General features: G+C 43.5%; 1 protein-coding gene across 3 annotated transcripts; it reads right to left on the bottom strand.

Annotated features, from left to right (window-relative positions):
• Positions 1-18,400: 18,400 nt before the first annotated feature.
• PDLIM3 (PDZ and LIM domain 3) lies at positions 18,401-60,332 on the bottom strand. 3 transcript variants are annotated; one of them, XM_075610148.1, is made up of 8 exons: positions 60,108-60,331; positions 38,600-38,751; positions 38,081-38,165; positions 32,310-32,377; positions 29,829-30,092; positions 23,927-24,057; positions 21,578-21,686; positions 18,401-19,596 (listed from the first exon to the last, which is right to left on the bottom strand). In XM_075610148.1, the coding sequence occupies exons 1-8, from the start codon at positions 60,198-60,200 to the stop codon at positions 19,407-19,409; spliced, it is 1,092 nt and encodes a 363-aa protein (XP_075466263.1). In that variant the 5' UTR covers positions 60,201-60,331; the 3' UTR covers positions 18,401-19,406. The 3 variants fall into 3 exon arrangements, with proteins under 3 accessions (XP_075466263.1, XP_075466264.1, XP_075466265.1); XM_075610149.1 differs by lacking the exons at positions 29,829-30,092; positions 32,310-32,377 and adding an exon at positions 32,998-33,185 and having other exon boundaries at positions 60,108-60,332; XM_075610150.1 differs by lacking the exon at positions 29,829-30,092.
• Positions 60,333-72,089: the final 11,757 nt, after the last annotated feature.

Genomic DNA, 72,089 nt, shown 5'->3' with positions numbered 1-72,089 from the left:
CACTTACTCAATAGGTGCAGCGCCTCCACCTGCGATGGCTCCCACCAGAGAGGGAGTGGATCCTCGCAGGACAAACTCAATGATCACATACACAATGGGGTATAATAACTAAGGACTTTACTAACATGTAATACGACACATCACATTCATAACATAACCTGTGTCCCTCCCAGGAGGAGACACTAACCGTGACGTCTCGCAGGACGATTCCCCAACACTAGGTGATCCCACCCAGTGTCCAAAGAACCCCACCCAATGTCCCGCACTCTTGCAGAGAATCAATGGGTGACTGCGCAGTCACTATTAAGCTAAGGGCCCGGTGGTGCACTTAGAACTGTAGATACCTGCCGAGCACTCCAGTGCTCGGGTCAGCAACGCTTCACAAAGGGTCAGACGCGTGATGAATCCGTCTGATCCTATCCTGGCGATATTCTCTGCGGACCCCCAACGTGGGTCCGAACTCCGTCACTGGAACCGCAGCATCCGCTGAGTCCCTCTCTAACGATACAGCAACGTGACACACCCTGCACTACAGGCCGTCCCTATAGCACAGCATCCTTAAGTGGCTTAAGGGTCAATCTCCTAGGGCCTTCAGGGTTGCCTATCCTATATAGGTAGGTCTTGTACCCACCCTACTCATAATACGGGCCCTGGGCCATGGATCCCCGGACTGGTTACCGCTATGAACCCCCCCCAGTTGCCTCGTACTACGCGCAACGCTGGCCTGGGCAATGGCTCCCCGGATTGGTTACCGCTATGAACCCCCCCCTCGCCTCGCCACTCGCAACACGGACCCTGGGCTATGGCTCCCCGGACTGGTTACCGCTATGAAACCCCCCAGCTGTCTCGTGCCACTAACTTACAACAGGACCCTGGGCTATGGCTCCCCGGACTGGTTACCGCTATGAAACCCCCCAGCTGTCCCTATCTTCCCTTCTGTTCCCCAGTTGCTCACTAAAGTAAGTGACAGGTTCCCTATCCTGAGGGCTATCCCTGGCAACACTCACACTACTGGGGGACTCAGGGCCATCTTGGGCCAAGGGGGTGCTGGCCTAGTACAGGGAGTCCCTCGCTCCTGTACCCTACCTCCTTCCCTTGACTGCTCCTTCCTCTGACTGACAACGTAGCTGCAAGCCCGCCAAATGTATCCACTTGCTCTCCTGGCAGTCCTGCAGCCCTATTGGCTCCTATGAGGCACCTGGTGCCTCCCTCGCTAAGCACTATGGGAATTGTAGTCCCTGGACGCCTGTAATAACATTGGGGCCGCGTGCGTGCCTTTCCTATGCCTGCACTAGCTCCTAATGGCCGCCGCAACCTCTCCCTGTCTATCCCTACTCTCGCGCGATCACTGCGCATGCGCGAGTGGTGGAGTAATGGCGGCGCTCTCTTCGCCAGCCGCCGGGACCTTAGAGACGCGACCGTGGCCTTAGCAACGGCCTGATCGCGTCCCCGGCAACCGGCCCGCTCGCGGAGACAGCGCACCACTCCCTGCAACGGCCCCCACCCTTGGGATGGCCGTCGGGTCTGCCGCTGGCCTCTGGCAGCACCCGGCATCTCTCCTGGCCACGGAGGCTCCCTAGGAGGACGAAGGGGAAAACAGGTGACCTGGCTACAGATGATACAAATTATGATAGCATTTTATTTGCTGGAGTGTGCAACAATTCCTTTCATCAGGTAAGTGCATGTAAGTTCTCAACAAACGTTCTATTTTAGCACTAATATTCAGTGTGACCTCACTGTATAGGGGCATGCACCTATACTATTCTTTCTACAATTTTGCCCTTTAGGCTATATTTTTTTTCTTATTATTTCCTTTTACAGTAATCCAGCAACACAATTATTCACTAAAGATTATTAATATTTTTTATACAATTTACAGTTACTGTACATAGTAGATGAAGTTGAAAAATTTCATATGTCTATATGTTTAACCTATGCTAAATTTAGACCAGCGGTGCGTAAAGTTTTTGTTCTGGAACCTAAGGGAAATACGCTGGGTAATATATGGCCAGACAGCTTAACTAGTTCCTTTTACAAGCACCACAAGTTCTTTATGTTTTCTTCACTTTATTGAAAAGCAGCAGATTACAAATTTACTTGTAGATGGTGTAGTGAGAGAGAGTTTGTCTACATTAATAGTGCTTGATAGTAGGGACAAAAAGTAAAAACGATACTTCTGACCAAGAGCTGGGAAGCATAGGTAGTGCTTGCTAGCCTGCTGAGGTGAAAAGAAAGCAAAATGGAGGGTGTCTCACAGTAACAGAGCCTGGGCTAAGCAAACTGAATACAGGCAGGGGTTAATGGAACAGTCCACTATGCCACGGGAATAACAGGGGTTGTCATAGCAACCACTTCAGGAGGCCAGGAGATAGAGAAGAAACTAATGTATCCTTTTCACCTGCACTGGGAATAATAACTGCAGGGAAAGTGCTACTGCATAAAGGGCCAGCAGACAGAGCTGCAAAAAGGGAAAAAAAGGAGCAGAACTATGATTCTTGTTCCATGACAGTTATCATGGCGACGCATCGCCGAGGACCAGGTAGGAGAAGCTCTAAGAGGCCTCGTGCGGTTCCCCCGGCATTTCATTTAAATGCCTCGTGGGAGAGCGCGGGACCTCTGTAGCTGCTGCGGCCCCCCTGGAAAATCTCCCACCCCCCACTTTGCGTACCCCAGATTTAGACAACAGAGATACTCTTCCTATATTTGTATTTACAGTATTTTTTTTTGAAAGGAAGGCAAACAAAAAATCCAAGTGAAACATTCTCCAATGATATCTCATAAGGGGAAAAATAAATTCCTTCCTGACTCCACTATTGGCAATCAGATTTCTCCCTGGATCAACATCCTTCCCATGTTTGCTTATTTGATATATCTCTGTATAACTTTCCTTTCTAAAAAGAAGTCGAACCTTTCCTTAAATATATCTATTGTATCTGCCATCACAGCCCTTACTGTAAAGAACCCTTTCCTTTGATGCTGGTGAAATCTCATTTCCTCCCATCTTAAGGGATGACCCTGTGTGGTTTGCACTGTTCTTGGGATGAATAATTATTTTGAAATTTCCTTGTATTGACCCTGAATATATTTGTAAATTGTTATCATATCTCCTCTTAGATGCTTTTTTAAAACAATGTAAGCAAATCTAATTTAGTTCACCTTTTCTCATTTCAAATTTTCCATCCCCTTTATTAAAGCTGCAGTTCAAGTTCGTTTTTTTTTTTTTATGTAGCCCCGAGGTTGTTTTTCCCTCCCTGGCCCCTCTCCGCGAGTGCCGTGTGGTAGCGGGTGCCGCCGGAGGCTGCGATGGACCCGCCGGCACTTCGCGAGGGTGGGGGCCAGAGCAGGGAGCAGCGCTAGGTATCGCGGCGCAGGCCGGTTGCCGGGGACGCGATCGGGCCGTCGCTAGGGCCGCGATCGCGTTGCCACCGGCTCGGCGGCTGGAGGAGAGTGCGCCGCCATTGCGCGTTAGTTCGCGCATGCGCAGGAGGCGGCAAGCGCGCGATAGGACTCCAGGGATAGGGAGAGATCGCGCGAGAGTAGGGAAGTGTAGAGGGAGATTGAGGCGGCCATTAGGGGTTCGCGCATGCGCAGGGCAAGTGCGCACGCGGCCCCAATGCTTTAGGCAGCCCCTGGGGACTACAACTCCCAGGAGGCTTAGGGAGACAGAGGTCAGGTGTTCTATTGCGGCCAATAGGGCTGGAGAAAGCTCAGCCCGGGAATATAGATACATTTCCCGGGCTTTGCTGGTCAGTCAGGCAGAGGAGAAGGAAGGAGTAGGAAGGGTGTAGGGAGTGCGTGGCTCCGGCACCAGGTAAGGGTTCTCCCTAGATCCCCAGGCAGGCCCCAATTCCCGGTAAGGGCAGGGGGTAACTGAAGAGGGACGGCCCTAGCTAGGGAGGTCACCCTTAGGTGCGGAAGGTGCAGGTTTGGCAGTGCCACAGCGGAGAGGGCTGTGGGCACTGGCAAATAGGCACAGCGTGCAAGCAGTGGATTTGCTGCGGGATTCAGGTGGCTGTGTGTGTGAGTGCAGCTGCGTGTGTGTGTGTCGCTGCATGTGCTGGGCGCAGTGTGTGCAGCGTGTGTGAAGTCTGCAGGCTGACAGAGAGCTGTGTGTCTGCTGCAGGCTGTTAGGATTAGTAGATACAGATAGGACTAGGTAGCTAGGGGAGGGGGCAGGTTATTGTTCCACAGGCCCTAGGAGTTTTCCCCAAGCCATCCCAGGTTGCGGTTCATCAGGGACAGGCCCTAGGTTAGGGTTCCTGTCCTGATAGGGTTAGTTAGGGATAGCGGCGGTTGCTGTTCCCGTGCGACGGTGGTGTGACCGAGAGACGGTTGAGTTCCCGTGGAGCGGTGGGACCCTCGTTGGGGTCTACCGGCAGAAGTACCTGGAAAGGATCAGACGGACGTCTGACCCTTTGAGAAGTGTGTGGCGGTCCCGAGCATCGGAGTGCTCGGAAGGTACCTCTGAAGTATTATAAGTGCACCAACTGGGCCCTAGCTTAATTTAGTGACTGCGCAGTCACCCACGACCTACGTAGGAGTACGGGACATTGGGTGTGGGGGATCACAGGACACTGGGTGGGAACACCAGACATTGGGCTGAGGTGATGCGGATAGAGCATCAGGTTATGTTATGTTATGTGATGTGTGACATGTCGTGTTAGTAAAGTGTTAGTATTTTATCTATGAGTGTTATTGTATTTCTTACCCAGGGCTATCTTTCATAACGGGGATCCTGGGTAAGTGGAGGCGCTGCACCAGGTAATGGTAAGGGTTCCCCCAGGCTCCCAGCTAGCGGAGGCTCAGATCTCCTGGAGCCACAGGTGTTATACAGTTACCAGTAGTCCCTTAGAGCAGGTGTGTTGCGGGGAAAGGAACCGGTTAGACCACGAGGGGCCAATGTGAGATTGGGTGGGTCGGCCGATTCACAAAAAGGGCTACATTTAGGTTTTTTTTTACTTCAATAGTTTCATGTGGGCAATCTCTACTAACCTAAAGAACTGGATGTGTCGCTGTTGATCGCCTCTTCTCCCTCTACCACTTGCCCTCTTGAACCCATTCCCTCCCATCTCCTAAAACCTCTTGCTCCTACTATAATCTCTATGCTCACACACATTTTTAACTCCTCCCTCTGCTCTGGAACCTTTCCATCCTCCTTCAAACATGCAATAGTCATACCATTACTCAAAAACAGCAAGCTTGACCCTACCTGTCTTTCTAACTATCGACCTGTCTCCCTCCTGCCTTTTGCCTCTAAACTCCTTGAACGTCTTGTATTCTCTCGCTTGCTCCATTTTCTCAACACCTATTCTCTCCTAGACCCTCTACAATCTGGCTTCCGCACTGCTCACTCCACAGAAACAGCCCTCACTAAAATAACTGACGACCTCCATGCTGCCAAAGACAGAGGTCATTACACTCTGCTCATATTACTCGACCTCTCTGCAGCATTTGACACTATGGACCACCCTCTTCTCCTTTATATTCTCCATACTCTTGGTATTCGGAACAAAGCTCTATCCTGGATCTCATCCTACCTCTCCCATCGTACTTTCAGTGTCTCTTCTGCTAACACCTCCTCCTCCTCTATTGATCTCTCTGTGGGGGTACCCCAGGGCTCTGTCCTGGGACCTCTTCTCTTTTCTCTGTACACACTCTCTCTAGATGACCTAATAACATCTTTTGGGTTTAAATATCACCTCTATGCTGACGACACACAAATATACTTTTCAACACCCGACCTTACACCTTCTGTACAAACCAAAGTTTCTGAATGTCTCTCTGCTATATCATCCTGGATGGCCATCCGCCGCCTTAAACTCAACATGGCTAAAACAGAGCTCCTCATACTTCCTCCCAAACCTGGCCCTACTACCTCCTTCCACATTACTGTTGAAACTACGATCATTCACCCAGTAGCCCAAGCACGCTGCCTAGGGGTCACACTCAACTCCTCTCTCACATTCGCCCCTCACATTCAAAACATTTCTAAAACTTATCGCTTTTTCCTCCACAATATAACAAAGATACGCCCTTTCCTCTGTTGCTCGACTGCTAAAACTCTGACTCAGGCCCTCATTCTCTCCCGTCTTGATTACTGTAACTTCCTGCTGTCCGGCCTTCCTGCCTCTCACCTGTCTCCCCTACAATTTATCCTAAATGCTGCTGCCAGAATCACTCTACTCTTTCCTAGATCTGTCTCAGCATCTCCCCTCATGAAATCCCTCTCCTGGCTTCCGATCAAATCCCGCAGCTCCTCACACTCCATTCTTCTCCTCACTTTTAAAGCTTTACACTCTTCTGCCCCTCCTTACATCTCAGCCCTAATTTCTCGCTATGCACCATCCTGACTCTTGTGTTCTGCTCAAGGATGTCTTCTTTCTACCCCCTTTGTATCTAAAGCCCTCTCCTGCCTTAAACCTTTTTCACTGACTGCCCCACACCTCTGGAATGCCCTTCCCCTCAGTACCCGACTAGCACCCTCTCTATCCACCTTTAAGACCCACCTTAAGACACACTTGCTTAAAGAAGCATATGAATAGCACTGTGGATATTCTGAACACATGATACATAAAGCTTGGCCCCCTGCAGACGCACTTACCAGAACTCCCTCCTACTGTCTCTGTACGTTCTCCTTACCTACCAATTAGACTGTAAGCTCCTCGGGGCAGGGACTCCTCTTCCTTAATGTAACTTTAATGTCTAAAGCACTTATTCCCATGATCTGTTATTTATATTATCTGTTATTTATTTGATTACCACATGTATTACTACTGTGAAGCGCTGTGTACATTAATGGCACTATATAAATAAAGACATACAATACAATACAATACAACTTAATAGCTGCCGGTCAATTCGTTCTCCGTCTATTGATCGGCAAAGTTTGGCGACATCTTTAAATATGGGGAGTGTAAATGGTTGCTATAGGAACAAGCATGCTTGTTAAAACAGAATACAAGAAAATTGGTCTTTCAAAGTTGTTGTTTTTTAAACAGATAATGCTCAAAGTATTTTTTCTCACAACAGAACTGATTTATTAAAAAAAAACATACATGTAGGATATTGCTTGAACTGCAGCTTTAATTTGGTGGCTTTTCTCTGCACTTTTTTTAGTTCAATAATGTCTTTTTTTTTACAGAGTAGTACCCAAAACTGTACTCCATATTCAAGGTGTGGTCTTCCTAATGTAAAGATTAAGTTGCTCCGCGCTAGCGTGGATACTGTAATACTGTGGATACTCTTGCAGCCTTGAGTCTCTTTCCACACGTCCCCTATAAGAGTGAGCTCCCACAAGGGGGGCTCACAGACAGAGAAAACAATAGGCAGACAGGCGCACTGAGGGGTATGAACAAATTATTAATCTAAGACAGTGGGCAAAGCATCCACTGATACAGAATAAAAACAGCAATAAATCAAGGTATAACAAACAACCTAATAAAAACGGGACTGGTATTTACACCAATATGATCGATGTGGAGAAGGGGGTAACCACAGGATCTAGCTAAGCACTACAGAAAGGGTCCGGACCAATCTGAGTACTTACCCTGCTAGAGACAAGGGGAGCCGCTTCCACCGGCTGCAATAACTCCCCAGGAACTGCCACCACGTGACCTCTACGCGTTTCGCACGTAGTGCTTCGTCAGGTCCCGTTTTTATTAGGTTGTTTGTTATACCTTGATTTATTGCTGTTTTTATTCTGTATCAGTGGATGCTTTGCCCACTGTCTTAGATTAATAAATTGTTCATACCCCTCAGTGCGCCTGTCTGCCTATTGTTTTCTCTGGTCTTCCTAATGCTTTATCCAGTGATGCGCAAACTGGGGTGCACGTCCCCCAGGGGGGGCGCAAGATTATTCAGGGGGGGCACTGGCAGTTGCAGGGGTCCCGCGCTCTTCCCCCACGGCATTTATATTAATGCCTGGGATCACGTGAGGCCTCTGCAACTTCACTTACCTTCTCTTCGGTGATGCGTCGCCATGGCAACACAGCGTCAAATGATGCTGCGGGGTCGTTTGACGTCACGTTGGCATGGCAACGTGACGTCACGTGACCCCGCTGCGTCATTTGAAGCCGGGAACTGAAGAGAAGGTAAGAGAGGGGGGTGGCGAGCAGGGAGGGAAGCAGGAGGGGGGCGCGAGCAGGGAAGATTGGGCACCGCTGCTTTATACAGTGGCATAATTATGCTTTCTTTCCTTCCATCCATACACCGTTTAATGCAAGATAAGATCTTATTTGCCTTCGCAGCTACTGCCTGACATTGAGTACTACACCATGACCTAATTTTGTCCCATTTAATTTGTAAGTAGCCTGTTTATTTTTGCTTCCCAAATGCATAACCTTACATTTATCTGGATTAAACATCATCTGCCATTTACCTGCCTAAGCTCCCATTTTATTCAAGTCTTCTGTAGAGAAATTACATCCTGTTCTGCTTTTACTACTTAAGATAATTTAGTGTCATCAGCAAAGATGGAAACCTTGCTCTCTATGGCAACCTCAAGGTCCTTAATAAAGAAGTTAAAAAGCAGAGGCCCCGGTACCAAAACAGTGAGGTACTACACTTATAAATTTAGCAAACCCTGAAAAGGTTCCATTTATGACAACTCTCTGTTCTCTATCCTTCAACCAGGATTTAAACCAGGTGCACATAGGCCAACTTCCTTTATTTTGTACACTAACCTCTTGTGTGACAACATATCAAAAGCCTACGATGACACCATCAGCTGCTTTGTCCTGGTTTAAATTCCTAATTACCTCCTCAAACAAACTACTAAGGTTAGTTAGTCAGAAATCCATGCGTACTATTACTAATAATGTTGTTATCCATTAAGTATTCCTGAATAATATTCCTTACTAAACCTTCAAGTAGCTTCCCCAGCATTGACGTCAGGCTTACTAGTCTGTAATTCCCTGTGATCTAGCTCCTATTTTAAATATAGACACCGCATCTGCTCTACACCAATCTTGTGACTCTCACCCTATGGGTGCATGCCATTTGGGGCAGGTGCTTTATTTATTTATCTTCATTTTATCAAGCCACCTTTCCACTTCTTCCTCTGTTAACCAAATGTTAATTAATATTGAGGTTGTAGCTTCTTCCTGTTGCAATAGTTTAGCGATTGACTCCTCCTTGGTAAATCCAGAGGCAAAGAATGTATTTAATACTGTACCTGTAATACTGTAATACGACACCGTGATAAAGTCCTTCCGGACGAGATGCGTAGGTGCGTTTCTTCACCGCCATTGTGAGCTGATTCGTAATAACATTTTCATCTAAATCTGGAGTCGCCCTGGAATATTTTATTCTTTTTTGGATTTCGGCTGTGCTCCTGTTTCCAATTGTATTTCCCGCTCTTATCCCAGAGGACTGCCCGCCTTGGAGTGACTGGCTTGTCCTGGATTAACACTGGCAGGTAATGGGCAACAGCCCAGATATATTTACAGTACCTCCAGCTAGTGTTTGTTATACATTTATTCATCTCTTGGGAAGAAATACATGAGGGCCAATTATTGTGGTTGTGAGGTGGACACCATTAGGTCTATAGCTCCCTTGGACTGTTCTTTATGTGGATTCATTTATTATGGACATTTCAAAAGCACCCTGAACATTTATTGAGCTTTAAAAAAAAACAAAAGAAAACCAGAGCATACATGTGTTTGTGAGCACCATTTACCCCTCATCTTTACCAGAGGCACAAAATGCATTTAATACTGTGCCTCCGCCTTCTCCTTATCTCCAATAATTTGCCTGCCCATGTCACACTAAAATGGTCCTATATTCTCTTTATTCATCTTCTTGTTATTAACGAACTTGACAAACTTTTTATGGTTGATTTGACTTTCCATTGCATTCCTTTTTTCATTTTCAATTATTGCTAATCTGATTGCCCTTTTGTAACTTGTGTTACATTGTCATAATACTGATATGATGCCTCTGTCCCTTTTGACTATAAGAATCTAAATGGCTGCCTCCTCCTTTTCATTTCCTCAGCTGCATGTCTGTTTATCCACATTAGTTTAGAGTTGTTTCTTTTATATTTTGTAGCCGGTATACACTGATAAGTGTACTTGTCGAACAAGATTTTTCTTCCACATTTTTACCTGCAAGAACTTCATCCTAATTTATTCCTTGCAGACTTTTCCTTAGTTTGCTAAAATCTGCCTTTCTAAAATGAAGTCTTTCTTGAACCTATATAACAAGGTTGGCCAAACTCATTCCTCAAGTGCCACCAACATTTCAGGTTTTATATTCCTGCTTCAGCACAAGTGGCTCAATCATTTTGATTGCGCCACCTGAGCAGACATGCATATACTTAAAACCTGACCTGTTGGTGGCTCTTGAGGACTGAGTTTGGCCACCCCTGCTATATAATACAGTTTTTGATAGTTTACTTCAAAGAGGGCCGTCGACATGGGGGACAGCCGGGACCGTGGTTGTGAGGGGCCTGCCGGCAGTCACTGCAAGTTGGACCCGATCTCTGGCTAGGCCCGGCTGCTGGTCCTCTCAAGGCCGGGCCCCTGGTCTCCCTCAGCTGCAGGCCTCTCCTCACTCTGTCCCGTGCTGAACTTCCGTCGCTGGTGTGCGATGGGCCTCTCTAACGCCAGCAAGTGGCGTGTGCGCCAGTGTTGGAAGCTCAGTGTGGGACAGAGTAAGGAAGAGGCCTGCAGCTGAGGGAGAGCCAGGGCCCGGTTGCGAGAGGACCATCAGCTGGGCCTGACCAGAGAGGTCGGGCCCAACTTGCAGCGCCGGCCAGCGTGGGCTTGACCATCCACAAGGTAAGTCTTTTTTTTATATATGTATTTGGGGGGGGGGGGGGGTATTTATATGTATTGGGGGTATTTTTTTTACATTATTTGGGGGGGATATTTTTTTTTATATGTATTGGGGTGGGGGTATTTTTTATATGTATTGGGGTGGGGGTATTTTTTACATGTATTAGGGGGGTGAGGGTATTTTATATATGTATTGGGGGGTGGGGGATGTATTTTTATATGTATTGGGGGGTATTTTTTATATGTATTGGGGCAGCGGTGCGCAAACTGGGGGGCGCGACACCCAGGGAGGGGCGCGAGACTGCCTGCGGGGGGGGGGGGGCACACGGTTTTCAGGCACTGAAATTAAGTGCCGAGGGAGCTGCAGGGCCTCTGTAAACCTTTACTTACTTTGGCATCAAATGACTCCGCAAGGTCATGTGACGTCACGTTGCTATGACAACGTGACGTCATGACGCCATAGCCGAGGTAAGTGGGGGTGAGGTGACCGCCGGCAGGGGGGTGCAGGGAAAAAAGTTTGCGTCCCCCTGTATTGGGGGGTATTTTTTATATGTATTGGGGGGTGGCGGTATTTTTTATATGTATTGGGGGTGGGGGTATTTTTTATATGGATTGGGGGTGGGGGTATTTTTAAAAAGTTTGCGCCCCCCTGTATTGGGGTGTATTTGTTTATATGTATGGGGGTGTGTGTTTTTTATATGTATTGTGGGCTCTCTCTCTCCCTCCCTAGTAGGATAATAACACCTTTAAGGGGTAAATTCTCTAAATATCCCATTGAAGACGATGGGGATTGTTGACTGAAAACTTCCAGAATAGCCGCTTTGACCTAACATCTACATACAACAATAGGAGCCTGAAATCAACGGTACTTTCCTTTCAAATACATGTAGCCCTGGTAAGAAATGGGGCTATAGTTCTATCCTCCTCCTGTGTGTAAACTCTGCTAAGGGCAGATTGCCAGGAGTTGACATGGTTTTTCCCAGCTTATGACACTAGGTTGTGTAAGTGAAGGTAGGTCATGTGATCCTGTGTCCAAGAGATGCAGGGGCAATGCCTACTGGAGGTTACATAAAGCAGTGTCACTTACTATTTAGTGAGTAGTGATAGCAGTACTAGTGTGACTAGGAGTTAGTGAATTGGAGGAGAGGAGTGATCAGCTCCTTAGTAGAGCTGATCCAACCATAGTGTAGTGAGGTGGACCAGTGCCTCTCACCCTGCTTAGGGGGTGAGGGAAGAGTTAGCCCCACTCTGGATGCCCTTGATCCAGAGTGGTGCAGGGAAGGACCATCACAAAGGAGGACAGTTGGTGGACGGTACCTGAATTGTACTGTCGGCTGCTGCTGCTGCCCTGCTGTGAATAAAGACTGCTGCTAAAAAAAAGGAAGACCCTGTGTGAGACTGGAATCTCTCTTCCCTGTGTGGGAACTCTCTGGTAAGGATTCCACCCCGCATTCCTGGGGCTTACTAAAGACGGAAGCGCTGCACCATTGAATCAGATCGAAGGCATCCACCCCAGAACCTGTTCCTGTTATCCCCCATGTCATCGCGGGAGACTGTTGCCAGCACGTATGCACCACACAAAGACATGTAGCCAGACCCCAGTACACCTTATGGGGCCCGATCTGGGATTGGGACGGGGAGAGGGGGTTACATACAATACTAAAAAAAAAAAAAACAGACTAGACTCAAAGTTCTCTTTTGACACCCTAAGAGGATGTAATTATTCTTCCACATTGAGAGAGAAAGTTCCTCCCAAAAAATTTAACCTTTGTTAAATTCTGAAGTTAAAATATAGAAGACCGTTGCACACTTGCCAAATGAGTCATTTGCAGTCTAAAAATAGCTTTTTTTCATAGAAGGCTGAGAGCAAGCGGGGAAAATGTACTTTTTGTTATGCCTGGTGAGCATCAGGATGGAGGAATTCAATAACTGGTGCACACAATTAACATTATTCTCACGCTGAAATAACACTGATTAAGCCTGTTCAAACCTGCCTATAGATTGCTCCAGCATCTACATAATGTGATCTATCCAGGCCTTTAGGGACTTATTTTCCACTCTCTAATTCCACAATGCAACTAAAAATGCATTAACACGCAGGACCACATTGAAGTAATTGACGGTATTATGTTTCATACAGTTGTTTAGAATTAGGAGGTAGGTGACTTTGGTGGCATTTCCATGCACCTTACTAGGTCAAGGATTTAAGTTCAGCTAGAGTCTGTTACACCGCCTTCTGTACCTCCATGTCCACTTTGCTTGTGAGCAACAACTGTCTCCTTACGTTGCCTCATGGTCATTTGGTCTATCTCACGACTTTCTCCCAAACTAGCCATTCTCTCCTCCCTCGAGCCCTGTATATACCTACCCTGGCATTCCCATCCCTATTTCTTCTAGCTTTGTACTGTACACCAACCCCACCTTACCCAACCCACCAAAGTCTTCCCTTAACCTTGTTTCAAGCATGTGTTTCCAGTCTTTTTTACATGAATGATATTTCACTATCAGAGTCCCTAACTTAATTTCCCTTTGTATGTCTAGATGACAATGAATGGTTATGGTCCCACATACAGTAAAGTTTCTGCCAGGTAGGTTATTTCTGTATATTGCTGTACGCTCTCCATTACATGAGGTGTAAAGAGTTTTGATCGAACCAATAAACATGTTTAGCAAATTTTTCTTTATTGTGTACCGACAGTGATTATATATATATATATATATATATATATATATATATATATATATATATATATATATATCATATAGATGAGAACAATAGGCACTCCATCAGACAAATCAATATGATGGGTGCAAATCCTGTAGAAAATAACTTAGGCAATACGATACCGTGTGTGAGACGAATATCAAAAGGCAGCACTCCAATGGATGGTCAAAAAAGTTTGTATTATAAAGACATCATAACCAACGTTTCGGTCCTGCAAACGGGACCTTTCTCAAGGAGCAGGACCGAAACGTTGGTTATGATGTCTTTATAATACAAACTTTTTTGACCATCCATTGGAGTGCTGCCTTTTGATATTCGTCTCACACACGGTATCGTATTGCTTATATATATATATATATATATATATATATATATATATATATATATATATATATATATAGGCAATACGATTTATATATATATATATATATATATACAGCTAAACCCCGTTATAACGCGGGTCTCGGGGTCCACCCCGAGACCACCGCGTTACTAACGGGGTCGCGAGAAAAAAAAATGGCCGCCGCGCTTTAGCGCATATTCATCCCGCGGGACAGGAGATGGGAGCGGGCATGTCCCTCCGCTCCCCGCTTCCCCCTGTCACCGCGGGACAGGCCGCGGGGCAGGAGATGGGAGCGGGGATGTCTCTCCTGTCCCCGCTTCCCCCTGTCACCTCGGGACAGGCCGCGGGGCAGGAGATGGGAGCGGGGATGTCTCTCCTGTCCCCGCTTCCCCCTGTCACCTCGGGACAGGCCGCGGGGCAGGAGATGGGAGCGGGGATGTCTCTCCTGTCCCCGCTTCCCCCTGTCACCTCGGGACAGGCCGCGGGGCAGGAGATGGGAGCGGGGATGTCTCTCCTGTCCCCGCTTCCCCCTGTCACCTCGGGACAGGCCGCGGGGCAGGAGATGGGAGCGGGGATGTCTCTCCTGTCCCCGCTTCCCCCTGTCACCTCGGGACAGGCCGCGGGGCAGGAGATGGGAGCGGGGATGTCCCTCCTGTCCCCGCTTCCCCCTGTCACCTCGGGACAGGCCGCGGGGCAGGAGATGGGAGCGGGGATGTCTCTCCTGTCCCCGCTTCCCCCTGTCACCTCGGGACAGGCCGCGGGGCAGGAGATGGGAGTGGGGATGTCCCCTCAGGTCGCCGCTTACCTCAGAACCATGCTGCCTGCATGGAGGTTGTAGCGGGGGGTTTCTTCTCCCCACCGCTGTCCCCGGTGCTCCCGCTGCCTGCGCGGGAGGAGGGGGGGGAGCGGGTGGTGGTGCTGGTCGCGGCCCGTCTGTGTAGAGTGAGAGAGTGTGTGTGTATGTATATATGGGAGAGAAAGTGTGTGTGAGTGTGGGTAAGTGTCTGAGTGTGTGTGTAAGTGTGTGTGAGTGTGTGTGAGTGTCTGTGAGTGTGTAAGTGTGTGTGAGTGTGTGTGAGTGTGTGTGAGTGTGTGTGAGTGTCTGTGAGTGTCTGTGAGTGTCTGTGAGTGTCTAAGTGTGTGTGAGTGTGTGTGAGTGTCTGTGAGTGTGTAAGTGTGTGTGAGTGTGTGTGAGTGTGTGTCTGTGAGTGTCTAAGTGTGTGTAAGTGTGTGTAAGTGTGTGTGAGTGTGTGTGAGTGTCTAAGTGTGTGTAAGTGTGTGTGTGTGTGTGTGTGTGTGAGTGTGTGTGAGTGTCTGTAAGTGTGCGTAAGTGTGCGTGAGTGTGCGTAAGTGTGTGTGAGTGTGCGTGAGTGTGGTCAGTGTGTGTGCAGTGTGTCAGTGTGAGCAATGAGCAGTGTGTGTGCAGTGTGCAGTGTGTGTGCAGTGTGGCAGTGAGCAATGAGCAGTGTGTGTGCAGTGAGTGTGTGCAGTGTGTCAGTGTGAGCAATGAGCAGTGTGTGTGCAGTGTGCAGTGTGTGTGCAGTGTGGCAGTGTGAGCAATGAGCAGTGTGTGTGCAGTGAGTGTGTGCAGTGTGCAGTGTGTGTGCAGTGTGGCAGTGAGCAATGAGCAGTGTGTGTGCAGTGAGTGTGTGCAGTGTGTCAGTGTGAGCAATGAGCAGTGTGTGTGCAGTGTGCAGTGTGTGTGCAGTGTGGCAGTGAGCAATGAGCAGTGTGTGTGCAGTGAGTGTGTGCAGTGTGTCAGTGTGAGCAATGAGCAGTGTGTGTGCAGTGTGCAGTGTGTGTGCAGTGTGGCAGTGTGAGCAATGAGCAGTGTGTGTGCAGTGAGTGTGTGCAGTGTGCAGTGTGCAGTGTGTGTGCAGTGTGGCAGTGAGCAATGAGCAGTGTGTGTGCAGTGAGTGTGTGCAGTGTGTCAGTGTGAGCAATGAGCAGTGTGTGTGCAGTGTGCAGTGTGTGTGCAGTGTGGCAGTGTGAGCAATGAGCAGTGTGTGTGCAGTGAGTGTGTGCAGTGTGCAAAAAAAAAAATGTAAAAAAATTTTTTTTAAAAAAATTTTTTTTTTTTTTTTTTTTTTTTTAAAAAAACGGGAGCCACGGGAAAACCGCGTTATAACCGAATCGCGGTATAACGAGGCGCGTTATAACGGGGTTTAGCTGTATATATATATAAACATAGGATACCATTTTCACATGAATTCAGAGGACATCACTCAGGTAAGTCAGGTAAACAAGTTTGTATTGTGAAAAAAATGACACAGGTGCACCACCTTCAAAAATGTCCTGTTTGGGGACAGAAACGTTGGTTACCTGTGTCATTTTTGTTCACAATACAAACCTGTTTACCTGACTTACCTGAGTGCTGTCCCCTGATTTCATGTGAAAACGGTATCGTATGTTTATCTTTTATGGGATAAGCACCTACCTGTATGGACTTACCAGTGGAGTGCCAGCTTCCACTTGTGTTGTGTGTGTGTGTGTGTGTGTGTGTGTGTGTGTATATGTGTATATACAGTATGTGTATATATGTATATACTAGCTAAAGTACCCATCTTTGCACGGGTTGCCGTACTCTTGAGTCATCTTTTCCATTGCAAACTTGAAATTGTAAATTAATTGATAATGGCCCCCGCTTTATTCCAATCAATAATTCCACGTTTCGGTGAGTGGGGCTTCACCCCCCAACCATAAAAGCTTGTCAAATTGACGGGTTGGAGGTTTTTGTTAAATTAAAAACTTCAGCATTAACATGAACTACCTCTTTTTCACTTTTTTTTTTTTTAAATAGTTTTTTTATTGGGTGTATAAGCATTATACAACAACATTACAATTCAGAAAAAAAACAATGAGATACACAGAAAAACCTACTTTTACCTAAAATTATTTTTCAGTTCATGGAACGTCAAGAGCCTACCATTGTTCACATCTACTAACTGGCCCATAGTTCTTATCCCCTTTTCTCTCCATATCTGAAAAGAAGCCTGCATCTTTTCCAGGAGAAAACTTAAAATCCCATGTATACATTTTTTGAGTGTGTATATGAAAGTCCAAATTGTTTTCTCAATATTCTCCAAGTAGCCCATGTGTTTCCTTTGGCTTCCAATGATATTTCTCTCCATTTTACATGTAAAATCCCTGGGAGACTCTCTGGGGATACTGACTGCTCCTGTAATTCTAGGCATGAGTAATAGCTGTTTCCAGCTCTCTCCTTATACAGTATAACAACAGTCACATGACTCAACTGGAGGGAAGAACCAAACAATATCATATCTCACAAGCAGTCCGTGAGATGAATAGAAATCCTTTCGCATCATTTTCATTTGAATTCTAGTTAAATAGGTAAGCTTTACAAGGTGGTATATAAGGAGAGAGGGACAATGATTAAAAATGGTGTCTCTCTCGCTCTCCCAATTTCCTCTTGCTCCAAAACCTAGTATGAGATTAGCAAAAGCAGAGAGTCCAAGGGTCACATCAGGGCGGAATGGGACCTTTCACTGCAGCAAATCCGCTGCTGCCGTTCAGCCACCAAGGACAATCAGCCGCCCCTAAAGTGAGTGAATAGCATTAGGGGTTACATTTCTTAGGGTAAGGGGACAAGCTTTTTAGGGTAAGGTTAGGGTAAAAGGTTGTGGTTAATCTTTTTAGGGTAAAGGGTAAAGTTAGGGGTAAGGGGTTAAGATTTTTAGGGTAAAGATTAGCATTAGGGGTTTTAGGGTGAGGGGTAAGGAGTTAAGGTTAGGAGTTTATAGGTAAGGTTAGGGGGTTACCTTGGCAGCGAAACAACGTCATCGTCGAATTTCCTAAACCGCACCATGACCCTTTGCGGATCACCCGCCAGTAGAAGAGCCCCTGCTGTACATCATTGGGCCACTCGAGTGCTGGCCCTTATATCATGGGGCACTCAAAGTGGTCAGAGCTATGGAACAGTTTGAGAGCCCCAGCACCCAGGATTCTTATCTAATGTTGGGAAACCCTCACAGGCAGAAAGAATGGATCAGCATGGGGTGGTTTTTTTTTTTTACAACTTTATTTTTGTTATATAACAAAATAACAGAAACATTCATTTCAAATGGCTGTTTGCCTAAAAAAGACTATTATAATATGATGATTATGTGGCTACATCTGAAACAATAGCCCCACGCACCGTGGCAGTGTGTACTGGAGTTACAGAGAAGTAAAAACACTCACACAAGTGACGCCTCATGCATCAGTTTTAATACTTGTTCCATAGCAAAAACAAACCAAAGAAAACCCCCTATGTTTTCACTAGCGTTACATATTAAAGCCTAAAAACATAGTCTCAATAGCACCAGGGCAAATACCAAGGACTAGCACTGAGATTTAAAATACCAAGGAACTGTAGTAGTTTTGAGAAGAGCTCAAAAATACAAACACTGCTGGAGTGTTTTCTGTCATGTTGCAATAACGGCAGAATTATCAATCAACTCGAAGTAAATAAAAGTACCACTGTGGCCATCTTTACTGAAGCCAGCAAAATATTATTATTTACCTATACTTCCTCTCAAATATATTACTAGAACGATGTAAACAGGATGCCAGAAACAGTTGGTAAAACTTTGATTTTTAAATGGTACTATTGTTTAGGTAACTGAGTATTTCTTTCACATTGCAACACCCTGTAGTATCTTGAGAAACTCAATATTACATACGTGATTAATTAATGTTGTGAGATACGAAAGAGAAATGTACCCCTCCCCCCCCCCCCCCAACTGTACCATGTTGTAGTTTTGTTATTGGGTGGTATTGAAAAATGCTGAGGCAGCTGTGGTGTAATGAATTCATGGTAGATGTGCAAAAAGCAAATAACTGTGCTGCTAAACATTTCTATGTGGTATTTTATACCAATTGAACCTTCAGTGATTTTATTGCAAATAGTATTAAGCTGTGTAAACAAATTATGTTACTATCTTTCTATTACATAATAAAATCATAACACAATTCTACTAAGGTATAAACTTGGAAGTCATGAGCCTGTAAAGGCAGGAGTGCCCCTAGGCAGGGTCTATTTCTGAATGGCATATCCTGAAAAGGTAACCATTCGTTCTGTTGCAAATACTTCCATAAGCCTTTGGCGGTTTCAAATGCAATAACGATAATGTATACCTAAGCTAATTATTATATGCTACTAAATTTGCAGGGTATTTATCCAAGCATTACATATAAAAGGCAAATATGATGCATTTATCAACGTAATTCTTACAATTCGTTGCAATGAAAAACTTCCAGAAATGCATCTGCATTGCCCAAAAGAAAACAGATAAATGAATAAGTGTAATTTTTTTTTCCAAGGCTTTGTTCAGTTGATCTAGATTTGGGATTCTCAAATATTTCCATTTGATGTAACGGATGAATCTCCCATTCATATACTAACTAAAATGTATTTACATACATTTAAAAAAAACAAAAAAAAACTAATTGGTTATTCCCAAATCCTGGCCTGGCTTGGTTTGAGAAGCCTTGCATTAGGTACTGATATTGATGTGTACAACCTCACGCTCAAATATGGGATGTGTGCATTTGTGACAGAAATTTAAGCCTTTGGATAGACAATGACAGCATCATATCCCTCTGGCGGCCTATTGCGGGCCCTTGCGTGAGCTTCACAGTACAGCTGGCCCTCAACGAAGAAGTATCCTTTCTGCTTCAGGTTCAGGTTGCAGTCTTCACACACAAAGCACTCTGGGTGACGGAACTTGTCTCGAGCCTTCACCACTGTACCCCTGCGTTTGACAACAAAAAAAGAGGGTAAGACATTTTTAAAGCAGCTGTTCAATCAATATCCTACTGTACGTTTTTTTTTTTTAATAAATCTGTTCTGTACTATGAAAAAATACTTGTAGCATTTAAAAAATTTAAAAAAATGTTTTAAAGACATTTTTAATGTTTCTAATGTAGGAAGCATTTCTAAAGTGACAGCCCCCTTCTCCTTCTGATAGGCTCTGGCTCTTGAGCCCCGCCCTCTCTCTAGCAGTGAACCAACTCTATCTAGTAACTGCTTAATCAATCATATTCCAGGACTACATTTCCCACAATGCTGTGCAAGAACTGAATTAAATAACCCGGAGCAAGCAATCTACTACAGGAGAACAGATCGATCTGTAGTTTAGCTCATCACTTGTCAGTGTGCAGATTGTATTGATGCACATATTGAGTGGGAAAAAATATATATAAAAAAAACAAAAATGGCAGCTTGAACAACAGCTTTAAAGGGGAGAGCGAGCAGGGGTTTCCCTGTTCCTGTTTTTTGGGGGAGGGGCCTGCAACTCATTACAAAAGTGCACCGTGTATAAAGGAACTTTTAAAGTGGACTAATTCCATAAAAGGACATTAATCAAGGGGATACATTCAAATCAAAAGTGTAAAAATATAGTTGTACTGTGCCCTGTCTCATCAACACTTACAGTATATGCTGTGTAAGCCTTATCATTGTACGGTTCTCTGTTTCTCCAGGGTGTTAAGAACCCATCTCTTGTATGAGCATTTATACAGGAGGGGAGGAGGGGGCTGCGATTAATCGTCAAAGTGGCTTACAAAAGTAGTGGCACTGTGTTTGATTGACAAAAATCGACATTTATTAAACATTGGGGCAAATGTTTGCATTTGAGCAATATGTCCGTTGAAAAAGTAGGAAAGGTCGGATGTTTTTTTCGAAAATAAATCTCATCTCCCCATTACGAGGAAAGGGAAATTGTACGTTTGTAAATAAAAATAAGTGGTACTCTGGGTATGGAAATATGAAAAGGAGTGGTGCTCCGTACCTAGTACCAAGTACCATCACACGTCGACCACTGGGCGTGAAAGAAACTTTAACAACATATCAACGGTATACATAACAAGGTACAGGGCGGACGCAACTTTCAGAGGAATTACCAGGACAAGTTAGTTTACAACGGGAGGGTTGTAGTCTAAGGAGAAATAGTAATAGATTCAGGAAGCAGCCTTTCAGCAGAGATGGTAAGCAGAAGTAAAGACACACAGTGAAAGAATGTTTGGGACGGACACCAGGGAACCCAACAAGGGTAGAAAGTTGTGAATAAAGGTTATAGATCTGGTAGAGTCTATGAGATTACTAGTAGTGACTGGGTAGGTCAGTTGACCCTTATCAGTTGTTAAATTCTCTGCTTCCTGCATTCCTGGAAGTGAAGATCCTGAAGCAGGTTTCTGTAACCCCTTGCAGAAGTATCAGAGGAAGGTTCCACTAACCATAAGTAGCACTTTTTTACACTACATCACCTTAAAAAGGAGTCTTGTTGACAGACAGTGCACAGTACTAACTGGTGGGCAGGAGATTTTTTTGGGGGGCGCAGGCGGTTGCAGAGGTCCAGCGCTCTCCCCCACGACATTTAATTTAAATACCGGGGGACCGCGCAAGGCCTCTGCAACCTCTACTTACCGGGATTCAGCCGGCTTCAGCACTCATGACCATGGCAAATGACGCCTCGGGGTCATGTGACATCACGGTTGCCCTGGTAACGTGACGTCAAATGACGCCGCGGGTCACGTGACGTCACACAACCCCGTGGCGTCATTTGACGCCGCGCGAGGTAAAGAGGGGGGGCGCCCAACGGAAAAGGTAAGGCAGGTGGGGTGTCGCAAAAAAAGTTTGCGCGCCCCTGCTGTACATGAAACTCCATAGGAGGAAACATTGTAACTGGGTGAAATGAATATACTCCCCAAGGGCAAATCTTCCCCATAACTTACACGATGCCATTCCCACACTTGTCGCAGAGTGGCACTTTCTGCACTGCCGCTGCTCCTGTGTTCGGCTTGGTGAGTGGGGCTCGCACACTTCTGGTGCCTTCAGGACGATCTTTAGAAAGTAGCAAAATGCATAATCCCAGTTATAGCGGTTTTCAAATGCAGCAGTTACTTGCAGTTTAACCCCTTCTGTACTGGGTGGGCTTACAACATATAACACCAGCATTCAAGGGGATAAAAGAGCAGTCCAGGGAACAGTATTGGAAAGCGCACTGTATTTATCATTTGAGATAGAATTAGAAGATGGGAGCAGTTAGTGCCAAACGTAGCATTGGCTTCCCTGTCCCAGACAGCTTGCAATTTGCCTAATTAAAAACTAATAGACACAGAGTCATGTGTGTAGTCATAGTCACATACGTTTTTTGTGCTACATTGTTACTCCGGGATAATAGAGCGTGCTGAGGCTGAACAAGGTGATTACTTAGAAAACAGAAATACAAACTATGAGTGGAATACAATTTAGATAGTTCTACACCGTGCACACCCTTTTACTTTACATATGTTACAGCCTCAACCCTTGGGAATAAATGACAAACACCGAAATGAAAACGCTGGCAATATCGCCACTAAAATAGAGATGATGAATAAAGTTTAACTTTATTTCAGTGGAGGTGTTTACGAAACTTTCTTTTCAAGGAAAGTTCGACCTGCCAATGTATTGTGTCCAAATGCAACATTCCAAGGTCCAAGCTCGCTAAACTCTATTCAATCAGGGCAAATAACGTGACATTGACTAAACCAGGAACGGACGTTATTTGCCGAGGCTAACGTTGTACTCCGGAAACAAATGAAATGCAAAACTAATGTCCATACTAGAACTAATTAGCCCAGGCCTAACTTCACGTTATTTCAGGATAACACCACATTATCTTCAAATAAGGTTATTTAAGTCTCGGCGTCATTCTCAGCCACACACTGGAATTGCGGTTTTGGGGGAGAGAAGAATAGAGTTAAAAAAAAGCAGGGAAATAACCTAAGTTTTTAAAGTCTTACCTAACCTGTTGTTTTTCCCATCCAGACAGCGAAAGAGGGCTTTGCCTATTGTATTTGTCTTTTTCCAGTGTATGGATGAGAGGAACGCCAGGTGCAGGTTTGATCGTAACATTTTGATGTTATTTTGTGTCTCCAACATTAACAGAGCTTCTAGAACAGGGGATTCTTATGCTGGCGCTTCATTTGCATATCATTTGTATCTCTATTTCCCTAACATTCGTTGTTTATATGTTTTATCGTGATGTTAACATAACGCTACTTTCTTTAGTGTATAAAACTTCACCATTAACGTGACATTAACTGAGTTTAATGTCGCACTAAATTGCATAACGGAGTTTAGTGCATTGGTGGGCAACAGGGGGTATGACGACGTCTTAAGGACGAAACGCGCAGGGTGTGTTTCGGATCATATTGAATTTATATGCTATTATATGCGCATATATCAGCATACTGGCATTTGGATCATATTGAGAGCAGAGTATATGCATTGACCCTTATGGATGCAGTGTTCGCCAGCGGAGAGGAGTCAGAGACTGTCTAGGAGCTCCCGCTGACGTCACAACTCTCGCGAGATTCCGGCTGGAGTGAGGAAGTACTCGGTACACATAGGCGACGCGATACCGAGACCTGCAGCATACGGTGGAGCCCCAGGACGCCTATTCTGCTAGTATCCTGCTACTGTTGGCGATTGAGTATTATTCATACTTGCTTATGTTCCTGTCACGTTTGTGAGTGCGCATTTTTATTTTTTCCAGTTCCATTTACATTTTTCTATTTACTACACTATGAGTGCGCCTGTTGTTTTTTGTTTTTTCCATATATATATATATATATATATATATATATATATATATATATATATATAGACAGAGAGAGAGAGAGAGAGAGAGAGAGAGAGAGAGAGAGAGAGAGAGAGAGCGCTAATATGTGGCATGTATGTACTGTACAGTGGTATCATGTTGCCTACCACGGATTTAGTGAGTCTGGGCCTAACTTTTAATTTTTTTCAGAAAAGTATGACTGATATGTGTCTTATTATCCATGACAACAACATGAACAAGTTCAGAGCCAATCACAGGTGTATGAGGCATCTATTCTAGAGAAATGAGCAGCTGTTTGAGCACAGTGTAATGGAGCATTCACATTGGGAAATAGCAAACACAACATGTCTAATTCACGTGGTAATCTGATGATATGTTAAATGATTCAGTGCTGCTCTTTTATGGTAATATAGATGCACAGTCTCGTTGTGGTGGAGAATTAAACACAAGTACATATAAAATATTCAAGACTGCTAACCAGAGTCATCCAGGACCATGTCCTGCAGCACCCTGAAGGAGCCAGATTGCCTAGGTTGGCTTGGATGTTCTGTATCGTCATGAAGAAACTTGTATACATCTGACTGAGGCCCAGAGCCAGGGACCGGATCGCTGAATAATAAAAGAAGGGAGAATTCAAAATGGTCCCAGAGAAACAACAACATATTCGTTTTTGAGGAACACTAATTCCTGCAGACTGATTCAGGACATTATAGCAGACATGCCCCTAATACTGACTGACTGGTATACGATGTAGGGTGAGGCATCGATCACCTATGTTTACATATAGATATATGCTCCCCAAGAGCTGCTCCCCTCTGCACAGAAACAGCATGCTAAAGGCTAACACCTGGGATTGCTTGCAATGTGCTTAGTCAGCGCTGCCCTTTGTGTTGCCCTGGACGAAAGAATTTGCATAGCACAGCTGAATGAATTCAGAACCTCTTCCGCTTACATCTGTGTCACCCCAAAGAAGGCAGCTAAAGGCAGCGGAGGAGGACTTCCTCTTACATCGGGGGGCAAACTGTGGTCATGAGATCACTGCACAAACCGTTAAAGGGGTCCCAAATGTTGATGGAAAGTAACATGCCATTGTCTAATTCAAACCGATTACATTAACAGTGGAAATATGAATGATTAAATAATTCACAGAAACATGTTTTCATTTGGGATTACAAAAACATCCTTTCCAACAACAGAAAATGGCAGCCATTTTATATACCCTTGAAAAAAGAAATACAAGCAAATATACGTGGCGCCCAACAGTTTAGAAAAGAAAGAAATACAATGCTTACAACCTCGCTGCCAAATGTGCCACTTGGCATTAGTAGAGAACACCAGATGCATAGCTCTCAACTACACAACAGCCTCAGATTTTTAACATTGGAAACAATCATATTTTTCTTGATGTAATGCTTTCTTTGATAAACTGTTGTGCACATTTTGGTAACTTCAAAAATGAATCCCCAATTATTATATAGAAATATATCAAGGATGAGCAAGAAAATGTTCACATATCTCAACTAATCCAGAGAATAAATCTAGTACATCTTGGGTAGGCCAGTAAAAAAAAAAAGGGAAAATCAACCAAATATAAATTGATGTTTTATTCAAATTTATTTGAAATGACTAAAAGTCTCTAGATATCGCATGAGAGACTATCGCATCCGATTTAGTCTATTTCTGACTCCCCCAAAAATCAGAAATTTTAAACAAAAATCCTACGTTAAGCCATCCAAATAGTTATCAAGCCAAAGGCAGGAAAAGCCTTACGTGATCTAGTCCACATAAAAGGTTCCAAAGCAGCGATTGCGGTAATCTGCCATTCAAGTCAATGGGAGTTAGCTTTGATCTGCCTCTTTGGAGCTAAATGTATTTTTTTGGCTGTGATCCTGTTTGGAATAACATAATTTAGATGGGGATATATAGAGCTACCTACTTACGTTAGCAATGTATATAAAAGTAAAACATAAGGGCTATTATACCTACTGTAGTTAGTCTACCTTCTTCACTTACACTGAACCCTCAAACCTCACTTAATTTTAAACTTGTATTCCATATTTCCTAACCATATATGCTTCCCTTGTGTTTAAAAAAATATGTTTTTTTATTCCCTAACTGCATTTGGTCACAATCACCTCTGCTGGGTTTTCCATGCATCCAATAATATGTAAATGGGAAAATACTTAAAATTGTCCCGAGCACACTCTCCTGATATATATTTATCTGTGATCATTACAAAGGCACAGTCAGGTGCACATTTATGTGGAGTGTCCGCTTTTTATGTTTGATATATATCTTACTATATCATAAAGTTCTGTCCGCCCCTCAGTGAGATATAGCTCAATGGCGACATTATAATGCACATAGCCTGGTGGTAGATATGGAGAGTCAGATAGCTATAAAGTTTAGACAGAAAGCAGACAAAGAAAGAGAGTGTCAGTTGACATGTGAGGAGAAAGCAAGAATGCTGGAGAGGGAGAAGAAGAAAGAATTGATGACATCATAAGGTATTAAATGAAAGAGATGCAGTGGAGGGAGACAAGGTAGGGATAGAGGAATGGGGGGAAATAAAGTGGGGGATAGAGAGAAGGAGGAAGAAGATAGAAAATGTGGGGAAAGAAAAAAGTTATAACCATCATTATTTTGCCGAGGGCGGGGTTGGCGAGCAAAACGCGCATGGGCTGGACCCTAGTATGTATATGTATATGTATCTCTCTCTCTGTCTCTCTCTATATATATATATATATGTGTGTGTGTGTGTGTGTGTGTATGTGTGTATATATATATATATATATATATATATATATATATATATCATCATCATCATCAACCCTTGTCAATAAATTGCTGGATGAAGGCCTCCCCAATGATTTTCCAGGTACTACGGTTGCAAGCCTCTCTTCTCCAAGTTGCCCAACTAATTTTCAGATTTCCTCCTTCCACCTTACTTTTGGTCATCGTCTGGGTCTTTTAATTTCCCTTGGAATCCAGTCGAGTACCACCTTTGTCCAACGATTGTAAGTTAGTGCAGCCCACTCCCATTTTCCTTTCTTCACCATTGTGATGATGTCACAGACACACGCTTCTGAGGTGTAGACAGAAATAAATGCTTTTTCATAATCTATGAATCCGAAAATATCTGGCAGATCATATTCATTGCTTTGGGAAATTACTTCTTGTATGAATTGGATGTGGTCCATACACTGCGAAATCATGCTTGCTGTCTAGGGTGGAAGAAGTCCAGGGTCTGTTGCAGCCGATTAGCGAGTATCTTCAGAAAAAAGTGATTGGAAGTGGGCTGATTGGTCTGTAGATCTTCAGGTCTTCTTTGTCTACTTTCTTGTGTATGAGGATAACTATGGCATTTCTCCATTGCCCTGTCATTCCTCCATTGCCCTGTCATTCTCCTGTACTTCAAGCAGCATGGGAAGAGTTTTGCAAGGATTTTCTCTACTTCTTCCCAAGCTTCTTTCAAGATTTCAGTTGTAATTCCATCTTCCTTATGAGCCTTCCATTTTTCATGGACTTTATTGGCTTTGCCACTTCTTCTGGAAGGACACATGGTACATCATCTGTGGTTTCTTCTCACTCTTCCTCTGCTGGATTATGCCCTGTATTATCTGTGTTTCACGTAGAAGTCTTCAACCCTCTTTATGATACGTCTTTTTTCAGTGATGATTTGCTTCTTCCCAATCACTGATTTGTCTTCTTTATGCTCCGTAGTCTTTTCTGTAGTTTCAAATACAATCTTCATAAGCTCTTCATAATTGTTGTTGTCTTCTTTTACTAGCTTTAAATTAAGATGTAATTTGCCGCGAACCAGTTGGCTATCACTCCTTGTGTCAAAACGGTTAAGGACTGTGCAGTCTTCAATCACATATTTCTTGTTAGCTAGGATATAATCAATTTCGTTCTTGATTTTATTAGGTCCATTCGAAGTCCATTTTCTATCTGAATAATGAATTTATGATGTATGTTTGTATGTATGTATGTATATCTTTATTTATGTAGCACCATTAATGTACATAGCGCTTCACAGCAGTAATACACGTGACAAACATATACATAACAAATAATACAAATAACACATAAAGGGAAGAAGTGCTTCAAACATAAAAGTAATATTTAGAAAAAGTAGTCCCTGCTCCGAGGAGCTTACAATCTAATTGGTTGGTAGGAAGAACGTACAGAGACAGTAGGAGGGCGTTCTGGTAAATGCGTCTGAAGGGGGCCAAGGTTAATGTATGAGGTGTAAAGTATCGGCCATGGAGATACTCATATGCTTCGTTAAGCAGGTGTGTTTTAAGGTGGATCTTAAAGGTGGATCGAGGATACTAGTTGGATATTGAGGAGAAGGGCAATCTAGAAGAGTGGGGGAGTCAGTGAGAAAGGTTTAAGGCGGGAGAGGGCTTTAGATACAAAGGGGGTAGAGAGAAGACATCATTGAGCAGACCGCGAGTTGGGATGGTGCATAGCGAGAAATTAGGGCTGAGATGTAAGGAGGGGCAGAAGAGTATAAAGCTTTAAAAGTGAGGAGGAGAATTGAGTGTGTGATGTGGGATTTGATAGGAAGCCAGGAGAGGGATTTCAGCAGGGGAGACGCTGAGACAGATTTAGGAAAGGGTAGAGTGATTTTGTCAGCAGCGTTTAGGATAGATTGTAGGGGAGACAGGTGAGAGGCAGGAAGGTCAGATAGCAGGAGGTTACAGTAATCGAGACGGGAGATAATGAGGGTCTGTGTCACTTTTTTAGCAGTCGAGCAACAGAGGAAAGGGCGTATCTTTGTAATATTGCGGAGGAAAAAATTACATGTTTTAGCTACCTTTTGAATGTGATAGGCGAATGTGAGAGAGGAGTCGAGTGTGACCCTTGGGCATCGTGATTGTGCTACTGGGTGAATTATAGTACTTGCAACAGTAATGTGGAAGGAGGTAGTAGGGCCAGGTTTGGGAGGAAGTATGAGGAGCTCTGTTTTTGCCATGTTAAGTTTAAGTCAGCAGAGGGCCATCCGGGATGATATCGCCGAGAGACAGTCAGAAAATTTAGTCTCTACAGCAGGTGTAAGGTCAGGGGTTGAAAAGTAAATTTGTGTGTCATCAGCATAGAGGTGATATTTGAAGCCATGTAGAAGTTTTCACATTCTGCAAATTCTACCAATCTGTGTCCACGTTCATTCCTGTTACCATAACCATAGTTACCAACTGATGCTTCATCTTTTTTTTGGGCACCAATCTTTGCATTGTAACCTCCCATGACCTTGGTGTGTCAAATATCTATGTAGATACTGTATATATAGAACATAGAAAACAGGAACTATATAAATATATGTATGGCTCTGGGGCATATTGGCCATTGGAAAAGACTCTCCTGCTGGTTAATACAGTGGGTTGAAACAAAGGCTCAATTTTTAATGTTTCAGATTTATATAATAATGTAGTTAAGCCTACATCTGCATCACCCCAAAGGCGAAGGTTCCCCAAGAGCTGCTCCCCTCTGCACAGAAACAGCATGCTAAAGGTTAACATCTGGGATTGCTTGCAATGTGCTTAGTCAGCGCTGCCCTTTGGGTTGCCCTGGATGAAAAAATTTGCATAGCACAGCTGAATTAATTCAGAACCTCTTCAGCTTATATCTGTGTCACCCCATAGACGGCAGCAAAAGGGTTTTACCGCCATTCACTGATGTTACAGCTGCACTGTTATAATTCCTAAACACGCCAAACTTCTCGTCCTTCTGTACCTCATGTTTCCACTTGCTCCTCCTTATAGATTGCAAGCTCCTTGGGGCAGGGCTCTCCTTACCTACTGTCAGAATATGTGTTAATGTTTGTTATTTTATTGTCTTTGGTCCTCTAACCCTATTGTACAGCGCTATGTTGGCGCATTATAAATAAATGATATTAATACTAAGTTGATGTGGGTGCCTAGATCTGTATTTATTTAATTGCAAATGTTTTACATTTTATGTCACTGCAAGGTTTTAAAAAAAACATACCATTTTATGTTTTTAATAATACAGTCTGTATCATGAATGATACATTCTGCAGGTTGTCTGTGTGAATTCCAGACAAATGAATACCTTGAGTACTTACTTTACCGTCCGTGCACAGATGAAGGAACCAATGTTGCTCTATTTCTGAGATGTTTTGTGTAGTTTCAAACATAGATTTGCAATAAAGAAACATGAGGCGTCACTTATCGAAACGAATGGTTGGTTACAAAGCTGACACATTTGAGAAGCACCTTCCAAAAAAGTAATTCAACCGTGATAAAAACACTCATTTTCATGTATGTCACCATCAGACAGACTGCACCAGAAGTGATTTCAATCCAATTTTAAAGAGATTTCTATGTACATGCATTCGTTTTCACACTGTATACCTCATTTGGGGCTTCTCCCCCAGGATGGTAGAAACCTGCCCCTGTAGACTTTCCATAATATTGTCATCAGAATACAGCTGCATAGGGGTATTGAACTGAGCGTGCACAATCTTCACACCGGGGAGCTCCATTTCCAGGGGAATGTTAGGTGCAATCCTAGAAGCAGCTTTCAGCTCAGTCGGGTCTATACCGCTGACGCTGCTTGCGGTGGAAGGGGTGCTGCGTCCACTGCCGGGGTCAAAACCCGAAGGGGTGCTGCCTCCACTGTGCCAATCAGCCAGAATACAAGGTGATAGAGTGAGGTTCGGTGCAGGGAAGTGCAGGGGCATAAACAAAAAAAACAAGTGCAAAGATGTTAGCGAGGCAGGGAGGAGAGAGGAAAGAAGCACTGAGAACATGCGTGACCTCAGGAGAGGGATATATGTGAACAGGAGGGGAATTATTAAGCAAACATGCAAACAAGAATTCTGTTACTGGCAGGGAAGGAGATAATTCAGGTTCAAAGCAGCAGTGCCAATTAACAAGATACACTGGGGTGGCAATAAAGGGGAATCCACTGTAAGATATTGTATACTGTAATTGTTGTGTTTAGGCCTGAAAACCACACTCTCAATTGATGAACGATAAATTCACAGAGGTTGAAGATTGCTATTCTCTGTGTTGTTTGTGGCACCTGTTGCATTATATTTAGGGATTCCGGTTTTAGGTTTTAACGGAAAAACACAGGGGGAAAAAAACCCACTGGCTGATCATCTTGCACTTTCGGTTAAAGCCGACAAACACCAGAAATGAAGCTTCCTTTCCTATTACATTCCGCCTGTTGTAGCAGTCCCCGTCCGCAGGTCGGAGATGAAGGCATCCCGGGGGAGTATGGAAACTAAGGAATAGTGCACTGATAAACACCAAATTCAAATGCGTGGCAATTGTTTTTTTGTTTTTAAATGATTGTTAACACTGCCAACCGCCAGTTAATTAATAAAATGAAAACACACAAAAAATAACCCACTGATTTTATGAAAAAAATTAACACTGGAAAACGGAATCCCTAATTATAATTCCCTGTATTGTATTGTCTTTTTTTTTAAAAAGTGCTGAGTACCCTGTGGGGCTCTATATGAATAAATCAAGATAAACAAATACATGGCAGGCTACTTTTTCTTATCTGCACATTTATTTTCACCACGCCGAAAACTGCAGAAGCTTGTTAAAAAAACTCAACAAAAATTGAATGTATTTGTTTTCTGCAATCAAACACAATTCAACTACTTATTTAATGCATTTCGACCATTGTATTGCTCAAGCCCAGCTTTGGAGTATACTCAAAGTAGTAGAACAATTTCATGCATGTGCAAAACTTTGTGTGCATTTTAACCAATGCACAAATAACTCTATGTTCGCCACTTGCTGTATTTTAGAATTGACTAAACCCTGCAAAAGCAGAAACTTCAAGAACAGCGATTGCTATGCATATCCTGTTAATTGCATAGTGTGGCACATTGAACATATTCTACTATTATAGTTTGCAGCAGTATTAAAACACTGCGGCACAATGATATGTAAAGAAATGGTTCATAGGGAACTCTCACTTCGTCATGGAAAATAACCCACAGTGGTGTATATACAGTAGTACTAATGAGAATTGATATGTTCTTGCAAATCCACACTCCCTGAAAAGTCTAAGGGACAGAAATAAAGGCACCACCTACATTTTTAGCACTAGTAATATATTCCTATTAAATCAATATAGTCCTAAATGTCCAATTAAATAACAGAGACATATGCCCTGTCAGGGCCGCCATCTTTGATTGACTCTGAGTTTGCTCCTGTCATAGTGTACTAATAAACAGGAGCATCTTTCCCAGCAAGAGAAGCGCCCCTTACAGTTTGCAGGTGGGGAAAGAATGAGAGTGGATTAGAGGACAGAACAAGTCATTATTGTACTATCCCAGGAATATTGAATTTCATTCTTTAACTAGATTGACAGGGGACGGGAACCGGGACAAATGTCCTGGGCCCGGCTGCTTCAAGGTTCCCGCCCTGCCGATACTGGAAGTAGGTCCCGACCAAAAGTCGGGCACAACTTCCATGATCGTCCGGTTGGGCCCACCTCCATCGTTCAGCTGGGCTCTCCTCTGTAGCTGGGGCCTCAGTATCGGTAACACCTCTCTGCTCCACAACCCTTCCGCTCAATCCCTCCTACTCAACAACCCAGTGCCCAGGTCAAGACTCAGTCCTGGTCACCGTTCCGTACAAGCGGTTGAGGGTTATTTAGATTGGGTTTAAGTGTGTAGCAACCATGTAGCAATCCAGGCACAAAAATCTGCAGCATGTTACTTGTAGGTGGGTATCGCACAACGTGTATCTGGCAATTAAATAAAACCACAAAAAAAACACCACACGCTACACTATTTATTTTAGTTATCTTGACTTGTACTTTTCACATGCACACAACACACAACACACAAAGTAAATATTTATAACCTGCTTCGGCCTGGGAGTATGAAAGGTTTAGGCCGGATATTATGCTTGTGCTCAAAGTAACCCAAATCCTGTGGGACAGAAAAAAAAAAGGTTTTGAACAACACGTGTCTCTGTAATTATTATTATATATCTTTTTTGCACTTCAGAAAATTTGCTTGTATTATTTTCCCCCCGGGAAAATATAAAATGGCTTCTATTTTCTCTAATAAAAAGTAAGGTTTTGTTGAGTGTAAACTAAAAAAAATGTTCTTTGGAGAATTTATAAGGGATAAGAAGAGAATAAATAGTACACTCAAACTTAATTTTTATAGAGAAATACAGCTGGAATACGTTATTACAAGTTTATGGCTGATGGGAATAACTACCTCTTCCCCAAACCCTGCAAACGAACACACTGCACTTTAAATGATACACAATGGGTGTTATTAATTAACCTGCAATAGTGCCGATTGGGGCACTATCTCATACAAACTCCCATTGACTACAGTTGGTCGTGATCGGCACGTATGCAAATGAACAAATAACCTCCATTATCGCTTTACAGTTTCATTTTGATGGTCCCTTAAAAGGTAAACGAGCCTGTAACACATCTGTGAACATGAAAGAACTGTTTAAAGAGCTGGACTGTTGTAGAAAGAAGAAGTAACCATTAAAACACATTACTATGCATATAAAATACAGTACTTACATCTGGTCTACATTAGGAATAAGACCCCGCATCTGTCCATGGAATGCATCTTTTATGTTGCCAGATGAATAGAGCCCAATTGGAGTGTTATAGGAAGAACTCACTACCTGTTTTTTGTCACCAATGTTTGCTGCTGCTACAAAAGGCTGTGCCCTTCTGTTATGAGCTGCGCCAATGGGCTTGAATTCCTGTATACATTTGGACAAAACACACCAAACTACAGTTCATGCGGATTAAACACACAAGCAAAACACACAGATTATATAACACAGAAACTGAGAGCAGAACCACCCCCCCCCCCCTTCTTAAGATGCTTTGGGTTTTCATATTTAGCCTTGTGTCTGTCCTAAGCATTGTTGAAGTTCCTTAATATATTAGTCTCTCCCACTGTTGCCATGATCCTATTCCGCCGATAAAAACTGGCTCCCGGGAAAGAAAGTCGCATTGCACCTGAAAACTTTACGCAACCCCATCAGGGCAAAAAAAGAGCCATCTAAGAGCTAGCCATCTCTGCTTTAACCCTAGAAGAAATTGAAATATTTCTAACGTCAACATTTTTTGCAAACATTTAAAAAAAAAAAATACTTAATATTTTGAGGGTATTCCCTGCCTTTAATGCAGCATTTTGTGATAGCCAAACATAAATGCATAGCTCATATTAACCCTACTGATCCACATTTTAATAATGCGTGTGTTGTTTGTATCATTTAAAAAAAGTTAATATTAAACTGTGTTAAAGTAATAAGTAAAGAAAGCACTTTTCAGAATCACGCCATCTTTAGAATAGAATGTTCAGATCTTAGAGTTCTATTGTCTTTACATTGTGCTGAATGTTTGAAGGGTGTTGTAGCATTCAGCGGGTGACCTACAGTGCTTGTATGTGACCTATACTATGTTTAAAAAAGGGAGATCACATTTGCAGAGTGGGTGGGATTGGTCTTATAAATAAAAAAATGTGATTACTCCAGGCCCAGTATTTACCCGAATCCCCAGGACATGGCCCCTAGCCATTTGAGAAGGGGTGATATTCAGCCGGTCCACACAGGTTCTTCAAAATCGGTTGTTAAAATGCTTACTGTTTCTGAGAACCAGTGCAGCACCGGCAGCCGATGCTAAATATTTCCCCCCTCCCGTGTATATTTCCCCCCTCCCGTGTCCGCTGCGCTCTTAAGCCTCGTCCAGGGTGATGCTGAGCGGGCGGGCGCGCTGGCCGCGATGAAACACATTGCTGCAATGTGTGTGGCCAGCATGAGCGAGGGCCTGCTCATGCACGGCACTTAGCTGCTTGCGGAGGTAAGCAAATTTGATTATGCTGGCGCGTCACGTGAGCGGTTCGCCCAATGAGGTCATAGCCACGCCCCCCCGACACGCCCCCGTGCGCAACAGACGGTCATAAATCACCCGGCCCAGCACAGTGCGTGACATCAACGCGCACGTGCGTCAGCGCGCTCGCTCCCTGCCTGGCCGTAGCCTTAATTATGAGGTGCAACTATTCGGTGCTCTGTGGTGATGCACGGGCGCTGAGTACCGGAAAATCAGGGCGAGGGGAGGGTGTGAGAGTGTGGGGGGGGGGGGAGGGGTGTGAGAAGGGGGAATGTCTGTGTGTGAGAGAGGGGGTGTGTGAGAGAGGGGTGTGTGAGAGAGGGGTGTGTGAGAAGGGGGAATGTCTGTGTGTTTGTGTGTGAGAGAGGGGGGTGTGTGAGAGGGGTGTGTGTGCGAGAGAGGACGAAGAGAAAAGAGGAAGGGGAGAGAGGGGGAAGAGAAGAGAGGTGGGGGGAGAGAGGGAGAAGAGAATAGAGAGGAGGGGGTGAGAGAGGAGAGAGACGGAAGAGGAGGAAGAGAGAGGTTGGGAAGACAAGAGAGAGAGGTGGGTGAGTGGTAAGGGGAAAAAAAGAAGGGGTTAGAGAGGAGGGGAGAGAGATTGAGAGGGGGCGAGGAGAGACAGAGAGAGATAGGGGTGTGACTGGAGGGAGGAGTGTGTGAGAATTAATTTATGCTCATTACTAACACTTCACAATGTATCTATAGAATGTAATTTATAGAAAAAAATAGAAGGAAAATAAATCCTTGGAAGGATGCGCTCTTGAGTATCTATATCCTGATAATGAACACACTGCAGTTTAGTTGGCACTATGTCTTTTTCACGATAGGCCGCAGAATACGTGTTTCTATGCGTTTTATGATGCTGTGTTCTGCGCAGCACCGAAAGCTTGAGCTTGTGGAATCTGATGTTAAATTGTTATATCACCTCTTGAGTGATTACATGGGGACATGGTGTTAACATGAATCACTTTTATTTTAAGCCTTAACCTTATGGTCCAAGCCTTAAGTCCAATTAAGTCAATGAGGCGTTAGTGTGAAAATGGTCCAATTGGTCGCATCGGTGGGTACAGAACAAGCCCCTAAGTCTAAATCCTTCTTTTTCTATAGGTGCCATTTGGGATTTAAACTTTTACAGATTTGCACTAATAGTTGCAGAATAAGGAGAACTCTGCCTTCTCTCCCTGGAGGGGCCAGAGAACACAGCTGTGCAAGGTCTTGCAGATCCTTTAATCACTGAAGAGGCTAAAGTAAACATTTACAGAAACCCCATGTCTGTATATGTAAAAGGAAGATTTGGTAGGCGCTCTGCTAAGGCAAGCTTGTGTTCTGGTATTTCAGTTAAGTTACCAGAAATGTACTATTCATATAGTTACAATTTGAATACGTTTTTCTTCCTTAAATAAAACAAATCACTATATTAAAATGAATTATTTACTTAGATCTGACAATGTATGCAGGAATTTTACAGGCCCTATGGATCCTTGCCTTCACAAACTCAGACTTTAATATATGGTCACTGAGACACAGGGAGAGAAAGTGACCGGTGGGGTCCCTGGACATGATTTGTGATCCCCCTGACCTCTGAGATATTTGTAGTTTTTTTGTGCTGGTATCAGACACAAAAAAACTACAAATGTGGCCACAGGTCACCAAGAGAAAGTTGGACTGTCATCTCCTGATGACGGAGCTCGGTTAACCCCAGTGGCCATGTGGTGTCCACTGGGGCATTCTTTCCTGGTGGAGAAACTAAGCTATATATTAAGAACCAGGAGTTCCCTGGATATTGGGTGGCCACGTATCATCTCTGAGCTCCTCCCCCATTTTTCTGGTCACCCTCCAAAAAACGAGCAGTGTGCACTGAGAAGTGGGACTTGAACTCTATTGATATAAGTCTGTTAGTCCCATAGAAACCTAGAAATTGATAACAGATAAGAACCACTTGGTTTAGTTAGAATGAAATTGTTTATATCCACTTAGATATGATCTCTGCTTCGATTATTTCTATCTTGAGCTTATTAAATGTAAAGCAATTTGTCCCAGGCTTCTCAGAATAAATGTACACTGCAAGAATATGTACTGTCTGGTGGATCATATAAGACTCACATAAAAGTGGTATTGAATAGGATTTTTTTTTTTAAGTTTTAGTCCCCCAACTAGATTTTTGTGTTGTTATCTTTGCATATACTGGTCAGACCTAGATGAACTCGGGTTAAAATTACACACATTAAAAGTATGGTGTAAACTGGTTGAGCTTCCCATCAAGTGTTCATGGTGAAAGATACAACATTAGGGGGGGGTTATTCTACAGTATATCAGCCGAAGCGGACAGTTGGCCCTGTGAATGTGCCCCTGAGAATGTGCCCCTGAGAATTTGCACCGGTGAATGGGATGTTTAATATTGTCCTGAGCAGATTTCACAGACATGAATATAATATATGTGTGGCAGCAACTTGGATTTTTATTATATTAAATAGCATGAAAAATATGTGAAAGCATTTGTAGCCTAGGCATAATTTAAGAAGCTTTGTGGTGGAGGTTTTTTGTCACTTTTTTTACCCACCATAACTTAAGTAATGTATGGTGGATACCTATCCAAGCTGCAAAGCCAGTATAACCAGCCTCACACTGATGAGACCCAGAAGGTTGAAACAACTGTCTGTGGGTAGGTTTACTACCCACATCTTAACCCAGGCTGTGCTGAAAAGCTGTGCAATGCAGCAAGCATAAGCTTATAGGGGTCCATGTCAAAATGGATTTGAAGCAAAAGGTTGCACTGTGTGCTCATTTTCATGTCACTTCCCAGAATCCCTTGCTGCAGTGGAAGCACTGTATGCTGGGCGATAATGGTGAAAGGCAGAGTTGAAGACCTGTCTAAGACATCCAAATGAGCCCATAGTAATATTTCCATTTGTATATTTATATATATATATATATATTTTACCTTACTCATACTGGGGGTACTCCAGAACTGGACATCATTGCTTGTGCGCCAATGGGTAAAGGACAAGTGACCCCTAATCTGTTGACCTGCTGCGATGTTAACTTGTATAATGTGTCAGATATGTACAGTGATGTCCTGAGCTAGGCACTCCTGTGGTAATAGTCATTAGTTATTAGTAAATAGCCTTACTGAACGGCTTGTCTTTAAACCTATGCGGAGTAAAGCAGGTGATTGTTACTTTGACAAAGCACAGTCAGTATCCTTTTAATACAGTAAGGGAGTCCATCTCGCTCACAATATCGTATGAGCTACATTGCATTACAATGTTATCCATGCTATTGGTTAATCACAATGGGGAAACACCTACAGAAACAAACAGTCCAGCTTATTTTTACACTGTACGTACTCTTGTTTTTTCTTTCAATACATATGGACTAGAAAAACCATGTCAAAGTAACCAACTTTACACATCTCCGTACAACCTGAAAAGTGCACGCTTATGGAGTCCCAATGATTTTGCCCTGCTTGTGGCAGCATGCATGCCCACAGGTTTAATGTATCATTTAAAGGCGGTAAGTGAGGACATCTGTGTGCTTCTGTGTGTCATAAAGTCACTTTTTTCTACTTTTCATGCCTTCATTAAATCAACGCCATTATACTTGCTTAACGAGAGCTACAGGACAGTAAAATCAAAGATTGTCAAACGCATGACTTTTTTTAAATCCTATTTCTGGCACATTATGTAAATAAAGACCTCCATTTGTATAATTGTATAAAGTGACATGTCTAACCCTGATACACCGGCATTTTTTTTTTTACCTGTGGTTCAGCTTCCAGGTTTATTTTGAAAGGATGTGATTTGCCGTCTTCACAAACTTGAGGAGACCAGATCCTACTGTCCGCTCTATGGATAATAATGGAAATGAAAATGACTGTACATTTTCTATGTAAAAAAACAGAATAAATGTGCTTAAATATCCCAAGCCTACAGGCGGCAGAAATGGGAACCCGCCACTGCTTACTGCCCATTCAAGTCAATGAGCTGGAAGGGGACTTCCAGAGAGACGGAGTCTTACGGCAGAAGACAAATATGGACCGTCGTATATTGTCACATTTATAGCAGGAAGAGTGACCGGTCCTGGCAATACATTTGTGTCCCATATATTCATGACTTGGAACTGTACTGTCGGTGTGCTCTGTGTTGTGCACGCTTGTCTCTCCAGGTGTTATGTGAAGGTGGGAGACTTTGCTACATCGCCTTCCTTGAAAAGTGTGCTAGGCTACTTATCGCAATATGGAATGTTTCTGGGTGTGAGCAACGTTCCATTAGAATGATACCTGTCAATCTTCAGACAGAGTTGATCTGCTGCCGCTTTAATCCTGTCCTGTGCCTCATCGTGTGTCATGTTGTCGGTATTGTAGCCGTCGATAGCTAGAATCATATCGCCAGGATACAAGTTAGCCATGGAAGATTTGCTTCCTGGAGTGATCTGAAAGAAATAGCACAATACACGGCTCTGAAACCTATATAAAAATACAGGCAGCAGTAGACAATGCAACTCTCGCTGATTTCCTGCGAGCCTCACAAGTTTGAGGTAAGTCTCCCTGACTTTTGGAATAAGGGCCTATTCTGCCGTATCGCACATGCTAAATCACGCGATTTGACAAGGCACACAGCAGCGGGGGAGGGGGTCAATTGTGATATCGCCAAATTCTATAAGATTTCCCGCTTCAAAAAATATTGTCTATTGAAATGACACATTCTGAGCGAATAAACATACAGTACAAATCATGCGATTTAACGTAACATTCGTAGGGAGATCACTCAACACAGTCACATTATATACACTGGCCATTTTACAATGACGGAAGGGGGCAATGAGCTCTTTATTCCATTTTTTAATTCTTATGTTAATATAAATATATATATATATATATATATATATATATATATATATATATATATATATATATATATACTATCTAAAGTGACCGGCTTTGCAAGGGTTGCAGTAATCTGGAGTCATAAAGCCCAGCTTCACACGGGTCTCTCTTCCTCTCTCCCTTCACCGTACTCCCCTTCCCTTACTTTACTTTAATACCTTATGACAGGGGTGCGCAATCTTTTTCCCCGGTCGGCTCGCCCCCCCCCTCCTTGTGCCCCCCCACCCCTCTGTACCTTGGCTCGAACGTGAGTAGCAGGAAGGGCTAACCCCTTCATTACCTTAGTGGTAGTAACCGCTAAGATAATGGAGGGGTTAACTCCTCCCGCAACCCCCCGCAAAGCCTAAACACCCACCATGGGCCAAATACCACCTTCACCCACCCCCGCTACCCACAATAAACCTGGCACTGGTACTGAACCCCTTCATTGCCTACCTGAAGCTGCCTGTATTTTTATTGCATTGGATTGAAGCAGGGGGTCTCCGGAGCTGGTAATAATGCATATCAGCTCTGGACACCCCTGGCTTCAATCCGATGCAAGAATAATACGTTTTTCTTTCTAAGTCCTACTGCAAATCCCATGAAGAAATTGGTGAGTAGCTCACTAGGTGAGAGCCTCGATGTTCTCATCGGAGTTACTAGAATAGGGTGATTTAATAAAAAATATTAGAGTTGAGCGTATTTTTGAGCTCCCGCTCGATGTGCTTGAGCAGGAGCGACACCACTGGGGGAGATGCACTTCCCGTGCGAGTTTGGCAGGTCATCTGGGCTTTCTGAATAGCAACCTTGCCAAATTGTATGAGAACTGCTCAAAAAGCACGATGAGTTAGTTATCGAAGCAACTGAATAGACCCCTATGTGTATTATGATGTCACCTGTATGATGTCATGTGCCAGATACATAACCTACCATTTACAACACCCAGTGGCTGACTTGCCTGAGAAATTACAATAACTCTTACGTTTCTAGCAGCACCCCCTGCCCCCTTGGAGTGTTCGAGAGGCTCCAAACCATGACAGTTCACCTTATTCTGATACATAAAGTAATACTTCCAAGTTTGGTTGTTCTAAGTCTAATAGTTTCGGCGTACATTATAAGACACACACACAGACAAACATTCTGTAATATAGATAAGATATATACATGTAGCCAGGTTCCCCCTGCCTGTCAACCCCCCTCACCTTGCTGGCGATCGCGGGGGGGCCGCTGAGCCCAATGGCGGTCCCGTCGGCCGATCGCAAGGTGGGAGCGGTGAGGATCCTGCTTCAGGAGGGTTGCCGAGGACGCGCGCGGCCGGTTGCCAGGGCCGCGATCATGTTGCGGGGGCTCCCGGCGCTCCCGAAGCAGGGCGAGAGGGCACCGCCATTTCCTATGTGTTGCGCATGCGCAGTGAGTCCCCGCAGGCGGCGGCCAGCCAGGGACATTGCGCATGCGCAGTGATAGCGCGCGAGAGGCAGCCAATCAGCAGAGGGCTCTAGAAAGGGACTACATATCCCATGAGCCTAAGGAGCGCCCCACATGACCCCAGGGAGCCAATAGGGCTACCGCATCTCCCTGCAGAGGAGATTAGATACATTTCGCGGGCTCTGAGCACGTTAGTCAGTCGGCGTCAGGAGCAGCTAGGGGAAGGTGGTAGGGTGCAGGAGTCAGTGACTCCCTGCACTAGGCCAGCAGCCCCCTAGGCCCCAGATAGCCCTGAGTCACCAGTAGCTTTGAGTGTTTCAGGGACAGGCCCCAGGTTAGGGACCCTGCCCCTTATTATCCAGAGTCAGTTAGGGACACAGCGGACGCTGCACGTCCATTCAGAGGTTTGGGCTCAGACCTCCGCCGCCGCTGCAGCAGCCATCCGGGTGGGATCGCCCCGGACGGTAGTTCCTGAAGTCAGCTGTCATCGGATCCTTTGTGAAGCTCCTTGGCAGGCCCGGGCACTGGAGTGCTCGGCAGGTAACCATCACCAAGTGCACCAACTATACTATATTATACTCACACGGGACTAGTGGCTGCGCAGTCACACATATCTATCTCACGTGAAGGGACATATTGTGTGGGGTTACTGGACACGGGGTGGGATCACCCGGTGAAAGGGGATAGCGTCCTGCGAGACGCAGTAGTTAGTGTCTCCTCTAGAGAGGGACATCTGTTGATATATATATATATGAATAAGTACGTTTGCTACAGTAAAGTTATTGGTTGTTTACATGCTGTGTGTGATATATATATATATTGTCCTGCGACGAACCACTCCCCCTCTGGTGGGAGCCATCGCAGGTGGAGGCGCTGCACCGTTGCGAGGTTACTCCTATTATTTATACGTGCCCCAGGCTCCCCGTGGCGGAGGTTTAGGCCTCCTGTGAGCCTAACAGGTAAAGCACCACACCTGGTAACATTAGTATCCCCGCACACACACTATATGCGATTGGGTGGGGGAATACCTGTTACATACACATATACATAAATACATATATAATCCTTGTAACTTGGGCAATTCATTCTATTTCCATTTGCCTCCCTGCCACCAAAATTAGATTGTAAGCTCTATAGAGCAGGGATTTAAATTTATTGTTAGAACAAAATCATACAACACACACATTTAAAAGAGAGAAAAGATAAGGGGAGCACAAAATGGAATATATAACCAGTAATTTATCGGCTAGATATGCATTAGGAAACAATCACAGATGAGCACACAGATGCTAAGAAAGTAACAGTGATGGGATACAGATGATGGTGTACACCAGCGGAGCGCAAACTTTTCCAGCTGTGCCCCTTGTCTTCCTTGTCCAGCTCTCGTGCCCCCCCTCCCCACCCCCCTTTACCTGGTATCCGCAACAAATTATGCTGCTGGTCATTTGACGCCGCGTTGCCATGGCGATGCGTCACAGCCAGATGAATACCGATAAGTAAACAGTTGCAGAGGCCTCACGCGATCCCCCGGCATGTAATTTAATTGCCGTGGGGAAGAGCGCGGGGCCACTGCAACCGCCCGCGCCCCCCCATCAAAATATCCCACCCCCCCTGGGGGGCGCTCCCCCGTTTGCGCTCCGCTGGTGTACACCATCATCAGAGTTAAAACAGCTAATCTCGCATCTATTGGGGCAAGTCACGAGATCAAATTTGCGAGTATTTCCGCGGGGTTTTGCAGTTTGGATTTAGCAGAGGCACTAGAAATACACGCGAAATTGAGGCATTTTGGCCAAATCGCACGGACTTGCAGAGCCAGAATGGAATTGCTTCTAAAACAGCCTTTCTCACATGGCTTGGACATTTCTCGCATGGATTTTTGTACGGATATTCACTTCTTTCAGCTACTAGCATACGCCCCATTGACTTCGATGTAATCTCATTGATAAATATGAGAACTTTCCAGGTGAAATGCAATTGTTTTGTCCAGAACTCTTAAATATCATTCATTTTTGTTCTTGGAAGTTGACATCTCTACAGAAGTGTATAGTGATCCTGACAATGATACAGACTGGGTGATCAAATGTATACAGCATTAACTTTGACAAAGATTAAGGTTTCATAGGGGTTCAGGCAAATGAATCTCCCTTCTAAATTAATTGAGGTAGGGACTTCTCTTTGCCTGTAAAACGCTTTCTACTGTACTGTATATCACTATCTACAATGTCTGTGCTATATGAGAAAAAAATTCTTACTATGTGCGTTTCCAAATCACATTCTGCCTCTCGTAAAAAAAAAATAGTACTGTTAAAATACACATTTTTTTGTTTTACTATGATGCAAAATTAGTTTAGATCTTATTTTTTTTTTTTAAATATAGGCACAAATTACAATTAACAATGAATAGGAACATTAAATACTGTATGTTAACCCAGCACCATACAAAAAGCAGCCATGTGTTTCTAGGATTCTGTATTAAGCTGTCATTGCTTGCAATTCGGAGAAAGAAACCCTAAGGTCAGGTATATAAATTATGTAAGCAAAGCACAGGCATCAAACTTCATAGAGAAAGGCATCTTCTGAAAGCAGGACACTGTTGCACATCTTTGCAAGCTAAAGTGACAGCATCAGACATAACACTGTTAATCCTGTTTAACATGATACAAGATATCTGATATGTTTGTTCATTGCCATGTTTTACAAGCTCCTATAAATAGTAAAAGATGCATTAAATGATAGACCAGTTTTGCAATTTGTATGAAATAACAGGCTTAAAAACTGCTGTACAAGACAAAGGGCCCATGTGCTACATCCAATATGACTAATGATACAGTTAAATACTGCTGTATCAGAAACACTTTAATAGTGATTTATCTACATTGGCATCATAAACCAATCGTAACCAATATTTATACACGAATTTGGACTCTTGTATGGTGTGATGGTATTTGAATTAAAATAATGTGGTTTGATTCTGCACTCAATATAGAACATATGTTTTGGCATTAAAAGATTTCCGCTTTACCCAAGAAGAATTCAAATCCAGATCACAAACTGCACAAAAACTTTCTGTAGTAAGTACCATCCTATAAAACACATTGCTAACGCCCTATTAGAGAATGGTGGGCATGGATTAGAAGAGCAATTCCAAATAAACACTAGGATTACAGAACCGAACATGACATATTTATATTAAAACTAGCTGAAAGTACCCGGCATTGCTCGGAATTCGAAGAAACCAACTTCATCCCATTCCCCTTCTCCCCCCTCCACAACCCCATTCTCTCTCCCCCCTCACCCTCCCCATCTCTCTCCTTCCTCATCTTTTTCTTCTTCCCATCACTTTCCTTTAATACCTTAAGATGTCCCCGCATTCTTTCTCCTCACGTGCCAACTGACTTCCTCTTTCTTTCTTAGTCTGCTTTCTGTGTGAACTTAGCTATCTGACTCTCCTTATCTGCCACCAGGCTATGTGCATTATGATGTCACCAGTATGATGTACCGTGCCAGATACATACTGTAGCCTACCAGGTACAACATCCAGTGGCTGGCTGGCTTGCTTGTCAGAGAAATTGTAATAGCTCATAGAATACAAAAATATAATGCATCCAATTTACAAACATAGACAAAACCCTGCTCCTTGATCTCAGGAACCATCATGCACAATTTCGTTACAATATCTTAAGAGGTGTCTCAATGCATATCGACCAGACAAAAAACGTTCTAAAACATATAGTTGAGGATACACTGTGCCTATACTGTCTTGTGGAGTTATTGTTTGCAACCTGTCTGTAATTGTTTACATGTTATACTGGCTTATTCATAGATGTTAACCTCCTAGGAACAATATCAGTGAGGTTTAGCTGTTGTAGGCCCCGAAATTGCATTTGAATGCAGCATTTTCAGTGATTTTAATGCAGAGATTTCATTTTTATCAGTGAAACTCCATTGAAGTCTGTGAAACCGATGACGCAAAAAAATCAGTGAGACTTGCAGAATGAGGCAATTAGAATATTAATTTTCCCTCCTGTTCTATGGTTCATTGTGTTGTTTTTTGCTTACACTAAAGTCATTCTATGAACACTTGTGAAATGTGAATGCCCAGGAGATGATCGTCAAGAGCAGTAAGAAACCATGTGAATGAATGAGGCTCTCAGCAGTCAGAAGAACATTTCCAATGTTTATGTTTATAATGTATAAATATGCTCCAGAGTCAGGTTATTGCTATACTAGCCACAGCTTTTGTCCAACCTATTATAAGTTTCTAATGGAATCTAGATGTTAAACAACCAGAGAAATTCTAAACATTATTATAATTATCATTTTATCATCATTATTATTATGATTTATTTATAACACACCAACATATTCCATAGCGCCGAATAAATACATCAACTCTCAATGGTGGAAGAGCTGGACTTTGCAGTTTCCCTCTCATTAAAGGAACTGTAAGATAGTATTCAGCTGACTATAGCAAACATGAAATCAATTATTTAAAAATAATTTAATAATGTGTTTAGCATCTCTTGTGGGTAATTTCTCAGTAAGCCAATATGAAATGCTCCCTGTAAACTGATCACATATTAAGTGAAAGGATTAGTACTAATGGATTTTGCATCGAACCTTAGAACAGAACGATCCCGTCTCCTTTCCCCCCGAGAGAGATCAGCTTCGAGCAGCACCATAAACAGAATGACTCTGGAACACTTACCAGTGAAAATTGCATTGGTTAAACATGTTGCTATAAACCTTTATAACTATAAAAATAGTGGGTTCAGAACATACCAAACTTTGACATAGAGAAGAAAATCCACTGCAGCCAGGGATTCTGGGTAATGACATGCAAATGAGCACAGTGTGTCACTTTGCTTCTCGTCCACTTTAAGATAGACCCCTATAAGCTTATGCCTAGTGTACTACACAGCTTTTCAGCACAGCCTGGGTTAAAGTGCACAGCCAGTAAACTTACAGTACTCAGAGACAGCAGTTTCGAGCTTTCGGGTCTCATCAGTGAGAGCTTGGTTATCCTGGCTTTGCAATGGGAAGCTGGAAGAGCTTCACATTGCATTTAATGTGTGAATGTAATGTGTGGTTGATATGTCATTGGGAAATCAGTATATTTTAATAAAGCATAAACCTCCCACCAGTGACTTTATTCAATATCGATGAGTTTAAAGCAGCAATTTCCCCCCCATTTTTTTTAAAGCTCTGCGGGGTCCCCTTGGTCAGGGAAGATTTGTTTTTAATACAAAAATAAATAATAAAACCAAAATCTCGAGCAGCGTGGCTTCCAGCTTTAAGAGCTAATAATAATTACTTTTGTTAGTGTACACTGCACAGTTGTTAATAGTGAAACAGTGTAAACACTAGTTGGGTAATCTGGCAATCTAAGGACAGGAGAGTGCAAAGAGAAGTTTGTCGCATTGCTACATTTTCAGCTTTTGTTTGCATAAAATATTACAGTCAGGGCCGCCAACAGAAATCATGCGGCCCGGGACAAATGGAAGGAACAGGGCTCTCCCCCCAACCAATAGCGCATCGACCATGGCAAAAAATTTTTAGCGCGCAACTTTTACTTAACTGGTTTCTTCTTATTGTAATATGGAAAAAAAAAAACATTACAATGCAATCTGTTTATTTTAATATTTCCAACAAAAGACAAAGATACCCAATGCTACATCCAATGTGACAAAAGGCCTGGGGGGATTCAGTATGGGCCCTGGGGCTTAAGTATGGGCCAGGGGGGGTTAAGTAAGGGCCTGGGGGTGGTTAAGTAAGGGCCTGGGGGGGGGGGGGGGATTAAGTATGGATTACTGACTGCGTGGGTGGGTGACTGACTGCCTGGGTGACTGACTTCCTGGGTGGGTGACTGCCTGTGTGGGTGGGTGACTGACTGTGTGGGTGGGTGACTGACTGCCTGGGTGACTGACTTCCTGGGTGGGTGACTGCCTGGGTGGTGGGTGACTGACTGCCTGGATGGGTGACTGTGTGGGTGGTTGGGTGGGTGTCTGCCTGCCTGGGTGGGTGACTGACTGGCTACCTGGGTGGGTGACTGATTGCCTGGTGGGTGGGTGACTGACTGCCAGGGTGGGTGGGTGACTGACTGCTAGGCTGGGTGGGTGACTAACTGCCTGGGTGGGTGACTAACTGCCTGGGTGGGTGACTAACTGCGTCGGTGGGTGACTGCGTGGATGGGTGACTGACTGCCTGGGTGGGCGACTGACTGCCTGGGTGGGTGACTGGGTGAGTGACTGACTGCCTGAGTGGGTGACTGCCTGCCTGGGTGGGTGACTGCCTGCGTGACTGGGTGACTGCCTGCCTGGGTGGGTGACTGACTACCTGGGTGGGTGACTGACTGGGTGGGTGACTGACTGACTGCCTGGGTGGGTGGGTGACTGCCCGGGTGGGTGACTGGGTGGATGGGTGGGTGACTGCCTGGGTGGGTGACTGACTGGGTGGGTGACTGACTGACTGACTGCCTGGGTGGGTGGGTGACTGCCCGGGTGGGTGACTGGGTGGATGGGTGGGTGACTGCCTTGGTGGGTGACTGGGTGGGTGACTTCCTGGGTGGGTGGGTGACTGCCTTTGAGTGACTGCCTGGGTGAGTGACTGCATGAGGGACTGCCCCTTGAGTGACTGCCTTGGGTGAGTGACAGCCTGCTCTGTTGGGTGGGTGAGTGACTGCCTAGGTGGGTGGGTGACTGCCTGGGTGGGTGGGTTACTGCCTGGGCAGGTGGGTGACTGCCTCGTGGGTGAGTGACTGCCTGGATGGATGAGTGACAGCAGGCCGGACACCCTGCTTCCCTGTGCATGCACGCCGAGACCTCTGATCTGCACATTCGCACGGGGATCACCAGCATTTTTTTTTCTGACACCTTTTTTTTTAATGAAATGGGCACGGCCGCGCAGGGTGCCCTTGCCCTCTGACTCACTGGGCCCGGGACACCAACCCCGGCAGACCCACCCTGTTGGCGGCCCTGGTTACAGATTCCCCGCATTTAATGCAGGAAAGTTTATGCCACTTCAGACCTGGCAAATTCTTCTAACCCAAATTAACAGTGAAAAACAATTAAAGAGACACAGAATTTGATACATCCTGAAACTCCACCCAAACCATTGGCAGAACTACCATATGTGCAGACGACTTGGGGCCCACCACCCTCCCAGCACTGGAATGCTGCTCTGGCCCTTATTATTAGTAGGCGGAACAGCGCTGCAGCATTTCCAAAGTTTCCCCTCTACCCCCGGACGCTACCTGTGGAGTGGTGGCGTGGCCAGAGGAAGAGAAAGCCCACCCAGGTGGTCCTCACACGAAAGTTAGGCCCCAGCGGAAGTCCGGCACAACTTCTGCAATGAATTCCGGGGTGGGCTCTCTCCATCGCCGCCGCTGAAACCACCCCACAGGTAGGGCCTCGGTGGGAAGGACTCACCGGTACAATTCCAAAAGTATGGGGAAACAGCCTCAGGTGAGGAGAAACCTGCTTGTGCAGCCAATATGACACAGACAAACCATTTCTTCAACGTGTAGGTCTCCTCAAAGATACAGATACAAAGTAGAGCTCTACTCACAAGTTCATAATGACATTACAGTGGAAAGACAAAGTTTCAGGTCCCATATGGACCTTTCATCACCTGACCTGAAACGTTGTCTTTCCACTGTTCTTGGCTGTCACATTAGAGGAGAATTTCATCATGAACTTGTGAGTAGAGCTCTACTTTGTATCTCTTTCTTTGAGGAGACCTGTACTTTGAAGAAATTGTTTGTCAGGGACTCACCGGAGCCTAGTTCCGCCACCCTGACCCAAACACCTACTTTTAACACGCACTAAAAGAGTTATTCATTAAACTGTGACAGCGCTGATCGAGCATCATCGCATGGCAATGCCCATTGCAGTCAATGCGCTCTTTACACTGGGTTATTTTCAAATGTGAAACAACATGTTATTATAAAAAAATGACAAGTTTTGTATGTGCCATTTACACAAATACTTCTGCAACTTTTTAAGCGTAATTAGTTATAATAAAATGAAAGCATGAAGAATGAATGAAATATATATATATACTTTTTTTTAAATGTATAACACAGGCCTCATTTTTAAGAATCATAGGAGGAAAAGCCATCTTTTTATCTGGGTGAAAAAAAAACACAAAAGTAAAAATATCCAGATTGCAACATGATGATAGGAATCATTGTACACAAAAGCTGAATTTGTCTCAGTAAAACAAATGTAACTGCTTTCAGCTATTTTCTGCTAGTACATTGCAGGTGTCTCACTTAAGCCCATATTTAATAAGCAGTATTCTGATACAGTACATTTTCTCGGCCCTGGAAGACTTTACATTCCATCAACCCTTGAATAGCTTCTGAGGTGCCTTCCAGCGCTGGAAGGTGTCCTATGGCAGAAACTGGCTTAGTAGTTAGGGCCCTAAAAAGCTTTCTCTTGTTGAGGCTAAGGGGCTAAAAGGACCCACCTTCTAGTGTCTTTTGTGAGGGGTCTTGAATTTAACAGCCAGATGGACTCTGTGGCTGTTCCACTCTGTAACGCTTGTCCTATCGCCGCATTAATATGTTGTGTTGACAGCTACATGAAACAGGTGCTTGTGAGATATGAGTCTTTGTGACTGCTGGGTCAAAGTATCTTAGAAGTGCTTGGCAGAGACCACTTACTGCTACTTAACTTAGAGAGTTCAACAGTTTCATAATGTGTAAGTAGTGGATGAAACCGCAGCTCATGTTTGTGATTGTTACCTAAAAACTATTGCACTGCGAACAAAAGCAGTACGGAGCATAAACATAAATACCATATACAATATATACCATGGTGCTAGAAATATATATATATATATACTAGCTGATATACCCGGCGTTGCCCGCGTGTGGAAGGGCAGGGAGCATGGAGTGGAAGGGCGGGGGGGGAGGGGAGTGGAAGGGTGGGGGGGGGAGGGGAGTGGAAGGGCCGGGGGGGAGGGGCGTGGATGGGCGGGGGGGGCCAAGGGGCGTGGAGGGCAAAGGTCGGGGGGGCAAAGGGCAGGGAGGGGCAAAGGGCAAGGAGGGGCGGGGGGGGCAAAGGGCAGGGAGGGGCGGGGGGGCAAAGGGCAGGGAGGGGCGCGGGGGCATCACAGGCACCCACTGACACGGGGGCATCACAGGCACCCGCTGACACGGGGGCATCACAGGCACAGGCTGCACCCACTGACGCAGGGAAGTTCACAGCCACAGGCTGCACCTTGTCCCACAGACAGAGCTGCACCCACTACCAGGCTAAGGACAGACCCAGTCACGTCCTGTACAAAGGCCGTGGCACTTACACACCCCCTGCACACAGGCCGCGGGTGGCACTGACCTGCCGGTAGGCGCTGTCCCTGGGGTTGAAGTCGCTGCCCCCGGGCCGCAGGGAGAGCTGCAGGTGTGGGAACCCGTGTAGCCAGTACAGGAGGCGGGTCACAGTGCGGAGAGTGCGGGGAGCAGACACAGCGGCATCCCGGGAGGAGGAGAGCGCGGGGGCGCGCGGCGCGTGCACACAATTGAGAGCCGTGGTGAGGTGAGAGTCCCCCGCTGTGTCCCGGGCGCTCGCTCCGCTCCCCCGCTAACTGTAGCGGCGCCGGGGGGTGGGGGGAGGAAAAAGCGCGGGAAACCGGGAGACCCGGGGAGAGGAGGAGGTGCGCGCGGGTCCCGACTAGCGCCACGCACTGCGGCTGTGATGAGTTGGATTTCAGGCTGATGTTCGGGGAGGAAGCGGCGGAGCCTCCGGGACCGGCAGGTAAGAGGTGTATGTGTGTGTGTTTGTGTGTGTGTGTGTGTGGGTAAGAGGTGTGTGTGTGTGTGTTGGACCTTTGGCCCGTCACTCCACCTCAGGCCAATGAGAGGTGAACGGGGGCGGGCGGGCCAAGGGACCAATCAGATTGCCGCTAGGGACAGTGCAGACAGGGACACATACAATGCTTTCAGAAATATATAGTAAGATATATATATATATAATCAAAGGCTCCTTACTTAGGACCGAAACGTTGGTGTTTTGTGCCTGCTTTACTAATACTATTCTTTTTGCTAATAAGTGTGCTGTCTCTTCCTTGCTGTGCCTACTTTGGATTCCCTGGATTCTCCGGTCTGCCTGGTAAGGAGCCTTTGATTATATTCATTCATATGGGACTAAGCACCTGTCTTCATTTGTATTTGTGTGCCATCTGCTCTGTTACATATATATATATATATATATATATATATATATATATATATATATATATATATATATATATATATATATATATATATACACACACACACACACACACACACACACAGTATACACAAAAAGAACAATTCCTGCCTACCAATTAGGCTAAAATATAATATATATTCAGTGTAGGTACCTGTAAATTTGGTTATGCCTTAACGTGGCTCAGTGAGTAAAGACACTGATTGACACTGAGATTGCTGCAGGGGCACCTGGATCAATTCCCGGTGTCAGCTCTTTGTGGCCTTGGGCAAGTCACTTTATCTCCCTGTGCCTCAGGCATCAAAAACATAGATTGTAAGCTCCACGGGGCAGGGACTGTGTCTGTAAAGCGCTACGTATAACTAGCAGCGCTATACAGGAACATGCTATTATTATTATTATTAACTAAATAACCCTTACTCATGAGATCACTATTATATTTGAGCCTAATTGGTAGGAGCGCAGGAATTGTTCTTTTTGTTTTTCTATATGTAAGGCCTTTCTTTTTACAGCAGCAAACTTCTAAAGGGAGGAGCAGGGTAATATGTACAGTCTTATATATATATATATATATACAGTGGTTGACAAATCACCAAAAAATCTACTCGCCACACAAAAAATCTACTCGCCACCTAGTACCAAACGTGTGCTGCTTGGGCCAATATTTACTCGCCCGGGGGTTAAATCCACTCGCCCGGGGCGAGCAAATGTATAGGTTTGTCGAACACTGTATATATATATATATATATATATATATATATATATATATATATATATATATACACACAGCATACGAACCAATCCAAGGACCAGTAAAGAGACAGCAAACTGCACGGGGTTAATCCAAAAAAACTGCATTCAAAACATAGACACACGTAAGCCGACATTTCGGTCCCGCATGGAGACCTTCCTCAGGGCCGTGCTGAATGTTCTCACTTCATTACAAGTCCAATATATCAATGACACTCTACGTGTGGGGGTGGCAGTACATGCCAAGACTGTATATCCTGCTAGGTGTGAATAACAACACTACAGCAGTGGGATGCTACATACTAATATTCGATCAGAGGTAAGATAAAACAATGGGCATGAAAAGTGCTCCATAAAAGTAGAATTGCTTCTTTAAAGTATTTTTGGACTTTTCTGTATTTTATGCACAAATGTAAATGGCTCTTATTGTATGAACAATGATCTGTTAAAGATACTAAACCCTTCTACTAAGAAAACCTTAGAAGCAAATATGCTAGAAATAAACAGCAAGTGACGAAAATGTATTCCCTTCCTCCTACCTTCTTCCCGGATTCACTTCCCTACATAATTCCCCCTACTACATGCTGTACCAACCCCATTACAAAATAAGCAGGAAAACTTTGTTACATTGCTTGTTCCACTCGTCTTAGATATTGTTCCGTGTAAATAACTAAAGTGTCCTAGCTGCAAAACCAGTGCAAAAAACTGAGCCATATTAATCAAAGAAAAGGAATCCCATTGATAAGCAGCAGGGATCTTTCCTCTCATAGACATGGTGCAATTCTTGTGCACCGTTTTGCAGCCGAGAGACTTTTGTAAATAACCCCCCCATGTGATGGGAAAAGACAATGATAGAAAGGATGTAAAGCAGGAGTGGCCAACTCCAGTCCTCAAGGGCCACCAACAGGTCAGGCTTTAAGGATATTCCCCAGTCAAAGACTGTGCCACTGATTGAGCCACCTGTGCTGAAGCAGGGACATCCTGAGAACCTGACCTGTTAGTGGCCCTTGAGGACCGGAGTTGCCCGCCCCTGACGTGAAGTGTAACACGTGATACTGACATTTCATGCTCTACTATAAAAAAACGTTAGCACGTTAGCGTTGTCTTCACCTGTTTATCATTAATTACAGATGCCATTTTAATCTAAGCAGCTCTAACATCTTATCCACACGCCGGGATGTTTGTTGATAAAGATAATGGAAACTTTTTTTTTTCCATCCAGACCTAAAACAGTACAGTAATAAAAGTGACAAACCTTTCAAAGTTTGTTTTAAAAAAAAAAAAAGAAACAAGAAAAGATAGTATTTATAAATCCAATCATATGGCTTTTTTTTTTGGTTTAACGCTTCAATTGCCAGAAGGGGAGCGAAAAGGTTAATGTGTTGTAAAACAATTTTATTTCCAGTCTCCTTGTTATTAAACATACACAGTCTTAGCAAGTTCAAAACCCAAACCCACTACATTGTATATGCAGTATATTTGTGTCATTTGGAGTGCTACTCGGTTTGTGACCTACTGTATACAACAATAGACAAGATCCTATGTTCACCAATGCTAAATCCAATATGACAAATTATATAGTACATTACTATGTACAGGCATACCCCGGTTTAAGGACACTCACTTTAAGTACACTCGCGAGTAAGTACATATCGCCCAATAGGCAAACGCCAGCTCACGCATGCGCCTGTCAGCACGTCCTGAACAGCAATACCGGCTCCCTACCTGTACCGAAGCTGTGCGCAGGCGGGGAGACTATAGAGCCTGTTACAAATGTGTTATTTACATCAGTTATGCACGTATATGATGATTGCAGTACAGTACATGCATCGATAAGTGGGGAAAGGTAGTGCTTCACTTTAAGTACATTTTCGCTTTACATACATGCTCCGGTCCCATTGCGTACGTTAATGCGGGGTATGCCTGTATTTTATCTATATCCTTTCTCCATAAATATGGGGAGTTTAGTTATATTCTCTAGCATAGTATATACTGTAGTATTAGTATATGATATATATATATTGTATTGTGTGTCTTTACTTATATAGCGCCATTAATGTACATAGCGCTTCACAGTGGTGATGATATAAAACAAATACTCCACTGGACTCCATTGAAGAAAGACACAGCACTGCTGTTTTGAAGATCATAAATGATATTTACCATCCAGCATACATATACAGTACCAATGTTTGTTCCTCTCTGGGCCCTTCCTCAGGGTGGTGTCTTATTTGTATTCTTTGTACGGTGCGTGCACTGGCCATATAGTGGCTTAACTATGTATTGGAGGGCCTGTTATCTGCCTTTTCCATATATAAATATACATACAATCACATTATCATAACACAAACCTCGATGGTAGTTGTGTACGTCTCCAAATGTATTGTTAATAGACCAGAAACTTTCTATCCTCGTCACTGTGTAAACTCTAACACCGTTCCCCCCAACAGGGTGCCTACTGCATGTGTCGCTTCGTTATGTGCTTCAAAAATCCTAATGATTTTTTTTTCTGCTCCCAGAAAGCAAAAATAACCTTCCTTTATGATCGTAAGCGGCTTTCCTTTTGGTTGCTCCATGCCTATGATTAGCCAGAAGGTATGCAAGTGACATGACATCAGAGAGTGGAGGGAGTTTGCTGTAAGTTTAACCTCCAGCCCTTGTCAGCTGCCTGGCAGGTGCCGAGCTATAGATGACCCCTTGATGCTCCCGATGTGCCATATGTTCAGATCTGTATCACATGTCCTCGTTCCTGGGAAAAGGGCCGTCCCGCTTAGGAGAACATTCTTTTGATCTTCCATGAGGCAATCCCTGTATATTGAAAGGTGTGAACAGCGAAATATTTCAAAGCCGGGTGCGTCATTAGAGAAAGAGATCTACCATGCGCTGCTTTGCATTGAAGTGGTTAAAGAAGTAATTCACAGTAATATACTAGGTCAGTCGTTTTTCCGTTTCCTTTTTTGTCATATTCCCAAAAATCTAAAAATGACAAATAATATTACCACAAAACATGCAATAACATGTAAAAATCTATATTCAAGTCCTGGGATATCTCTTTATATTATACAGTACAATTATTTTATCCGTCCCTCCGTGAGATATAGCTCGTCGGTGACATCACAATGCACATAGCCTGGTGGCAGATATGGAGAGTCAGCTAGCTTTAAAGTTTAGGTAGAAAGCAGACGGAGAAAGAGAGTGTCAGTTGACATGCGAGGGAGAAGGCAAGAATGCTGCAGGAGAGGGAGGCGGAAAGAACTGATGACATCATAAGGTATTAAACCAAAGCGATGTGGTGGAGAGAGAAAAAGGAGTGGGGGAAGATAGAGAAAGTGCTGAAGAGAGAGAAATTGGGGGGAGAGAGAAAATGAAGGGGGGGGGGATAGGAGGAGGGAGGAGAGAGAGAAGGTGGAGAAAGAAAAAAGTAAATCCCGTCATTATTGCAGAGGGTGGGGTTGGCACGTGAAGCTGAAATTGAATTTCATATGTATGCTGTGTTGAAATGAGGTAAGCTATTGCAGTAATGTGCTAGTAGTGGCATTACAGGGAAATAGCTAACTGTTATTTCCCCTATCAAAATTTTGAGAAGATACAGTCTTTTGCTGAATAATGTGGATTATGCTGTTGAGGTGGTAATGGGGCTAAAGAATCCAATTAGACACTCAGATGTTGTGTTATCATGAATTATGTTGTAAAGTACCCAACCCTATGCATATATAAACTAATGGTTAAACCAGGTTTTTTCTTTGAATTAATTTTGTTGTACTGCAAATAAGATATTGCAGGGGACTTAGCCTTCATCTATTGTTAGATATATACAGAATGAAGAAATGATTTATGCATCTTCAACCAAACTGAATTGTAAATGCAGAACTATGTCCCCAGCATCACCTCTTCAAATGTGTTTCGGACCCCTTGAACATATCCGAAAATAAGCATTCAGCGTACCCCACACATAAATTCTGCAAACATGTTCAAATTACAAACTAGAAAGGAACTTATTGTACAGGTCCTTAATAGTACATCCAGCCATAATACCCAATATTTGCATAATATTTGAACTTTATAGTTGGATATCTGTGTGACAAGAAGCAGATATTATTCTTTGTGATAGTAACTGTAATATCATATTGTGAATATTTCTCAAGGAGGAAGTTTAGAGGAAGTCCTATTAAATTGGTGCTACATTAGCCAACGCATGTGCAGATAAGAGAAAGTATTGTTATTATATAGTGCTTGCAATGTATTCCCAAGCAGTCCCTGCCCTTAAGAACTTATGATCTAATTTTAGTGCCGGAAACACAAGGAGACTTGCCCAAGGACACAAGGCGTTCACCCTGCCACTCAATATTTCTTGTGGATTTTGGGGGCTATGTTCAAGCTGCAAAAGTGAGCATTGTCAGGGCTTATTTGGATTGTACGCTATGCCACTAACCATTAGGGGTTCTTGGTACTTTCTCAGCTTCTATGCCAGCAAGCAATATAGAGAATAGTTATATGCACCAGTAGGAACAGGTAGAAAATTGTTATGTGCACACAATTTCAGAGGCACTGCTAGGGCATAAGCAATGCATGAAATTGCCTAGAGTCCCAAAAAGTCTACATTATTTCTGTGACACTGATGTCAGTATTATATTACAGTAAATTAGATCATTGGTCCCCAGGCTTTTTACAGTGGGCTCCCACACAGCAAATGTTTTACCTTTTTTTTTGACACTTTCTGCATCTCACAGATTATGTGCCTCTCGTCACTATGAGTCCCCTTTTTAAATGATCCCATCCCAGGTTGGGAAACACTGCATTTAAGTGTAATTGATGTTTAGCCCATAATCTTCACATTTCAAATTCTTTGCAACTTGTACCTAAATAGTTACATTAAGTAATAAGTGGCGGGTCCAATATGCAGAAATGGTTATCCTCTTAAAGGCAATAATTTAAGACGCCACTTTTTGTTTGGATATTTATGTATATATTTATTTATATAGTGCCCACAATGTATTCTGTGCTTTACAAAGAAAAAACACAATACAGGGAATTATAATACAATAAGCGCAACAAAATCAGACAATAGGAAAGGAAATCCCTGCCCTGGAGAGCTTACAATCTAAGTGGTATGTTGCGAAACTTACAGAGAGAGCAGGTGAGGGAATAAGTGCAGTAGATGGCAGCGCTTGCCCAAAATGTTGGTTGGAGTGACTGTGGGTGTGGGACAGTAGCTGTGAGTCTAGGCTATTGAAATGCTTGATTTAAGAGGTGAGTTTTAAGGTTGGTCTTAAAGGTAGAGAGAGAAGGTGCTTGGCACATACTGAATGGGTGGGAGTTCCACAGGTAAGACAAGAGAGCAGTAGAGGTGAAAGGGGTTGAGAGAAGACAGTTATGTGTAGAGTGCAGGAGATGTGTAGAGTGCAGCAGAGGAGCAGGGGCATAATGAGAGATCAAAGTTGATATGTAGGGAGGAGTAGTTGAGTGGAGAGCCTTAAAGATAAGCAGAACTTTGTTGTAGGTGTTCCGAAATGTTATGGGAAGCCAGCAGAGGGATTTAAGGAGGAGATGAGCAGATACTGTTTGGGGGAAAAAGTTCAATTAAAAGTGAAATTATTCTAGCAGCCAAATTTGGGTTAGATCGCAAAGGAGAAAGTTGCGAGGCAAGGAGGCCTGTTAACAGTATGTTACAATAATGCAGATGGGAGAGGATAAGGGCATGCATTAGAGTTGTGGTAGTAGATTGGCAGAGGATAGGGTGGGTCTTGGCAATATTATGGAACAAGAAGCGACACATTGTGGCCATTCCATGAATGTGAATGGCGAGGAAAGGGAGGAATCATGTGTCAGTCCTAGGCAATGTGCTTTGGTGAAAGGATAGATGGTATTACTGTTTACTGTTATGGAAAAAGATTCAGGAGGAAATATAAGGAGCTCAGTTTTAGCCACATTGAGTTTAAGGCGGTGGAGTGTCATCCAAGAGGAAAGTTTATCTACAGGGATTGGTAAAACAATGGGGTTTGTGAAAATAATATGTGGGGTGCGCCATGCTGGTTGTGTGTATGTGCCCATAACAGGATCTCGCTTAGGACAGCCAAAATGCAATTACCATCACTGCATATAACAAGGGGACATCAGAATGCTAGCTACAGTAAGGAATATTATCGCAGTGCTCATTATGTCCCATTAATACGTGTCCCCTTATTGGGAGAGTTGTGGTATCTACGGTATGTGCTGGACACATTTCTCTTTTCCAAGTGGGAAGGTTACTTTATGTGTCATGTTCCCATCACGGACTCTTAGGACTAGCTGTATTTACATTACTATTCATGTTTAAATCTGGGCTAATGGGAGTTCTGGCTGCCCTATTTCAATGCTTAGTCAACTAACAATGTAAAGATTGATCATAGTGCTCCACTATTGCAAGGTATTAAGATTGATTTGACAGAACAATAGGCAGGGCTGACAGCATTTCTATCCGACCCATAAACTGCTTAGGAGGAAGCTGTTGGTAACTCAGTAAGTTGTATTATTTATTACCTCATACCAGAGATCCAATTGTGTCAATAAAGATACAGATATTTTGAACTACAGGATAAATAACATTTAAAGCTACAGACCAAGCAATATCCTACATGTTTAAAAAACAAAAACAAAATCAGTTCTGTAAAATGAGAAAATACTAGTAGCATTTTTTTTAAAACCACTCTGAAATAATTTTTTTAATGTATTATAATGTAACAAGCCTTTTTTGTTTCTATAGCAACCAATCACAAAGTTACACCCCCTTCCTCTTATGAAACAGGCTCTGATACACCCCTTTTGGGCCCTCACTCTCGCTAGCAGTGCACCAATTGTATCTAGTGACTGCCTGGTCACATAATCTTCCACACAGAGCTTTGCATCTTGGGCCCTCTTCTGTTACACTGACAGCCATTTAGTGAACCCCCGAACCGAATCTTCGCTGATCGATCACAGGAGAACGGATCGATCGGCAACTTTGCTAATTACTTATCATTGTGTGGATTGTATTGATGCACATATTATAGGGGAAAATAAAAAACGGCAGCCTGGACTGCTGCTTTAAGCTTCTGAAGATATGCCACTCTTATAAAAACACTGTCCTGGTACATTGAGCATATAAACTTGTTTACACATTCCCCACATTAACACATATACATACTGTATATTCCCTTACATATAGGGTATATAAGTTACATTCATGAGCCTTGGACAGGCTGATGTTCAGAAACAGAGAGTGCACACATTTTATTCCAAACATATTTTATAAACAGCAATCCTGCTTTTAATTAGGAGACACTGCATTATTCATTTGTGCAAACTCTACCAAGTTTTAGTATCTTTCATTACATAGTTTATTTCTATCTTTACTATTGTGACACTCTCATAACGTGTTCAAACATCACATTAGAGAATGCACAGTAACACATTGAATTCTGTAAGCAAGGAAAAGCAAATAGATTTTATTTTACTTGGATACGTTTGGAGACCCTTTTGCCCACTTCTCATCCGCAGATTTTGCTACACAGTCCCCAAAGAGAAAGGGTTGACTCCCAAATACAGTCAAATACCCTCCTCCTGTTTAGAGATCTGTGACACTCCTACAGCAAAATACAAAGGCAGAAACTACTTCATAGCATAAAGCAAACTAAAGATTGCCATACTGAACTTTAAGACAACTAGATATGCAACAATACCCCATACTGTACCTGGAACTAAAATAAACCCCACCAGTATTCTGAGTGCCACTTTCAATAGATATGAAACCAAAGACCACCTTTCTTATGTGTATAAATACATCTTTATTCTGATATGAATGTAAAGACCGCCTTCAGTGATACTATATATCTAAGGATCACCTATCCTCATAATCATTTATGGGCACCTTTTATATACTGCATGGAACTAAAGACCACCAAATACAGATTTGAGTTGCAAGACTACCTTCATTATTATGAATCTAAAACTAGAGACCACCTGTTAGACATGAAATTAAAGACCACCTTCATTAACACGAGTCTAAAACGAGAGACCGCCTGTTATAGGCATGATACTATAGACCACTTTCATTAATATGAATGTAAAAACTTTAGACTACCTGTTCTGGACATTAAACTAGAGACCACCTGTTCTGAACAAGAAACTAGAGACCACCTGTTCTGAACAAGAAACTAGAGACCACCTGTTCTGAACAAGAAACTAGAGACCACCTGTTCTGAACAAGAAACCAGATACCACCTGTTCTAGACGACACTAAAGATCACCTGCTCTAGACAAGAATGTAGAGACCACCTACATTGATAGAAATGTAAAGACCATTATTATTAAACAAAACACTACATACCACTGGTATTACAATAACAGTCACCTAATCTAAACAAGGGGAAAAAAACTAATACATGATCAACTGCCCTGAATGACAAATAAACTAAAGACCATCTACCTGGCAGATGAAAGTAGAAATGTTCACCTAATCAAGATATGAATAGAATGAAGGTCCATCGACCCTGAATAATACAATAAGGTCCACCTACCCTAGAGATGATTAAGGGTTGTTTAAAATCAATCCCCCCAGTCAGCCTGAAGCCCCAGGGAGCAGGTCCAGGGAGGACCACGTTCTGCGGCATCTTCTCTCTTCCTCAGTTACACTGTATGGGTGAATGCGAGGTTTGCAGTCAGGACTGTGCTTCTCAGGGCCCTGGGATGAGGTTTTCCCTCCTCCACCTCCTGCCACAAGCAGCCTGATCTCTTGATGCTTTATGATCTTCTCTTTATCCCTTTCCTCGGGCTGACGTCATCGCCTGGCCAGGAGACCCAGAAGACGAGAGAGGGGAGAGGGAAGGGGGAGGAGAGTGAGAGCAGAGGAGAGAGGGACAGCAGGGGATAACTTGGGGAGGGGAGAGGAAGAATTTATCAGCCTCTGGGACACACTTCAGTCATCAAGCCTCACTTTATGAACAAATGCATTGCCAAAGAACACAGTAGTGAGGTTTCAATCTCTTTAAATTCACTTCACTCCCTGGTTCCATGTTTCTGGGCTACTGGTATAACATAAAGAATGAAGTCATGTTTGAATTGTTTCAAGAGACTGCACAGGGCTTTTTTTTTTTTTTTTTTTTTTTTAACTTTCACTGGTCTGCAGTGTAATTCTGCTCTGTGGCATTGCTATAATGGTATTATGTATGTTTAATGGTTAAAAATACATGAAATACAAACACAATGATTTACAATAACACGTTGTTATTACTGTTTTGTTCGTACATAATGCTGACAGTGTACACAGCACTTTACTTAACCTTTTTCGCTGTCAGGGAGGCCAAGGGGCCCATTTGGCAGTGAAAGAGTTAATATGTTTTGTACAGCCGGCTGTGTAATGTTGGCCCACAGGTAGGGTTGCCAAACATCCTGTAAATACGAAATTGTCCCTTATTTGATTGACTTGTCACGTAAACGTCTGTCCGGACACAAAATCGTCCCGAATTTTTGTGCCTTGATTTCAATTTAAAATGACTGTAGTGAAATCAGCCATAAAAACATAATAGAATTCTACTTGGGTGTAATAGTTACCTTTTCCAAAAGATGTTGCCTTAATGAACAATTAAAATACTAAAGTTAGGACCCTGCCCGGACGTTTCATAATACCCTGACACCCGCCCCTATAGGTGTGACTTTTTCTCCCATCAGTTCAGTGCGTGTCTTTCCCTGCCCGGGCAATTGCAGAGAGGATAACAACCAAAGCGAGAGATGCCATTCAACTCCAAGCATGTTCAAATCATTCATCACCCATCAGTTCAAATAGACCTGTGTTAAAGTTCGGCTGTGTTGTCTGCTAATATATTTCTTTGTTTGTGTCCAGAAACACTGTTCACCCTTTCAATGAATAATTACTGTATGCCGAAAAACGCAAGTGTACATTTAGTGACGATTATTCTAAACCGCGGGATTAAGGTCAGTCATTACCTCATTATGACGTCAGACTTTCATACTGGAATTCGGCGTCCCGTATTATAAAAACTTCAATGTGACAAGCCTAGCCACAGGGAGACCCAGGGACTTGCCCAAGCTCAAAATTAGCTGACGCTGGATATGAACCGGGTTCACCCACTTCAAAGGCAGCAGCAACTCCTCCGAGCATACTTCTTTTGCCAAAACTAAGTCCTTATGTGTATTCAATTGTCAATTGGTTTATGCTGTAAGAAAATAAAAATACTGTAGAGGTTCTATAGTGGAAAATACTGGGATTCCTTCCATCCTCCACCATTCTACTTCTACCAACACGGGGCAGACACTCATTTCTTCCAATGTTACATTGTTCACTTATCCCATCAGTATTATTAGGTTCCCGTGTTGTAATTGTACAGCAATGTTGTTGTAAAGACAGTATAAAAATAAAATATATACATACTGTACATATGCTGGAGAAGTGTTAGGATGGCATAAAAGGAATCTCCTTCTATATGTATACAGCACCAAGATAAAAAGATATATACGCAATGTAGACTCTAAAACCGCAATATTTATATTAGACATTTTTTTGCAGAGTAGTTAAAAAAGTGATATATTCATATATAAGTACAGTAACACATCACCGACGATAAGCCCGGAGAGAAGACAAAGCACACTGGATGAAGTGAAAATCAATTGTATTGACGTTCAATAAGTGAAACCAACGTTTCTGTCCACCATGGGACCTTCATCAGGCCTATCAGGAAATGTTATAGGAAGAAAGAAGAAAAATATTCCTAAATAATAAATAGACAAGTTTGTCGATGACCATATTGGCGTTGGCTGTGTCAACATAGCAGGCACAATTTTATGGAACAACTTGCCAACTGTTCTCTATACGAGTAAAAAAAAAATGGGTCCCACAAGATTAACAAAGCCCAAAATGTTACCATGACGTGGTTTTTGTTTTTCTGAAGCGCAAACAATGTACGTTCAGCTACCGCCATAAGAAAATAAATATTCATAAATATAACTAAAAAATGTGAAGACATAACATTGACGTTAATTATAAAAATATATGTCAAGGGAAATGTATGGGTTTCTTGAAGAGAGGCAAAAGTTTGGCAATGCAGTTTTAGTAAACTACTTTCATGTTAAAGGTGATTGTACCGGTCATTGTGTGCTGGCGATGTGGAATAAGAATAGAATTGTACAAAGTTATATTTCAGTGTGAAAGAGATGGGAATCCGGTAACGTAACAAATGTGTATGAGATGAGCTTAGAAGCAGCATTTTGAATGTACAGTAGTGTGGGCAGGAAGGAAGTTGCAATAATGAACATTCATGCTCATCAATGAGTCATTAAAGGGAGCGAATTAAGGGGATTTAGGCTTGTAATGTAAAAAAACAAAGAGAGCAAAATCTAGCTACTGTATGTACTATAGTACAGGTAGCAACAGCATGATTTGGTGACAAACTAAATGTGATTGGTATCAGCGAGGAATGAGCAATGGGTTTCGGGCTCTGTGAAGTTGGGCATAGTTTTTTGGTAAATAAGATTTATGACAGGACTCTTCCGCTGGGGGCCCCAGCACCGGGGGATTGATGCTGCGGGGGCTCTGATCCGCAGCACGACTGCAGCAGGCACTGTCTCTAGAGCCATAGATTTCTGTCTTTCCTGCCGCGGCTAAAGAGGCAGTAAGTCTAAGGCTGCGCTCATGGTGGCGGCGCGGGCACATGCTATCGTGTACGCCCCGCGCGCACTCCTGCAGCCCCAGCAATATGTGTACTTGGCTGCAGGAGATTTGGGAGGCGATTGGGGGTGTGGTGAATGCATCACGGACGCGTCACGCAGCTAGTTCGACCTCATTGGCTGAGCCAGCTCGCGTGACGTCATTTGCAACCCCAAATCACAAATGGACTTGTCGGGCCAAAATATAGCAGCGTCTGAACATGGTACTTGTGAGGTAGTGGAGGAACAATGTTACAATGCACAAGTATTTCCTGGAAAACAATAATGGTAAACCGGTTAGTGACTTGAGACCCAAGACAAGGCGTGTGGTTAGAAGCCAGAAGAGAAACAGATACTGCAAGTTTGGGTAGGATTCACTAGGGTTGGTAATGAACTAAAACAACTAAGTGTATTAGTTAAGGAGAAGATGTATGCAAGGAGAAGAGCAAATTCTGAGCAGAGCCTTGTGCAACCCCCCCAAAAACTGGGAACAAAGAGGGGAAGCATCAGCAAAGTTAACATAGAAGGAGCAATTAGATAGTTTGGGAGTAAACTGTAAAGCCATGATTTTACTGGCGCCGTGCGAACAGTGTGACGTTACGCACGCAACATGCACTGGAGGCATCAGGAGACGACAGGGAGGAGTAGCACAGGTGTGACCATGAATTCACGTGATCGGTTCACCCTCATTGGCTGAACCGCTCATGTGATGCGGCCGTGACGTGGCCGTCACACTCCAAAAACACTTTAATTTGTCTCCTCACCAGTTCTTTGCTCCGTAGCTCTTGGTCGCACGCACTATGTGCGCCTTCATTGGTTACCTTTAAATTGTTCCGGTGGTGCGCGCCATTGTGCGCATGCGTGCCACCGCGAGTATAATTGCAGCTGAAAAGAGCAACGTCAATTTAAGAGCTGTCAAATTCTACAGATTTTCAGTGAGTCTCACTTATGTTGGCTGATGAGGCTGATAAGACTTAGTATAAGCAGTCCCGGAAACTTCAATAAAGTCTCAGTAATAGATGTCAGATAGGTTTTCATTATATTTTCCTTTTTTTGGTCAAGAACCCCCAAATCACACTGAATTTGGTATTTGGGGGCTGGCATCTCTGCTCTAAGGCCCATGGAGTTGGTGTGTGTGGAGAAATAGGGGGTAATAAACTGATGTTCCCAGGGTAGGTAAAAGCTCCAGTATAATGAGTATGAAGAAGTACTCCAGGATTTGACTACGATAAGTACATCATTGGCTACATTTACTAGCACAGTCTCTGTGTACTGTTTTCCAGGCTGCAGAATATTGAGGAAGGAGTTGAAGCAGAGATACTCTATCATGTAATGGTGTACATATCATCGGAATAGTTTGGATGCAAAAGGGAGATGAGGGTGAGGGTGACTGGATTGAGAGAGACTTCATTAGGCTATATCTGGGAGCATGTTTGGAAGATAATAGGAATATGTCAGTATTGACATAAACTAGAGTTAGCGCAGCACACCTCCCCCCCCCCAGTTCCCCAAAAGTCTATATATAAGTTACATTTATATAACATTAGTATCTTGCCCCCTGAGCGTTTAAAAAAATATATTTTCTAGTGTTAAAAATAATGATTTTCGTTATCTCTAGCTTCTGGGGTTACCGTGGTAATCTTTAAACTGCGCTGGGCTCTGAGGAGGACTCCATTTTAACCTTCCGGACATGTAATATTTGAAACACATACAGTATCTCCTGAACAAAGCATCAGATTAAAAAAAAATAAAAACAGCGTTGAAAAGGACAAAAAGTCAATGCAAACAGCGCTGAGCGCGGATCGCTGCTTTAAGGCAGGGTTTCTGTGGAAGCGAAGGACCGGAGGAGATGAAGAGGTGAGCAGGTTTTCGGGGGGACCGAGGAAATTAACAGACTTTCTCCTCAGTCAGTTAAAAAAGCAGCCTGGAGCCCCCTGGTGACGGAGAACCTGCGCGCCAGGGCTAGGCTCCCCTCTCCCCTCCTCACCATTGTCGCATCTGGTCCCCGCGTTGCCTTCCCCTACCAAGGGGTAGTGTGGGGGAGGGGCTAGTGGATTGAACTGCAGGGGTGGGAAAGCAGTCCGCTCCCTGCTGTAAAGTTCCTGCCCACCTGTCCCTTTGCTATGAGCGACACCGTTAATGTTGTATGGTTATATTGTTATATTACTGTGTTGTATTTTGAATGACATTTTTAAAAAAAAGGCAGAAAGTGAAGGCCTTTGATGTCTCGCGTGGCTGACGTGGGCATTTCCAGGCATGTGCTTCCTTCATCCCGGTGGTTGTGGGGATGAGGGGGACGGGGAGGGGGGAGGGAGGAGTGCACGTTATCCTCGCCAGCAGGAGATCTGTGGTGCAGAAAAGCCCCGTGGTGGCTGGAGGTGGGGAATGGGCAGGGCTCATTTGTGCGCGGTTCCCTGGGCGCCCGGCTTGGTGGGTCTTGCGGGCCATGGTTTGGGTACCATCGGCCTTTACCCGGGAGGGAGCACGCGGGCAGCGTTGGCACTTACCAGGGTTTATTATCTGTGTAAATAAAGCCGCGGCCTATGTACCTCCAGGCCTTCGTTGTGGGTTTATTTATATGGAAGTTGCGGGGAGTGAGGGGGGGGGGCTTCCAAACAGGCTCCAAGATCAGGATTTCAGGGTTAATTTGGGGGAAAAACAAGGGCATGTTGGTATGTGTGAAATACAATCACCATACGGTATTGATTTAAAAAAAAAGGAGGAGGATAACCACTGTTTAAAGCATAAGTAGGGCTGTTAAAATGTAACATGAACAAAATTGTATTTTTTTTTTAAATTGAGTAGGAGACTGTTCTTTTTAATTCTGTAATTACTTGCAGGCCTTATCACCACTGTCAGGTTTAACTCCCGTCTTACCAGAGAACCCTTCTATGTAACATGCCCAATGCTCCTCTGGAATGGAATCGATTTATTAGGTCAGAATTTATTCTTTAATATAATAATCTGACGTTCCCTCCATCTGCACCTATCTAGGCGTTACACTGCATGTTTTCGGGTTCTGTAAAACCAGCTGTACCTATTAGACCAGCGGTGGCCAACTCCAGTCCTCAAGGGCCACCAACAGTTCGAGTTTTAAGGATATCCCTGCTTCAGCACAGGTGGCTCAATCAGTGGCTCAGTCGTTGACTGAGGGATATCGTTAAAACCTGACCTGTTGGCGGCCCTTGATTACGGGTGTTGGCCACTCCTGTATTAGACAGTTTTTGTGTGTAGATAAGCTGCTTAAGTTAGGGTTCTTTCATTGGGATTGCTTGGAAGTTTCTCCATCCAGCATGAGGAGAGGAAATACAGTGGCACCTATTCTGATGTGCAAAATGAGGGTATTACTCTAAGATTGTTTTTGCACTGAAAATAAATCATTATTCAGCACTGTGGGGTTTATCTAATTCACAAACCCGTATTTCCTTTGTGTCGAGGTTACAACTTCTGGTAATATAGTCCATCCTTGGTTTGTCTGTGCTATTTCTGCAAACACTATCAATTCTTAAGAGCCATCTCTTTTTGTGGTATAATGGTCAAAGTTCTGTTTATATTTCATAGTCCTTTATACTCCCAACATTTTGAGATCTACATATTAGGGCAAAAGTGGTTCAATTCAGGGGCGAAATATGTGCTCTAGATGGATCAAGAAAAAATCCAATTGATTTCAGTTGGATTTTTCTTCTTGGATACATATTGGGCAGATGAACCCCAGAATTGCACCACTTTGTCTTGGTACATACAGTAGATCCATTGTCTCTGTCTCTCTCAGGTAATGTACCAGAAGTGTGTCACAATGTAGGAGGTTAGGTTTACATAAATGACAATCTCCATCCTACTTTTGGAATTTAGTTAGCCTGATTATTGATGTTAAAATGCTTTTATATTGTACTTATCGAAGCTTCTTTAAGGAATTGGTCCTCAAGCCATGAACATGGCTAACTGTAGTGGTTAGCCAATGTAACCCGTACGTTGCCAGAGAGGCCAGGCAACACATTGCATAGACAACTGTTGCAGGTCCCTCCGGCAGCTAAAGGTGCATGCAGATGTGCATCGTACATGTTACAAGTCATAATTACACTGCTTCATTAATGCTAACAAAGCAAAGCAAAAGAAAAACAACATTTATCAAAGAAAAACAAATCCTATTGTTTTTAATAGGGATTTATATTTTGAGTTATCAATTCTTTTCCATGATAATTCTGGCACTTTTTTCGTTTTGTATAATTCTCGCACTGTTTTCTGGTTTGCTGCTTTATATGGTTTGCACAGAAGAAAGGATCAATAGAAAATGCATTTGGTGGGTGACGTATTTGGCTTGAGATGTGCAGTAGTGGATGACACTTCTGTAACAAGCATTTTTTTGCTTTCACAATAATTTGTTGCAAATTTACAGTGTGGGGATTTTTTAGGCAGCACCAATATACAGTACCTCCTCAGAATAAGGAAACAGTTAAAATGCCATGTGATGTTTTCATTTAATTACACGAAAAACAGCTGCGGCATTCCACCCAGAATAGATGTTGGTAATTTCATGTGATGAGGCGGATTTGTTCCCCGCGCTTTAAACGTTGCGCTTAATCCTGTTATCAAAAGTACCAAACACATGAAGGATATTTTGATGTTCTGTCTTCGCTCTGCTCCTGGATCTATGCTTCCTGCTCTTATTTGGTTGACGTTTTGAGTTCGCTCAATGCAGTGGCGGACATTTTATTCCATCACAGGGTTTTTTTGCACTTCAGTTTCTCATGAATGGCAAATAGCACAAGGACATAAAAAATGGGGTTGAAGGGAATGAGAAGCAGTATGAAAGGGTAGCAAAAATAAAATATGAATAGAATAACTAGGGAACTAAATATCAAAACAAATATTAACATGTAAAGGTATATTGCTGTCCTTTTGACAGCTCAAGGCCTCAGCATGTCTGTTCTTGCTGCATACCCACCACTAAAGGAGACGACACTTTATGGCAATACATATACAGTATACTGTTCATACACATATACTGCGGGACCTGCATTTCTTTACACAGCAGCATGGCTATTTTCCGGGGTAGGTTCTGAACATGAGCTGCTGCATTAAGCTATGCTGCAGATATATTACAGGAAAGATTGTCGGCACCATAAGCCTGGAGGTAACAATTTGATTCTGCAGTCGGTCATCCAGTCACCCGTGGCTCAGCTCCATGCTAATAGCTCGGACGATACGTCACCCCCACGTTTGGTCGGCTGCTTCCTTATTTGGTTTGAACTTAAATCCCCGTCTGGCAAATGGAAACTGAGCAGGCTCATTCCAGCAGCGTTCATCTGGAAGCCCTCCAACTGGGATCCGTGCCAGGACAGCGGGAAATAGGAAGGGGACCTGATCCTGCGTGTGCGACCCTGGGGGAAATATGAAGAACAGATCGTTTTAATCACCAATGCATGAACATGAAGTATCCTGTTAACCCTGTCATGGCCACAGAAATGGGAAGATCTCAAACTTCACAATAGAGGTCTATCTCAGCTAACAGATACCCAATCCATTCACTGCCACGTGGGCCTGCGAAGTATAGTCCCGGCTTGCAGGCCCCACTGCAGTCAAACTGTTCTTATTATCGGTTATTTGTAAAGTGCCAACACATTCCATAGCGCGGTACAGTGGGAGTAGAGAGTGACATCAATGGGTTGGAGTGCTAGTCCCCCCAAAACAATACAGTCTTACTGCACATGGCTAGCATGCTGAAACTTTTCTAATTAGTAAACACACATCATTAATATCTCAGGCATGCTGATGCTCTGCCGGTTGCAATTGCTTTATGCAGGAGGTCGGCTGGGAGTGTATAAGATAGTCTGTACACTGGGAGAAGGGGCGGCTCAGCGAGTAATGACACTGACTGGCACTGAGTTTGAAGCAGGTGGAACCTGCTTCAATTCCCAGTGTCTGCTCCTTGTGACCTTGGGCAAGTCACCTTTTCCCCTGTGCCTCAGGCACCAAAACCATAGATTGTAAGCTCCACCTGTGCCTGCAAAAAATGTCTCTGTAAAACTAGCAGTGCTGTACAAGAACATGCTATAATTATTATACTGTGCAACAAGTATGCAGCGCTTCTGTGAAGTGGTTTCCAACCTTTTACAAACTGTGGGAGCCTTTTAAAATGTATTGTAACTCCTTGAAACTACGTAAAATGTACGGTCTTTCTAGAACCCCAGCCACTTACTCTCTTTACGTAAAGATATTATTGATACAGACGTCATTTCATTTTTTAAGAAACTAACCACGTTCTGTATTATAAATAATTTAGGACATTATACTATAGTATACAAATAAATAACTTAAAAAATAAAATAAAAGGGTATTCCATTACAAAATGTGGCAATCAAAAATAACATTATCGGGTCTTATGGGGTCACCTTTTAACTAGCACCAAATATGTCTTACAGAATCCCTATTATTCTTCGGAGGAATCTCGGGGTTCCATGGCACACAGGTTGAAACGCAATGTTCTAAATCAGTGGTGCTCATTCTCAGTCCTCAAGGGCTACCAACAGGCCATGTTTTAAGGATATCCCTGCTTGAGCACAGGTGGCTCAAACAGTGGCTCAATCAGTGGATCAGTCATTATGATTGATATGTACTATATAAGGCACTACCCTACAGTGGACTGTACTACTATAAGGCACTACCCTACAGTGGACTGTACTACTATAAGGCACTACCCTACAGTGGACTGTACTACTATAAGGCACTGCCCTACAGTGGACTGTACTACTATAAGGCACTACCCTACAGTGGACTGTACTACTATAAGGCACTACCCTACAGTGGACTGTACTACTATAAGGCACTACCCTACAGTGGACTGTACTACTATAAGGCACTACCCTACAGTGGAAGTGATAAAAAATGAAACCATACAAAACCGTAGGTGTCAGCGTATGCAGCTAAAATTAAAGAGTGGTTCAGCACTCCCACGCAAGAGAAAAAGGTCCCTGTCAGACGAGGAACCAGAGGTGGTGCCCACGTCCAAAAGAAAAGAGAGTCATCAAGAAGGGTCCCCCCGATAGAGAACGGTATCTTTAATCTCTCAACTAACATTCTGACACAAGATCAAGTCAGAGTATTGAGTAGGGGTTTGACCTTTCACGAACTTGTGGACCGAACTTGTTTCAACTGTTCAAAGACCTCCACAAGTTCACACGAAACCTAACCCTAAAAAGGCATTTTTTTAAAAAATGAACTGGAGTCAGCTCCACCTTCTGTTTCATTAATCACAGATGCACAAGTTACCCCTATTTCTCAGAACCCTATACCAATTATTAGACATACAGCTTTCAAAAGTCAATCTAAATTTTACCCAGCCCAATCAAAAGGACATCATATAGATGCATTTTTTACAGTTGTAAATAATGAAATGGGTGCAGTAGCACATAATTTCGACATTGGTAAGATAAAACAAAATTTAAATGCGAAAGAAAATTTAGCTTTGAAAATGCTTAGAGACAATAAAGACAAGCGACAAAGGTGGGGGGGGGGGGGTGTTACAAAACCGCAAGGATTATGAACAAGAAGCACATAGATTATTGCTTGACACTACCTTTTATAAAAAATTGCAGAAAGACCCCACTTTGGAGTATCAAGGTCTTTTGAGAGTTCTTTTAGAAGAAGTTATCAACCAGTCTGTCATTACCGATGTTGAATTTTCTTTCTTGTATACAGTGTTTCCAAGGTTACCAATATTTTACCACTTACCGAAAATTCATAAATGCATCACTAATCCGCCAGGACGACCTATCGTCTCAGGGATACAGTCCCTGACTGCAAATGAGTCTCAGTATGTCGATTTCTTTTTGCAGACATATGTAGTTCAATTACCATCCTACATTAAGGATTCTACCACAGTCCTTAATATCTTCCAGTCGTTTGAATGGAAGAGTAGCTACAGATGGCTGACCTGTGATATAAAAGCCCTATACACCCACATTCCCCATACCAAAGGCCTAGATGCTATTGAGGCAATTATGAGACAAGACCTTCAACTGCATTCTTTAAACAGGGAGTTTATCCTCAAGTGTATCAACTTTATATTGAAGCATAATTACTTCATGTTGCTCACCGATTTCTACATACAGGTTTGCGGAACCGCTATGGGCACTCGTTTTGCCCCCAGTTTCGCAAACCTGTATGTGGGACATTGGGAGAGCCACTGTATCTGGGCCGATAACCCTTTCGCCACTAATATCATCATGTGGCGACGATATATAGATGACGTCCTGGTTGTCTGGGATGGAGATAGTGAATCGGTCAACCAATTTGTCTCTTGTATAAATAAGAATGTATATAATCTAGAGTTTACACATCAGACAGACATATGTACTGTAAACTACATAGATCTTAAACTAACAGCTACAAAAGAGGGACGGGTAGTAACAGACTTTCTTTAAGGAAGTTGACACTAACAACCTTTTAATGGCCACAAGTAATCACAAGGATACTTGGATCAGAAATATACCAAGTGGCCAATTCATGAGACTTAAAAGAAATTGTAGTGATAACGATACTTTTATGAAACAAGCGGAGTTATTGTTTGGGCGTTTCATTGAAAGGGGCTATAATATTGACCATTTGAAGAGAGAATTAGGAAGAGTGCAGCTCATAAATGGTGTATGGTTTGATATTAATTGAACACAAAAAAGAAAGGGTTTAATTAAGGATAAAACAAAAGAAGTAGATGTAGCATTTGTGACGGATTATAACATAGCATATAAAGCAATTGAAAAAGTGGTTTCCAAACACTGGGATATCTTGAGCAACGACCCAATTTTGGGCGAACATTTGGTAAAGAGACCAAGGTTTATATA

The sequence above is a fragment of the Ascaphus truei genome, chromosome 1 (genome assembly GCF_040206685.1).
Source record: "Ascaphus truei isolate aAscTru1 chromosome 1, aAscTru1.hap1, whole genome shotgun sequence".
NCBI classification, from domain to species: domain Eukaryota; kingdom Metazoa; phylum Chordata; class Amphibia; order Anura; family Ascaphidae; genus Ascaphus; species Ascaphus truei.
Note: the sequence above shows the minus strand (reverse complement) of the source record. Positions and strands in the feature narration are given on the sequence as shown.

What these genes read in the sequence shown, in the direction of transcription:
- PDLIM3 (XM_075610148.1), bottom strand. Translation starts at nt 60,200, where the DNA reads ATGCCGCAGAACGTGGTCCTCCCTGGACCTGCTCCCTGGGGCTTCAGG. An exon ending in AACCCTTAATCATCTCTAGG is followed by an intron (nt 38,752 to 60,107) that starts GTAGGTGGACCT and finishes TATTTCTTTCAG; the next exon opens with ATCACTCCAGGAAGCAAATC. An exon ending in CATGGTCCTGGATGACTCTG is followed by an intron (nt 21,687 to 23,926) that starts GTTAGCAGTCTT and finishes TACTTTCTAAAG; the next exon opens with ATCGTCCTGAAGGCACCAGA.